The following is a 72,089-nucleotide window of genomic DNA, read 5'->3' as shown; positions in this document are numbered from 1 at the left end:
TATGTAAAATATGATATTTGGTTAAAGATAGGTCACCTATTAATTAAGAACATTGTGACCAAACTAATGGATGGAGGTCTCAGTAATTCATAATAACAGCATTAATGAGAGCCATGACTTGCATTTAAAAATAAAATGTATTAATGTCTGCTTTGAAAAAATAATGGTATTAGAGAAGCATCCTTTTAATCTCATCAAGCCTGAACCTTGTCATAAACACAGGTTATTTCTTTTTAGGACAAAATATTACCAGCTACATTCTCTTCTTGATGCATAAATATCTACATTCTCAGCCTTGCACCTTTTAAGAAGGGACCATGACCTGTTTTATTTCTCAAGTTCTATCACTTATATTTATTTGTAGAGGATGGGACAGAAGTATTTCAAAAGCAGTGAGTGCACTCCTGTTCACATTCTTCAGTGTTGAAGTTCAGAGTGATGTCAATGTAATCAGCATTCTTAATTATGTCCTTGAAATGCAAGAAGTTTGCAAATCACTTAGATGTTAAAAACAAAAGAAGAAAGGGAAAAAATTGGCAATGGGTCATTTGAAATAAAAATGCATTCCTTATAAAGAAACCCTAATTTACAGAAGGTCCTGATTACAGCTGCTTTAGCAAGACCTTGCTTAAACAGAGAAATGATTTATGGGAGGCATGACCTTGACAAAGCTACTCCTTCTGCAAGGAGAAAATTAAAAATTAATATCTGGCAATGACACATTAGTGCTGAAACTTAGATCTGTGTATTTAGGATCCCGTCATTGTTCTTTTTTTTTTCCTGGAGCAGGGAGAAAATGTCTCCTGAGTTTCATTCATTTAAGATTCGAATCTCTTGAGCACAGAGCAGCACTGCTGAGTACAGTGAATTTTTCCCACCATCACTACAACAGTTCCTTTTGGGAGATGAAGATTTGGCTCTCCTTCCTGCAGAATCACATCTTTAGTAATAAATTGCTTGATCCAGCTCCTAATGAAGTCAAGGGGAATCTTTCTCCTGATGTCAGTAGGACTGTCTTGAGCTCTCAGTATATTTAGTAGGAGTTTCTGCTGCATAAATAATGTGGGGTTTGCCACTGTATTAATTTTTTATCTTTTGTGTTTCAAATTGAAGAATTCTCTCAGCTGTTGCTGAAGTCAGTGGGATTCTTAGGAGGTGCTAAGCTGAAAGTTCAACAGCCCATCTGTACCCTGTCTTTTGCAGCAGCAATAAAAATTTGCTAGGAGACTGGATTATGACAGTTTTGTGCAAGCAGATATGTTTAATGACTCTTTTAGCTAATCTGCACAATTGCCTCAGTACACAGGACAGGGTTTTTAAAAATACTTTCCAGTGTGCATGGCAAATACCTTAAAAGTTAAAAATCTGTAATTAAATACATGAAACAGGACTTTGGGGACACAAAAAGCCCAGCATACAATTAGCATCCTCTAAAGTCTGAGGTAGAATAAGATCATCATATTCTACCCCAAGGTAGCTTGCATATTTCTACCATTTTACACATCTCATAATAATAGAACAACTGAGTGAGAAATAGAGTAACAGTGGGCAAATCACAGATAAAACTCCAGGAAATTTATGACAGATTGCAACATAATTCCATCCTTTTGTTTATTTGTTTGTTTGCATTTTAGTTGCCAGACACTTTCACAGATCCATTTTTAATGCAAAAATTTATTATTTGTTCCTTTAATTGTTTCATAAAATATTTACCATTGTCTGTTTAAATAAAGGAATTATATCATGCATAAAAAATGAAAAATAATGTGCCTGTAATAAGCTAGAGGTTACATTTAATGAAACAATGCCCATAAATGAAATTTCATTGTGAGTGCTGATGATGTTCATTTCAGATGAATGCACTTTGTATTTATTAGTTTTAAGCGTGTTCATCCTCAGCTCCTGTAATCAGAATTACAATATCCACTCAGATGAGAAAAGTAATTAAATCATTAAGACATATTTTCTTAGGGATGGGTGATTCTGTGGATATGCAACAATTGGCTGTCTCCTTCCCTGAGTCCTTACTGCAATAGATTAATTGTTTCTCATTATTTTCCAGAGTGTATCTATCCTCACAGCAATAAGCAGATACAGCCTGAGAAAAGGCCAAGTGCCTCACACTCACTTCAGGAGCTTGTGTGTCTCTCTTTGGGCCACCAGCACCAAAGGCAGCAGATTCCTTGTATTAATACCGAGGGAGGGTGACTTGCTACAGCACACATGAGGCAAGACCCAAGAATGGCTTTTGGACAATGTCAAGGTTTTGCAGACATTTGACTCTGACTACATTTGTTCACCCTATACTCAGTGTGTCAGATGTGAAGTTGTACATATAGAATTCACTTCACATGCACAATTTCAGTAGAACTAACTTCATAGAAAGATAAACTATGAAGTCTGCATTCATATATTCAAATATTATTCTTTAATGTGTTGCATTTTTCCAGCACATGTTCAGGAGTTTCATAGTCTTTTAAGGCTTTCACAAGCACCATAAACTATTTTAGGGCCTTTTGTCCAGGATGCACCATGACTATTAAGAATATTATCATGTGTCCCCTCACAGCATCAGTCCTGTTCCATAACAGCATAACCTTTTTTAATAGTTAATGGAAAATACTGAATTGATTCCTGTCAAGATGGTTATCTGAAAAATATGGATGAAGAAAAACTGGAGGCATTCAAAGCATTTTTTGCCTCAGTCTTTAATAATACTGACAGAACTTGGGCTGCCCAGTCTCCTGAGGTGAAGGACCATGAGTGAAAAAAAGAGAATTTTCCATTTGTGGACACTGAAATTGTACACCATAATCATAATTCTTCCAGTGATTATTAACTTCTACGGAATATCTATGTGATTTATAATACTGATGTGCTTTAATCTTTACTATTCTACATAACAGTGGAGAGTAAAACAAAACCAAAAAATAAAAGATGCTGTTAATATGATATTAAGGTATTAAAAGCAATATTAATGCAGATAGCATGTATATTGTTCAATTTTCATTTTAAGTGCTGGGCTGGAAACTGTTTTCCTGTGCCACAGAATACTTCCACAAGTTTAAATATTCCAACTCCATATGAGGACAAGATAAAATTGTGTGAGGAAAGGAGGGGAGAGAGAACAGACTGGCAGACACATGCTCAAGCAAGGCAGTAAGATTGACTGGGGCTTTAACTTAGATGAACCTGCTCCTGTCCACACCAGGAGCTTGAACCAAGCACATTGAAGACTTGAAAGTGCATGTTCTTCAGTTTCTGACCTATTGGCTATTCCGTGCAGTCAGTGTCTCCTTTTGATGAGAGACTCCCTTCTGAGCCTAAGAAACCATTTTCCGATTAAAGATTAATCAAAATTTAATTTGATTCCCAAAAAAGCTCTACTTGCTGTGTTTTGTCACTAAGAGCAGTAAAAATCTACCATACCTGACTGGAGAAAAAAGGAAGCTGGAACAGTTTTAGAAATTTTCTTTTGTATTATATTTTAACATTTCAGTGGCAGGGAATTTAAAAGTTAATGGCAGCAGATTACCAAGTGTTTTGTTCCCCTGCTAAGAAAAAGAAAAGTGAGGGGAAGAGCCCTTGCATAGCAAGTTGATTTTTAAATGTTCCAGTTCAACTTTGAAGTTCTTCTTTCAATGAGTTGAATGTTAGTGAGTAAATTTACATTTTCTGTGAGCATTGTGTTAAACTAGGCAAGCAAAAAATGCCTTTTCAATCATGTATGACTCTATTTTTATTTTTCCCTCAAACTAAGAAAACCACTGATTCTTTCTATAAAAGAATTTATGTGTGAAGATCTGAGTTTCAAGCTTTGAACATTTTGCTGCCATTCTGTTCAAAAATTTTTTAAAAATGTAGTTATATATACTTTTAAACAATGGGAAAAGTGTTCTTTCCGATAAGTCAAGACTATAAGTCAAAAACAGCTGAAGAAATTGCATTTCAAGAATTGTATCAGCTGCTCAAATATACTATTTTCTCAGATTCATACCAGCATGAAAAATGGCAAGCTTCTAAATGAGATTTTCAGAAAGATATCCAATTTTTTTAGTCACTCAATTCTATGACCAGTGGCTTCGATTAAAAGAGCAAGAGTAAGATGCTGGCTAAAATAATTTCATTAGAGAATATGCCATACTTTTAGCCATCATTTTGACATCTGATAGATACAAAGTATTGATCTGACAGTGAAACTATGAAATCAGACCATTAGAACTTCATTTCTGACATTAAAACAAGAAAATAACATTGTTATGGGGACAGAATAAGTCCTCTGATCAATATGCACCAAAAAGATGATCTTTCACAGAGAAAAATAATTTAAAACAAATTTTACTAAGATATCTCTATGTTACTTTGTCTTTCTAAGCTCAAGTTTAAATCTGTTAATGTGGATTTACCTTAAACCTTTTATAACCTTCAAGTACTTTGTGTTTGAGGTTTTAAAAGCTGCTAACTAAACAATATCACCTTTTGGGGGTCCTAGATATAACTAACCTTTGTTGATAATTTTGGAATTTGAAATATTTTTACATTTTGCATGGATGTTAATGACTTGTATTATGACGACAAAGAGTTTTAAGATTAGCCACTATTTTAAATAGTGAAACTATTCACTATTTTAAATAGTGAAATTCCTCATGATTCACCACAGTCAAAATTCTTATGATCTTTTTCCATACTTTTGAGCTGCTGTGATGAAGCTGTTACCTTTGCAAACTACAATTGAAATATCTACAAAGTGTGAGCTACACAAATGTGGTGACCAAAACAATGAAAAACAGATAGTTAGAGTTAAAAAGGGGGAGAACACAAGGAAAACAGCATGTTGTTGGAGGCTTGCATGATAAGGAATGTAACACACCAAGAAAATCTAATTGTGATTTGGAAAATGAACCTACATCCATGTCCATCCCTTAGAGTGACTGAGGAATTCTGAGAGTGGCTGAGGAATTCTGAGCTGTGACTGCCACAATAATAAATAAAACAGTTTTGAAACTTGCAATTGGAAAAAAATTCCAATAGTTTTCCTTCAAGGAACACCAAAATGATGACTCCCCATAGTGCACTCTGGAAGGTTCCTGGCCATTTCCCTTTCTCCCAGTTGATAAAATGTTTCCATGGCAACAGTCAGAAAGCTGAAAAATTCCACTGGAGTTTTCCGAAATGGAATTTCCCATCATTTCTTAACTACAAAAACTTTGTGGACTTGAGTTTTTGTTTTGATTAGGGGTTATTTTCTTAACACATTTTTTCAAGGGAAATAATTTTCATTTTCTCATCAGTCCAAATAAGGAACATCCTGTGGTTTGAAGAAAAAGCATTTCATTTCTCATTAGTCTCTAAAACACAAAAATGTGCATTCTGTATCATTCTTCGATCTTTCTACTAATATAAGTCCAGATGGAGACAGGGGGAAACTGAAAATGCTGATACTTTAACTGAAGGAGAAAGTGCTGTGTTTGGTGTGAAAATAACATTTTATATAATAGTGGTAGGAGTTTCTCCATGGTTTTGCTGAGGGTCCTTTGTAAGGCTATACTTATACAGCTAGGTCAAGATTTCACTTATATTTATTCTGAATGCATCCATATATACATGACAGGTAACACAACACTTCCATATTTCTCTTTAAATTTTAAAGAGAAACATTACATTCATGGTGAAGAAGCAATAACTGAAATATTTGATCAGAAAATTATTAATTTAATAAGTTCTGCCTTTATGCTCATGAATGTAGTGGTCAGAAAGATTAAAGATGACCATATTCATACTTACTCAATAAAACAGTTAAATGACACCAAGCTCTAATAACTCTATTTCAATTATTTTATTTACAATTTGATAATATTTTGGTACAAGAAAAATCAAAAGCATTCTTCAGGATTCCAGAAGTAGATCACCTGAAAAATCAAAGAAATTTCTTCCAAAGGCTGTTTGATCTATATGTAATTGCAATGGTTGGCTTTATCAGCTTGAAAACTAAGACTTTACTGCTGCAGCTTCATGAATCCATATCATGCAATAAATACCATTACTGCTTCCTGACTATGTGACCTAATTGTGCTAAACCTTTTCCCACGCTGGCAAAAGTAACAGCTTAAATTAAATAAACCTTTTGTAAAGGTTTACATTTCACCAGCTCTAAAGAAAGTTTTACTTGAAAAAATTTTCCCAGAAAATAATGGGAGAACATGCTGAACTGAAATCTATCTGGACAATTTTTCAGCAGCAGATTTCCATACTACCCAGTCATCCCTGTTAGTTTGTGGCACACAGTGTCTGACAACTGAAAAAAATGTAAATTGCTCTATACTTGTTATGAACACTCCTCCAGATTTTGTTCAAAAGCTGTAACAGGCTGGGCTGCTCAGCATAATTTTTTGAAGCATTTGCAAAGCTGATACGAGATCCTGCCCTCTTTCCATATGTATATCCCTCATTTGATTTCTCTGGAAGAAATGCCCATTTAGCTACATGAAGAAAGTCATTTAAACTCAACTCCATTTCCCTCATCTCTATTTTTGTCCCATTATATACACACCCTACACAGAAATTTTCAGACTTGGTTATTATTTATGGAGAGCTTTCAGGATTACCTTTTACAGCTGATTTATAAAAGTAATCACCTGCCTCAGACCAAAATGTAGCACTTGAACTTAAAATGCTGCTTCTGATTTGAAATATGTCATCTGCTTGAATAAAATCCTTCATTTGAAGCACAAAAAATCTTTTTGTATATAGAAAAAAAATCCAAAATTAATTTAAAATTCAGAATATTTCTTTTATTGAGCTCACTTAAATATGTACACAGGTTGCATTGACTAAATATGCACGTTTTAATTAGTTTTATAATGAGATATGTTAATTGTAAAAACATATATGTATATATTATTCCATTAGTTGTCATTTGAGCCCATAATACTCAGGGTTCAAAGCAAATACCATTCTTCAAGTGCATGCTTATGAGAAAACTAGATTCCACTGCAAAGAGAAGCATTACACTATGCAAGATTGATTCAAGCAATGTGAAAAACATGCTCAAAAATCTGTCTCTGCGATATCAAGGGCAGCTTTCAGACCTTGCACAGAGCTCTGCTCTAATGCTCTCTGCTCTACACTGCCCCTGGCAGAACTGCAAACTGCCTGCCTGGGAGAAGGGACAAAGCATTTCATCTCTGAAACAGGCAATTTTTGATCTTCACTCCCAGCTTTTCAGTTGGTTCCTTCCCCTGCTAAACCTCCATGAGTGTTCCAATGGCCACACCTTAATTTTTACTCTATTATTGCCTACTGCTTTGGGATCTGAAGAACCATCCAAATGGTAGAAACAACCCCTTTGTCTTAAATCAAACAGGAGGTCTGACCATACAAGTTTTACATTGTGGTTTATTTTTCTTCTCTATAGACAAGTCTGCATTTATTATACAACAGAAGGTGGCATTCCAGATTGTTTGCAGGATGTAGACACAAGGGTTTCGTTTTTAGCACACTTCATAAGTATTTTGCATAGACAGATGAAGATGCACAACACAATGTAAGCAAAAGCAACATTTCATGCCTTCATTCCATAATTAGGCATAGCTCTTAACAAGTCACATTCTAATTCCCACCAAGCAAGTATGAAGAGGGCATCTGATCTCAAATACCTTATTCATGCAAAGAATAGGTTCAGCTAAAGTGCAACAATGAATAAAATATGGGGAACGTATTTCTGAAAGGTTATTTTACTGTGTTACCAAGTTAATTCTGGCACAAGATGACTCAAACCATCTGTAGCTTAAACAAGAAGAATTAAACATTTTGACAGGCCTGAAACCTCATACTTTGATTTTCCATTTTTTAAAATCCCAGTTTAATTCCACCTCACTCCTCCTTTTTTTTTTTTTCTTTTTTTCTTTTTTTCTTTTTATCCCCTAATGGTCCCCTTGCCATTATCTCTCCATTAAGTCCAAGTGCTGGAAACCCCCCACTGTGTGACACTTTCAACCAGGGGTTGCTCAGGTTGATATGAATACATGGTAGTTATTCACAGTCTTGCTCAGAACTCAGGCTCCAGAACTTTTTGCAAGGCTGACTTAGAGCAACCTTAACATATTACCCATGTTTTGTGTGGGTTTGAAATGCAAATGTTTACTTTCTACTGTAACATAAACATGATTTGTTATGCAGGGCACTGACACTTCTTATCATACCTCTAAGAAATGGTATAACTGCTGCTCTTAAACACATTTCTTAACACCAGGATGCTTGAAATTTATACTTTGGATAACAACAATGTACTACAGTGAATGCATAAATCAATATGCACTGATCCTCACTTGAAAATTTAGGCTCTAATTCAGGAAAAAAATCTGCGTCATATTCTTCTGTTTAAGAAAGCATTTTAATGTTGTCCTCTATGAGGATGGAATTGCTAATGCACTTGTAATGTTAGAGTGTGTCACTGCATCCCACCCTTATGGGTTTTTTTCTTTCTTTGTCCCTTTTTCTTGCCATCTGCCTTTCAGTGTTAATTACATTTATCTGTCTAAAATTTTGCCACATGCTGCATTTTTTATTGAGCCAAATGATACAGTGCACATGCATTTCACTGGCGAATTTATGGCTAGAGGGCCTTCTCTTTTTTTCTGTCCTTTATGGAGAGGAACAGTTCTAGTTTTAATGCTTTGGCACATGAGCCTTAATAGCATCCATGCATCTGCTCCTGAGCTCCTCACTTAAGCTCCCTGTGTACTGCCCAGGATGGAAGCTATAACACAGAGAGAACATTTCTCACCACTCCATTTTCACACTTGCTTCCCAATCCTTCTCCTTACTGCTGATCACATAGTTCTAAAACCTGACAGTTAAGTGAAGATGCACAAAAGGCTTCTCCATCAACAAAAAGCTTTCAAGCAGTGAGATGAAGCTCTGACATCAGACACTGTCCCACCCAAAATTCATGTCTGCATTAGGAGGCTTAGCCTTTCCTACTGTTGAGTTTCTGGGCTCTGCATGTGTGAAATTATTTCTTTATGCTACTGTACTTCCAACCTTTAAATGACAACATTATAAAAATGAAGGGAAAATAGGAATAGACTTAGTCAAACAATTATGGGCAAATAATTTTATTTTTCCATTAAAATCTGAATTACATTATTCTAAGGTTTATTTGGGGCTTTATTATTTTTGTGATTGTTGCTTAATTTGTAGCTGGTAGATCCAAAATGCTTTTCCAAATTGGATGCAATTTGTGCACTAAATAAAAAGGCAGCATACAGTTTAAAGAATATTCTTTAAATGCACAGACCAATCCAATAATAAGTTTTAAGGAATAAAGCCATTAATATTTTGTAATGTCAACCAATTCTTTTTTTTTTTGCAAACTATTATATACTTCTCTTTGATTTAATCACTTGCTAAGCAACTAAATAATAATTTCAAGCTAATGAGAATTAAAGTTGTTAGTATTAATGAGACATCACCATATCCATATTAGTGTTGCATAGTACTAAATATTTGATACCTCAGTTCACATTACTGCTTGGAGGATACTAACAGTAAACAGAATTATTAGTTTCATTTTGTCAGATAAAGCACAAGTTTTTACAGTTTTTAAAAGCAAGTATTTTGAATGTAAAATAAAACTACACATCATTATGACAACAAAAAAAAACCCAAACCAAACCAGTCTCCAGATTTAGAAACACAATGCTGTATGCTTGGTTTAAGTCCTTAAGAGTAGGAAGGACAAAATCATAAGAATTCAGTGGCAATCTGAAGCACTCAACACTTCCTAGGAGATTATCAGCTTTAGGCATAAGCTCTAGAGAAATTGCTTCTTTCTTTCATGCAAGATCTGCCCTATTCTTTTCCAAGGAAAGGAATGCATTTTTTGCACGTCTCAAGATTGAGCTCATCTTCCGGTTCATTGGAATTTTAAATCACTTTCTAATTTGTTGTTTTTGTAATGTATTTGGTGTGGTCAAACAGCTTTTCCATTAAGTTAACAAGAGTGATTAGATGGCACTTCACAAACTGACAATGATTTCACAAACCCTAGAATCTAAAAATTCTGGAAAACATGAGAATTAATGCTTCTGGTCCAAACAGTGTTACAAGGACATCACGGGAACACAGTGAGCTAAGTTCTCCTCTGTTTATAAATCACCAAAATAGTCACTGAAAAAGAAGTCTGCTGATTTACACCAGGTGAGAATATCTGTAAAATGAATGTAACTATCTTTTCATAACGTTATACCTTTTCTTTTAATGTTCTATGACTTAATGATAAATGCGCTCTCTTCTCTTTCTCTGCAATCTGCAGTAGGTTATCCTTCAATATCAAATGATTCTCAACATACAGCCTAACAAAATTAATAACTTATTTTCTTGTGATCCAGACAACATGGCTGGGAGTAGTAATCTTGTAGTTTTTGTAACTTTCTGAGGTTCAGCTTATTCACCTCTGTGTTTCTCACATGTTATGAATGTACCATGCTAACTGTCTTTGGCAGTCCTAGACAAGCTTCTCAAGGCAGAATTTTCCAGGCAGTTTTTACTTATTTTTCAGCTTAGTTGTGGTTGCAGGCCAACTCTGGCCAGCAGCTGAGCACCCACAGCCACATGCTCATTCCCCCGCAGCAGGATGTGGGAGAGAATCACAAGGGTAAAAGTGAGAAAACTTGTGGGCTAAGATAAACACAGTTCAATGGGAAAAATTAAAAATAAAGGCAAAAAGAAGCAAAGAAAAACAAAACCAGGGGAAAAAAAGCTGTGCTCAAACCCCAATCTCCCTCCTCCAGCAGACCAATGCCAGCCAGTTCCCACGTAATAGCAGCCCTGACAAAATCTCCCCTCTCTGCCTTTACTGCTGAGCATGATGTCCAGTGGTGTTTGGTCAGCTGGGGTCAGTTTTCCTGACTGTGCCCCCTCCCATCTTCTTATGCACCCTCAGCTTCCTCACTGGGAGAGCAGAGACAGAAGCAAAAGATACCTTGGTACCGTTCACTAATAACTAAAACTGTGTTATCAGCACAATTTTCATCAGAAATAAAAAACACAGCACAATAAAAGCCACGATGAGGAAAATTAACTCAATCAGCTAAAAACAGTACAGTGGTACAATTTGTGGTTGGCATGGTTTTCTCTGCTTTCCTTGAAAAATTATTTAATGGTCTATCCAAACTCATTGCAAGGATGTTTTCCTTTGCCGTACTCTTCCATCAGTAATTTTATTCCCTTCTGAAAAAAAAATTCTTAAATTCTGAATGTCTTTCCAAGGTTCAGTCTATCACCTCTACACCCAAATAACCTAAATTTTATGTAGTCGGCACTTTTATCTGCAATCACACTTCCTGTGGCCCTACAACTATTTTGTTTCTTTTGACAGAAACATTTTCTACTTTGATATCCTTGGTGAAGATGAACTTGTCATTACACCTGACCTGGTCATGTTTTCTACAGAACTCTCAGCTACCCAGTCATTTTACACCTACATATTTCCATGGGTAGGCACTCTGTGATTTATCTAAGAGAAACTGTGTCCTATCTTTCTAGCACAGGATAATGTTGTTCTGCAGTATTAATGAACAAACCCACAATAGTTCTCTCCATGCCCACAACAAAAATGCTCCCTTGCTCTCCAACACATTTAAACTGCCAACAAGGAATGCTCCATGGCACAAGTGCACTCCTAAACCATGCCTAGGAGTAGCCTGAAGAGCACTGGTTAGCTCAGGCCAGAATCCTTGTCCCACACTGCAGCACAGACAGCCAAATTACAGTACCTGGTCCCTTGGCCTTGAATCAAGCACTTGGACAGACTAACCATAAATCTCAGAGTTCAAAATATTTCTTCAGTGTGAAAAGGTGTGTCCTCATTTCTGCTTTTGGAGGTCTCAAAAATTACAGGCTTTCACAAAGAAAAAAGTGCATCAGGAAATGTTTATTCACACAAGATGTACCTGAACAAAGAATAGGGCTCATGGGAATCAGAGTTAGCAGGCATTGGTTTTCTTCACACAAATTTAGAGGTCATATTTAGACTCACATTACCATACTAGGGCCTGGAAAGAAGATTTTTTTAGAAAACTTTCCAATACACATAACCCCCCCAAATCCTGTTTAAAAGGAAACTATTTAAATCAGCTGTGTTCCTCAGACCATGGTGAACTCAAGCCTATCTATACTTAAAAAAATATCTTTCAAAATCACTCAGTTATGATCAAAAGAGTTGCTATATTAGGGGAAGGCAATGGTCTCTGTGGTTCAATACACAGATGCCAACAAAAACTAGCTTTAAAAATATATGAGTGCACAAAACAAGGCAATCATGACATATTTTCTCTTTTGAAATAGTGTAACCTACTTGGACTATGCTTGGAAATGCATCTTCTGGATCACTTTAATCACTGGTGTATTGAATGCTCTCATTATCCATTTATCTGTCCAGTCTGTGTCTGAATCAAACTTAATTTTAGGAGTTTTATAAAACTAAATAAAGATAATTACAGGTTTAAAGAAAAAAATAAATTAATAATAAAAACTAACAAACAAAAAACCCCACACAAAACCCCAAACAAACACCACATCCCAGTGAAAAATATTTCTCTAGAAACATACTTGAGTACCTTTATATTTTTTAGTAATTTAAAAGTATTGCTTTTAACCAGAACGAAAATGTTTTCCTTTATTTTGAACAGTAATATTTAATTCTGTCCTTACTATCATTTCTTTGTTTTTATTTCTCATTCATTCTTTCTAAAGTAAAACGTGGATATTAACAAAATAAGTTTTGGTGGATACTTGGGAGAGAAAAAAGTTATTTATAATTATTTGATAATAGGAATGGAAAATTATCTATTCCTATCTCTTAGTGCCTTCCTTAGGTTTCTTTACAATAATTTGAGATGTGTCCTACGTGGTAAATTTTTAGAGACTTTGTACATTACTGGCACACTGTGGTTTTTTTAATGGGAATGGATTGCTATTTAGGGAAAAGAAATGTTTAAGAGAGCAGGGAATCTTTGCAGAGGAAGAAATATTAAAGGGAAATAAAATTTCAGTACAGTTCTAAGAAAAGTTTTGCCTGAATAAAGATTTAATGTTTTAACCAATTTTAAACAGGAACATGGGACTGGAAGGGATCACCTGAGCTACTGAATCCAGCTGATGTAATGGAGTGTTGCTATCAATGCCCTACAGCACTGTTGTTATGTAGCATTTATTAAATAAAGATTTACCATGACTCAGGTTCGACCTTCTCTGTCTAGCTGCCCTCAGATTAACTCATTTTGTGTAAACTCAGACAAAGCACATGAACTGAGAATGCCAAGCGCATCCCACAGTGGGGAAGAGTAGGTTAAAATTAGGATCTGCCAGCCTGAGCAGTCTCTTGAATATGCAATGGCTCCAGAAAAAACACGAGGCGGATATTGCTGGTTTTGCACAACAATCGGGGAAGGCAAATCTCCCCACACAATCCTCACTAGTCCTCTCTGGATCAGCAGGGAAAAATCCTCCACACCAGCAAGCAACCTCCAGAAGGAGGTCATTAATATAGAAAGTGATTGAGATATAGTCTTGTGTCAGAGGCATCAAACATCCAAGGAATTGTTCATCCACAGCAACCTTAAACTTTCTTATTTTAATATGCAATCCCTCTCAGTAGCTTACCAAACATCATCTTAAAACAATTTTGATTCCTTCTCCAGTTGGCTGTTTGGAACATCATTCCAGTAATTCAGCCTGTTTCTTTTTTTTTTTTTTTTTACCTTACACTTCATGAAGATCAAATTTAATTTTTTTTAATTTCAGAAACTTTTTCCTGTTTGATATTTGTTCTCCAAAAGTATCTGCAAAAAGTTATCCCTTTTGACATTCAGTTGGTAAGGTTAAAAAGGCAAAATATTTTATTCTGTCAACTAAGGTTTAAATAGTGCTTTTTACAATGAGAAACACCTGAAGCCAGTAAATTCCTTGGCAGCTCATAGCCATCTTCCATCTAATGAATGATCTTTTTTAGTTTCCAATTTAGAAACCCTCTAATTACAGAAAAAAAAGATGCTATTGAGTATTTTGAGTGCCAAGTATTGTAATTTGAAACTCTCAAGTTTCATCTCATGCTTTTCATTTCAGTAACCTGAGTCATCTGATCCACCCTGCCTTCTTTTAATGGATGATTCTTCCCCAGCCCTCTGTTTCAGCCTTACATCTCAGGTTTATGATCAATTCTGAATTTCAGAATTCCATATTTAGTTCCCTAAATTTAATTAACAAATACATTGAATAGAATCTGTTACAGGTTGATCCCTTGAGGATACTAACAGTAGCCTTTCTTTGTCTCAGTATCCCTTCTGCACATTCTCTCTTTCTAACAGCCCTTCAATCCACCCCACATTCTCCATTAATTGCCATCATCTCCATCTGCAGAACCAAATTTCTACACAGGATTGTAGAAAGTGTTTTTTTCTAAAATTTGAAGGGATAAAGCCACTGCATCACCTTAAAAAAACCCAACTAAATTAAACTAAGTTAACTAAATGAAACGAGGATAACAGACTGATCACACAAAAAATACCTTTGATTACAGGTGATGTTATACAAAGCTTATATTTTCCTTCAAAATATTTTTAATACTTTGACTAGTAGCAGGATTGGTTTCAAGCATAATCTTGGGAGGCAGCTGCCAAGGGCAGTTTTGGTGCTTGCTTTCTTTGTCCCTATTTTCTCTTGTTTCTGCTCCCCTGACAACTTCCCTGACTGGGATCAGGAGCTGAGAGAAGGGAGAAGAAAAATGTGTCACTTTCAGCCCGTTTCTCCATTGTCTGACCAGCTTCTGCTCTCAATCCCAATTGATAGGTGGAGGTACAGGAAAGAACACAGCAGAATGGAAGGCTGGGAACAGGGTGAAACCTGAGAGGGTTCCAGTGTGGACACTGGTGAAATCCTTCTCCTGACATGATGAAAAGAACAAGAAGGTGATTTTAGATGTGGTGTAGAAGACTCTGTCTTTTCCTGTTATGGACTGAAGAATGAGGAACTGAGCCTGAAGGAAAACATCCTGTGGAAATAAATCTTTTGCTGGAGGAAAGTAAAGGGTTAGGGGAGGGGAGGGAGGGAGGAAAGACATGGTAGAGACACAGATGTAATCTTTTTAATGGGCTCTGTGGAAACAAAAGAAGCAGCTCTGGGGAGCTGACAAGCCTGGGAACTATAGTTCTCACTTCCCACATCTAGCAAAGTGGGATCTATGTCCTGAGTATGTGGCTTGTGCTGAGCCTGGGCCAGCATCCTTTCCATGGGGTGAAGGTTCTCTCTGGGAGACACCAGAGATTTGGCTGGCAGGGTAGGGACAGAGAAAAAGCTCCTCAGACCAGTCTCTCCCATTTGCCATTACTTCACTAGAACTTTTAAAAGTTCCTTCAAGCTTGTTGTTGTTGCCTACTCTGTCCTCCCGAATCTTTCTTTGCTCCATGACAAAACTGGAATGTCATCCCAAAACAATAATAAATAAATAAATGTCCCTGATGCTTACGCATGCAGAGACATCTAAGAAGCCATTTCATCTAAGCCATTTCACCACATTTCATATAAGAAGTCCTGAGCTGGAGCTGATGAGAAGTAAGAGAGCAGAGGTTATGGGGAAAAAGGTAGGGTTGTTTGTTTTTTGGTTGTTTTTTTTTTTTTTTTTAATGTTACTGTTTTGATACTCTCTAATTATACAATCTTAAAGTCCGTTTAAAAACCTTTCTGCTGGGCTTGGCATTTCCTGCACTAGATTCCTTCAGCAGTCTAGAATGGAGATGATCTGGATTTTGTCACACTTAGCAATCTAATATTTGCTTCTTAGAGCTCTGTTCTGCTGCTCCTGCTTTGCTTAGAACTACTGAGGGTAGAACAGTTAAAATGACTGATTTCTAATTATATCAGAAACCATGTACAATGCACAAAACAAAGGGTTAACATTCTAATCTTCTTGCATTTGAACAGAAACACCCCAGTGGAGCCAGACACTGGGATAATGAAATTATAGCTCAACAGGAAGATCCTGAGAAAGGATTGTAATGGTTTCAACAAACAAGAATTCCTAAAATTGGGGAGAGAGGCTTTCTGGAGGTTTAATTAATCAAAACAGCTAGGGAACACCTAAGCAACCATGATAAATAGTGCAAATAATTGTTCTTTATGTGAGTACTTTACCAAGCCAGGATGTAACTTCCTAATTTAGCTGGAATGATATAGAGAGTGCAGAATAAAGAAAATGTCAATCGGTTCATAAAATCATAGGCATGTTTTAAATTTTTTTTTTTTTTAATTATTACTCTGTTGATTGGCTAGGAAATGTGGTTAGGAAAACAGAGCCCATAATCTGAACAGAGATGTCTGTTCTACCATTTTCCTGTGAGGGACTGTACAGTAAGAAATTGTATCTGGATGTTGCATCCAAAGCACTTTATAAAAGCTGGGACAGAATCTCAGATGGCATTTTTTCTTTCAAGTTTAATAATTTGTGATTGTTCTATCCTGCAGGAGGAAGGAGTCACTCAGACAAATACCTGGTTCAGAGCAGCATTTCTTACATGTACCCATGTGCTCTCCATGAGAAATGCATCACTCTAACCACACTTTTTATGAAATCCTGGCGTCAGCAGAACCAGCTGTCGAGGCTAATGGAAGTACACAATCTTGCTGATGATTTCTGGAATAATCCAAAGGAGAAGATGATGACAATTACCTTTGAGACACCTGCCTCTAAAATAGCACATGCTCATTTTAAAGAGCCTGTAATCTCACCTTGACTGACTGCCAGGCTTCATTTGGATCCTTCATGTTTAATATATTATTTAGATTGCATGGGTTTAGGCCTGAAAGGAAGCAATTTAGATTAAAATTAGCAATAGAGTGTGGAATTATACTGACAGTCAGTGGAAATTAAGACAGTTGTTTCAGAAATATCACTCTGTGCCCTACATGTACCTCTATGTTACTAAAAATGTTTAGATAACATTAAGACATCACAGTTAAATGCTCAAAAATTACAATTCTTAAATTAAGGAATCAGACTGTTGTTTTGCTCCCTTCTTTCTTTCCCAGTGCATGACAAACACCAGTGTCACACCCACACCTCTGGCTGAAGGCTGATGAAGGAAGGGAGAACAGATTTCATGAGAGGTAAGTAAAGGAGGGCTGGTTGGTTTGTTTGGTCAAATGAAATGTGAGTAGAAGCTGATTAGAAATATATCCAAGATGATTCAGAAAAAAAGAAAGGAATAACTATTTATATCTGAAGAATAATCTTGGTATGAGATCACCATAGTAGAAATCTGTCACAAATAATTTGACGCTGAAACACTGCAAAACACTGACCGGCTTCCCATTTTAAATCACATGAAATGCAACCTTATGTCCTTTAAGTCTTGAAAAGGGAAGAGTTGTGATGATTATCTCTTTTTTATATTTTTCCTGCAGAAAAACGGGTGAGGGAACTTTCAGCCAAACTGGCAAAAGTTTCTGAAAGTAGAAGGTAATCAGGCGCACTTTGACACCCAGATATAAATCTGCTAATGGTGTTCACTATGTGTCATGATATATGGAATTGCCATTCATCTTAAACAGCAGGCAGTTATTCAGGGGAAGTACAATTTGCAGACACTGACAAGCTCTCATGCATGAGTTCCAGCTTCATTTCTTTTACTTGCTGGGGACCACATACCAAAACCACACTCTTATAAATCAGTCACGTTAGTCTAATCTTGAGGTGACACTGCCATGGACATGTGTGGTGAGACTTGGATAGAAAAGAAGCAGACAGACTTGCCAACACTGGGATTAGTTGCTTTTCCTACTCCAATAGTATTGTTTTGTCAAAATGTAGCAAAATAGCATTTATTATTTAATTATCCATCCATGCTCCTTACAATGGTTCTTACATTATTATCTATGCGCTAATATTAGTTATATCTCCCATATGCAGCTTTATATTACATAGTTAAGGTCTACAGAGATTGGAGAAAAAAAAATTTACTTACCAACATCTTGCAATATCTTTTTCTACTTTTTTTTTTTTTTACATACAGTAGCTTCAACTGCTTTTTTATTTTAGACACATATCTTTTCAATCCAGCCAGCCTTCAGTGGCAGTGTATATTTTTAGGGAGCTGTACAGCCATCTGGAAAGGTTTTATTTTTTGTTATGTTTATCCTTTGCACTTTTCAGATTTCTGTCAACGTCCATGGTAACAGCTGCTATAATACTTTCCATTCTTGTGTGGTTTGAGAGCTGCACAATCCAATGGGTTTGCAGTCTAGACTTCAATCAACCACCAATTTGTAAGACCAATAGTGGGGGAGTGACTTTGGAGAGTATTATAAGCTGCCATAAGTGTAATTTCTGTGTCCTTTTTGCTTATGGTTTATTTCAAGGGTCGTTGATCAGAAGACTATGTATTAGTTGTTCATACGCATGTGTGCATATATATATTTATATATATAAAAAATCCTGAAAATGTTGACATTTGAATTACAGGTTTTGTGTTTGGTTTGTGGTTTGGGTTTTTTGTTGTTTGTTTTTGGTTTTGCTTTTTGGTTTTTTTATTTATTTTATTATCCTTTATACTCTTCTCATCCACTCTGTAAATTAAATTATTTTCTTTGCTTGGGAGAGTGTAAACTCTAAAGTGTTCTGTTCATGTATGGTTCTATTTTTTTTCTCATGAACAGTAGTAACTTGCATAGGTATAACATTATTCAACTCAATGAATTAAAAAAGATGGTATCACCTGCAGGTAAAGACATAATAACTGTTTCAACAACAAAAAAAAACCCTGTAAAAACAACTGTAAAAGCAGTAAATAAACAATTTTTTTTAAAAAAGTAACTAAACCTGAAGGAAATATTTGTGAAGATGAAATCTGATCTGAAACCTGAGTTGCCCAGAGTGTTAAAAGTAAAAAAGAAAAAAAAATACTCATTGATTGCATAATATTTTGAAAAAAGTTCCCCAAATATATGTGGAAATTACTGGAAAGAAAAATATTCTAATAATTTCCTATCTTGAATTCAGGAACCTTACGGTGACCTACATTCAATTACTTGCCAGACTTTTAGGTGCTTACATCCAAGGGAGCATCAGCAGCTGTGCCAAGGATGTGTGCCAAGCCCAGAGCTACCCCAACACCCAAGAGCAAACACCGAGGTGGCACTGCTGCCTGAGCAGCTGCCTTCTGGGGGTTTGGTTTAGATCTAAATTAATCTTGTGCATCTTCAGAGCCATGCAAGGCAGAGCCTGTTCTAAACTGGAAGCTGATGCTCTGTTTGTGGCCAGTGGAGAATATGCAGGGAGAGACTGATCCTACCTTAAGACCTGAACAACCATTCACGTTAAAAAACTGTATATTTAGATCATAGAATGTTAAGATTGGAAAAGCCTTTCAAGATCATTGAGTTCAACCATTAACACAGCACCACTGTGTTCACTATTAAACCACGTCTCCAGGTGCCACATCCACAGGCCTTTAGAACACTCCAGAAATGGTGATTCCAACACTTCCCTAGGCACCCTGTTGCAAGGCCTTGGGTATTAAAAAAATTAATTACTCTGTACTTGAAATTTGGTGTTTCATTTCAATCTCCTAAAATCAACTTTTGCACAAACACCTGTGGCCTGGGACATCAGTCTCAGAACACTATCTGAGCAGCAAGGATACAAACATTTCTCTTTCTTTCACATGGCAAGTTCAGGAGAAAAATATATTTCTGTGACTTATTCAGATTTTGCAGCAATGGGCAACGTAGTACCTAAGCAAGGTCTTTACATCAAAGGAAAACTGAGAGTCTGTAATTGGAATCTGCCTTACAGCTAATGAGCTCCTCAGTTCACCAGTGAGGGCTTTACCCTTCCCTTTCACAACCTAAACAGAAAAGCCAAACTGTAGCCAGCAAATTTTCATGATCTTATTCTACCTCTGTATCACAAGACCAGGGTAGTGCCTCTGAAAAATCACAGGGCTCTATGAAGCCAAATCTTCCTTAAAACATTTAACTTTATGCAACATTTTACTGGTTGTAAGGAATAAGAGAGGGAGGAAAAAAGCCCTGTGAAAAAAAGCCCAGTAGAGTGTGCTGAACTGTAGGACCAGCAACATCAGCATATCAAGAAAAACAGCTCTCGGGAATTCTTAACATCATTGAGCAGAGAGAAATTTTGTATATTATGTAAATATTGGACTGCCTGTCTTTCTATACTGTTATTGCTAACTTCTTTACTTTTTAAGCTATGTGGTATGGTAGTTGTCAGTCTCTGTTGTACCTGAAAGTTCCTATAAGCAAACAGAATTATTATAAATCTCTTGAGTTTCCCTGAGGCATTTTTGCTGCTGCTGCAAACCTGAGGTCAGTGTGCAGTCAGTCCTGCAAACATCCCCCTTGACTATCAACTAGGACAGCAATGAGTCAGGATGCTGTGACACTGGAACGTTTTAATAAAAAACTCACAATACAGAGCTTTGGGAATCAGCATCTTTAGGAAGTGTAAAAAATCTTTTTGTTTCTTCTAAGGATCAGGGAAAAAAAAATCATGTCTATCAAACCACCAAATGTGCAGAAGAAATTGTCCCTGAGCATACTCTGTAAGTGCACAGACACATCTGGCAGTGAGAGTCCTGCTACTTTATCGTGACCCACTGACAATTCACACTAAGGTGCCTGCCTCCTTCAAGGCTCAAGCTACAAGGAAACTAACTTCCAGTTTGAATTAAATACACAAATTAATAAAATAGGACATCATTTTTTCACTTTAGAGGCTGGAGGTCAGACTCAAACAGACTAACACCCAAAAATGACACACCAAGATTTAGTGTTACAGTTCAGAAAATCTGAGTTATTCATCTTGGGCTCTTAATGCAGAGCTGCTTCCAAGGGAGCCCTCGTAGCCTGTACTCCCACTATGGAGCAGAGCAGCAACTGAGTAATTGTCCTGCCCAGCTCAGGGCTGTATGCTAAAGGTAGGATACAACCACCCTAACTTAAGGCATCTAGGGAGGTTTTCTGTCTCTAAACTACCTCTATGGTCCACACACAAAAGCAAAACAGTTAAAGCACCTCCCAGGACACCTATTCCACAAGATTAAGTACTTCCCTAGATGTGTTTGTCTCCACTGGCTGAGACGATAACTTTTGAATGAGCCTGTTTCAGGGAGATGAAAGTCATCATAGCTGGCTTAGCCCATTTCCCATTTCCCAGTTTCATGTACCAAGATATATAAGTTAATATAAAAGCATAGTACTGTAAGAAAGATGACACTTTTTTGTACTGACTGGACCATTACCATTACGAGTATTACTAAAGTTCCTATTTGCCTATTAATTTATCTGTGTCTGGTTATTTATTCTTAATGTGAACCAAGAGAAACAGCCTGTGTTTTCTCAGTTGTCAGTTAAATTCTGTATTTCTCAAAGTATGTCACCGTAAGAGAAATACTGGCATTCCTGAGATTACAACTCATGAGAGTTTTCTGACATGGACAGGCAACAAGTAAATTTTTCTACATGAATCACATTACTTTATTGCAGTGGCCAGTTTCAATCAACACCTGAATGCTGTGGTTCTGTTCTCTTTGTACCCTCTATCACAGCCAAATCAAGATCTCTGCTTAAAATCAGAACCCTGTCTTGCAGCTTAGTTTTCAAAATTTTCATATGTCAGAATGACACCTCACATATGTATGACAAGTAATATCATACGACACATCATTACAGGTATGAAAGCATGAATATGTTCTATTTACAAATCCTAACCATGAAAAATGAAACCACAATTACCTCGGTTTTCATTTCTGAGACAGGCAATTGAGAAAACTTTATTCCATGTGGACTATATGGATTTGTGTGTAAAGAAAATACTATTGTTTACTTGCAGAAAAACACTGAAAAGCTTCCAAGGACTTTAAAAACAGTCTTGCTTTCAGCTACATTAGATCCTATAGGAATAGGAAGAAGAGAAGACTTTTCTTGTGCCATTGTGAGTACATCAGCAAGATCAGTGCAAAACTGTTCCCATTTCTCTGGATGACTCAGAAGAGCTGGAAGATTAATTTGAGAACCAAGGAAGACTCATTCAGTCCATGTTTGCAGGCTAGCCTGGCATAGAATGAAATACAGAATCTCCTCTGAAACTCCTACGTCTCCCAGAGTAATTCTGTGAGGATTTGTAACACTCCATTGCCCATCCACCTCTGTGTCCTTGCCCCCATCAGCAGGGCCTCCTCAGGCAGCTACCTGGGAAGCAAAGCTGGAGCCTATACAGACAGTTATACAGCCAGTATTTGTATTACATCTGCTGGCAAAACTTGCCACAGACCCAAGACCTCCACTGTGACTGTTCACTGCAGACCATGTCAGCCAAGGGTGGTACAGTCAAGTACCTCTCTCCAGGTTTTACAACCATTGAGGAAGAAGAGGCTCATAAACAATACATCTCCTGCATATATAAATGCTGTTGTTTGTGTCTCCTGCCTATTAAAAGGTGTATCTTGTTCTTCATGATCCAAGAAGGAAAAAAATCATGCACACAAAGAATATACATGTATCTTTTTTAAAATATAAATCAGAATATCCTTTCTGTTTGAATCGGGTTTTGTCCCATAACACAGGAAATAAGAGTTTTTCCTGAAAATGGTGCCATGCATATTTCTAATACTTATTATCCTGACTGAGATGATGAAGCTATTTTTGTTCTCCATACAAAAGTGGGTGCAGTGAAAATTGTGTGTGACTTGCCAGCACATTTGTGTTTTGAAGGGTTATTGATGTGAATAGCAGGTGAAGTGTAAAGAAAGGCTCCAGCTGTTTCTTGTTTTGAATTCTTCCTTGGTGCAAGCACCAAGAGTAAATACTGGAATGGGAAACATTAAACTCATAAGTGTCTCTGTTACACTCAAAAAGAAAAGAATTAAACCCCTTTTCTGTTGGTGTGCTATGCGGTTCTGCAACATTGATTTTATTCACACATAGTGCACAGCTGTTTATTGAGTCTGACCCTTGAGGGGAAGCTGAAGAAACACTGGAAATGAAACCACTCAGAAAAAGACAGTTTTCCTTTCCTGTTTACTTGATAGATATTTTTTATCTAAAAAAACAAACAAACAAACAAAACAAAACAGAAAAATAATGAAGTATTTTTATATAGCAGTGACATGCAAATCATTGGTTTGAGTATTAGCATAATTATTTCAATATTTATTTGTTTTCCCATCTTATTCTCCAGAACATTTGCTTTCACTAAAAATTAAAATAGTGGAGAAGCTACTGTTGTTGTTGTTCAGGAGACTATACAATAAAAAATAAGCAATGTTGTTCTTTATTAGAATGATTTAGTAGCCGGACCAACTCACTTTTTTTATACTGCCTTAAATGCTACTATAACCAGCCTTAAATATGTCATTCCCATTCTCTCTGATTGTTTTGTCAGAATAAGAAATATAAAATACATAATGGATTCAAACAGAGATTGAAATGAGGTGAACACATTAAAATCCCTGAAGATCCAATTTTGTGAGTAGGGAGGATGACTGGAAAGTTGCCACCTGAGTACTTTTTGCTAGACTCCTGCAGAACTTTCTTTACTTAATACAATAATTATTGAATCAAGCAGTACCACTAATTGAATATAAGAATTTACATAAAATAGTGAGCCGTCCTTTTGGAATTGAAACTTTTCTTTAAATTAACAACACTAAAGACAATAAATGTACAAAAAAATGATGCCTTCAATCCCCCTTTCTCCTTAGGTGCCTCTAACCTTCCAGTGGCAAGATCTGCCCAGCTGAAAGTGATTTCCACAACCATCAATTCTGTATTCAACACTGGGCAATTCATCACAACCAGATAAAGCTAAATTCTAGCACCTTGAAATGCCATATATCTATGCTTTGAGACTTTTAGAGAGATTCAGATTAAAGAATTCCTTTAGTTTACTTTGTATTGCTATAGACTCAGCTCTAGTATATATGTGAAAAGCTGAAATTCTAAATGTTCTTCTCCTGAAGGACAGTGTGATAAAATCATAAACTACTGTGAGGATGTTACCAGCAAAATGAGTGTTTGAACCTCAGGGAGGTTTAAAAAGCCAGGTCAAGGGGACTTGACAGAACACAGGACCCAAGATACAACGAGAGACAGAGCTGTCAAGTGCTCTGAAGACAGTTCAAACTCAGTGCTGCTTACAGAAAGAACCAGTGGAAGATCTGATCAATGAAACAACTGATATATCAGAAGGCAGATTTCTAGATATTTTGATGAGGAATGCTGAATAAATGCAGAATGTTATTATTTTCCATCAGGACAGTACACTGGCATCAAAGGGCTGGAATGAGAAATGCAGATTTTAATTTAAAAAAAAAAATGCACATCCAGTTCAGAGTTAGGGAGAAATATTTCCCAGTGTGTTAACTTTCAGATTGCTGCACCAGGACAAATGGGTACAAGTTTTTCTTCCTCATTTTTAAGCCATCTAAGCTGGAGGTCAAATGTTTGGATAAAAGTAAGCCCGTGCAAATTTTCCTTTTGTTGTATGTGGACTATCTTTTCCTATTATATTACTTCTGAGTTTTATGTTAAAGTTATAATGCTCTTAATCTTCTCCTCTGTGATATCTACAGGAACAAGGACAATAGTGAAAACCTTCAGCCTGAATAGTTCAGCAGCTTAGGCCAGCACATGAATTGATCGAATGCAAATAATGTCCATGACAGTCTAAGTTAGTCTGATTTATTTCAACAAATCTCAAAGCTGTATTAAAAAAAATCTCAATAAGGGGCTTAATATTTTTCTGTAATTAATGCTATTCTTTGGCTTATGCATAATGGCCAATCACTAAATAAGCTCTAGCAACCTCACTGCCCTTTAAAAGAACTGGCTAAAACTCTTTTGCTCTGAAATACATAGAAGAAAATAGTATAAATTCAAAAAGAAAGGAAAATACTAAAGCACACATTTAAACCTGCAGGTTATGTAACAGTCCTCTTCTATAAATCAAATCTCAGTAGTATAATCAAAATTTCACCCTGAAGAACTGTGGATTGCACCATCATAGAAGATCTAATGAGGATGAACCTCACAGATGTGAGCACAAGCTTTCCCCCACTTAGTATTTCATGCTAACAGTGGCACCCAAAGAACTGCCTTTCACAAATGAGGGACATCAGGCAGTTTCCAGATCTTATTTTGAGTGCTAGATTCTCCTCCTTCTAAGCACATGGAACTATGAGTCCATATGAAACAAATGGTCTTCTCCAGGAGAACCTGCCCTCAGAGTGCCGCAAATCCCTCATGTGCAAACAGCACTAAAGTTTTATCTTTAATTATGGGGCTCTTTTCTTTTAGTCTTTGTGAATCATTTTTTCTAATGATTCATAATGAACTCCCTAGAAAGCCAAACAGGAGCACCAAATATCACCAATATCTGGAAGATAAAAAAGGCAAATTCATAATAAAACTAAAGATCCACATTTCTAATGACAAATGGTCAATTATCTATGATGAATGAACTAATGTGATGACTTCAAATTAAGATGAAACACTTTTTCAAAATTTGTTCTCTATCTCAAAAAAAAAAAAAAAAAAAAACACCAGAAGATAGATGTGGATAATGGGGGAAAAAAAGTAGTTCTGTACTGAAAACTGAAAGCTCATCCAGATCAGCTTGCCTAAGGCACCCTGAATCTTTTCCACAGCACACAAGGGATGAGTGTGGCCTAGAGGCACATTTAGGTGCAGCAATAACCACAGCAGAACTCACTGGGTACCCTCACAGCTTTATAAGTACCTGCAGGTTTCATACCAAATCAAAACCTGTAAAAAACTCCTCAACTGTTCAACTCCTATGCACTACTTGATCCTAAAAGTCCCTTGGGATCTTTAAAACTGTTTTTCTAGTACTTATTTATTTAAATATATTTTTCCTTTCTTTTAAAACAGTAATCATTTTTCTGCAAGACCATCTCTTTCCATTCCACAACTCCCTCTCTCTGTTACAGACAAATACTGTGTTTGTCCCCAGGCCCAAAGCAGATGCCACCAGCCCTGGCTTAGGCTTTAATTCCACTTGTTCTTTCTTTCAAATAAACATTTTTCAGATATATCTGCTGATGGAATATGCCAAAAGTAGCAACAGGATTGGCATCCCTTCTTTTTACCTATCTAGGATCAACTCATCCTCTCATCCTCCTTTTTTTTTTTTTTTTTTTTTGACACACTCCTGCACAAAATAATCTGATTCATGATACCAGCCTTTTATTTCCTTTGTTCACTTGCAACTCAGCCCCCAGATTTACTCACATATCTCCCTCTTCCAACTAGTCTGTAGCTGAAAAATTTTATTATTGCTGATCAGAAAGGGAATGTTTCCTGCCCCATTACTGAACCTCTGCAGACAGATTAGTTACAGGGCAATGGGTCCTCACCTCTTTCTGAAGCCTCTTCATTGTATAAAAATGTAAAGAAATATGGTGGAGCTCCAATTTAATATTACTCTCCTCCATATTAATAAATAGCTAGCCTGGAAAACCAATTTCCTCCATAAATTTGCAGATTGTTATAGATGACACTGTCTATTAGTATTTGCATTTAGGGACTTCCACTTACAGAAAAGCATGCAATTATGTCTTTGCTATTAACTATGCTACACAAAGATAAATGTTATTTAAACCTACTGCAAATTCTAAAGGCCAAAGAGTTTTTATAACTAGGTCAATTTTAATGACAATAATTCGAGACTGGTCAATTCCCTGCCACTTAAAAAGAAGAATCAAGCAGATAGAACATATTTAACTTTAGCAAATTCCATTATTTCATGAAACAATTCAGCAATATATTGCTAGATCTTATACTCTATGCTTCTCTCTTTTTTTCCATAGAATTAAGGCTTAGCCTCCTTAGATCAGCTTGGGAAACTTTTCATTGCAAGAATTATCTACAAGAAGACCTGGAAAATAAATGGGATTATTTTATTTTTGTGCAAATGGCTTCTTAGGCTGATATCTTCTTTTGCAGCTTTGGTTTAGGAAAAGTTAAAGCAAAGTCTCCACCTGGTGGCCAGACGTATCTTAATGAAATCAAAACATTTTGCTGCCTGGTCAATATAATGTTTTGATCTCTTTCCTACCCATTAAAGCCATTGCTTCAAATTCAGTTGTTACCATTAAACAGAGGGCAAAAACTGGTTGTAGAAACAATATCCCTAATATAGTGAGTATGCAACATTATTCATCTATACCTCCTAGGTTTGTAATTTTGCACAGATTATCCCCATTTTTGTATGTGTATGATCACACAGTTTAATACACACAATCCCAAAGTAGCCAGAGCAGGTAAATAAAAATGTGGAGAAGGGTTCAACAGGATAGTGAGCAACTTAAACTGAAAAACTCTGCAAGTATATTCTGTCAGAAAAAAAAATATTCATAGCAGATTTTCATATAAGGATGGGACAACCTCTGACCTAAAAGAAAAATTAAAATAAAATGGCAATTAGAAGATGAAGAGAGATGTCCAAATAAAGCTCAGTGTGGTGGGTTGACTCTGGTGGGGTGCCAAGTTCCCACCAAAGCCACCAATCCTCCTCAGCTGGGCAGGGAGAGAAATTATAATGACAGACTCACGGGCTGGGACAAGGGCAGGGAGAGATCCCTCAGCAGTGACCTGATGGGCAAAACAGACTTGACTTGGGAAATTTATTTAATTTATTACAAATCAAATCAGAGGAGGATAATCAGAAATTAAACCAAGCTTTTACTTCTTTCACAGGAGGGTGAGGAATGGGGGCTGTGGTTGGTTCATCACACATTGTCTCTGCAGCTCCTTCTCCTCAGGAGGAGCAATCCTCAGTGTTCCTCTGCTCCAGTGTAAGTCCCTCCCACAGGAGAGAGTCCTCCAGGGACCTCTCCAACATGAGTCCTTCCCATGGATTACAGACAGACCCAAACTGTTCCAGCATGGGTCCCTCCTATAGGATGCAGTCCTTTAGGGACAGGCTGTTCCAGCATGGGTCCCCCTCAGAGTCACAAATCCTGCACAAGTCACAGCCTCCTTTGGGCATCCCCCTGCTCTGTGGTGGGATCCTGCACAGGCTGCAGGTGGATCTCTGCTTCCCCATGGGCATCCATGGGCTGCAGGGGCACAGCTTCAGCAGGGACTGCACCAGGGGCTGCAGGGGAATCTCAGTTGTTGGGACTGGAGCATCTCCTGCATCTCCTGCCTGTCCTCCTGCACTGACCTTGGGGTCTTCAGCGTTGTTGCTCTCACATATTCTCTCTCCTCTCTCCTGGCTCAGGAGAGAGTGCAATAACTTCTTTCCCCTTAACTCTGTCAGAGGGCTGCCATAATCCCTGAGTGGCCCAGCCTCGGCAGCAGCAAGTCCTGTTCGGAGCTGGTTGACATTGGCTCTGCTGGACATGGGGGAATTTCTGGAAGCTTCTCATAGAAGCCACCCTTGTAGTCCACCCACTACCAAAACCCTGCCATGCAAACCCAGTATAATCAGAAAGTTCACCTAGCAGTACCACTGGAAGTGGTGAGATTTAATCACAATTTTAAGGAAACCTGTTTGTGCATGTGCCATGCATGATGGAGTAGATAACAATATAGTCTCTGATGATGAAGATATTTTTGTATCACAGGAACAGAATCTACACAACTATTGACCAAAGAAAATAATTCCAAGTAAAAAATAACAATCTATGAATTGTTTAGATGTGCTATAAACTAGGGGTGTTTTTCTTTATGAAAGTATGAAAATTATATTGTAACATTAATGCAAATTCTACTTTAATATAGTTCAAACGAAAACTTAATTTCCCCTTGAAATATTCTGTGCATGGTCCAACACTTCATCATTAATCTTCTGTTTTGAGCATCTCTGGTCAGCTAAGCCAATCACTAGTACAACTGTTCATTGGTTTTGACAGGGACAAAAATAATAGTGTGCCATAACCACCAGGACAGCTTTGGATCTAATGATCCAAAATTAAATTAATGTCTACACTCCCTTTGGCATCAGCTATCAAATCATGACTTGTTGGAACAGATTCTGTGGATTCACACTGCAGAATTGTAAATTTATAGGCCACTGGCTCTTTAATTACTTTAAGTTTCTACCCTGATTGAGTACTTGCCAAAAAATTCAAATACAGTACATAAAAACCAGCAAATTCTTTTGTTTAGTACAGAATCTTTCCTACAGCCACTGTAGAAGAAACTTTCTCTTTCTATGTAAGTAAAAAATACAAATAAGGAAAGTTCAGATCACATGTGACTTATGAGTTTATAATGGAGACTAAGTTAGGAATTAAAAACAAAAAAAAGTTGAAGAGTTTTCATGTATACACATGGAAAATGGACAGAGAATGTCTTTGAAACTGTTCCAGAACAGCAGGTGAGAAAACCAGACAGCCACTCAGCACTGCCTATGCATCCGTTCTTCCACATCCTTTCGCTCTGGGGCTGTTCCTGTCGGGATGGAACATCCACACAGCACCGACACAGAGAATGATCACAGACAGATCTGGGCTTCTGCAGAGCTGCTGCACAGCCACCCCCTCCTGTACCCCTGGGGACTGTGCCTCAGCCCTGGCCATGGCCTGAGGTCACCCCAGCACACAAAACACACCCTGCGCTCACCAGGAGAAAGCGTCACAGTCACAACAACTTTCAGACCACTCATGGATATGCAGAGTCAAGGTTATAAAGACAACCACCTTAACAGCAAATTTCTAATGCTGAAAGAAAAATTAAGGAAGTATCCACACACTTCTACTTTGCCAAGTTATTCCTGATCTTGTATTTAAAAAAAAAATATTGTTTTTACTCAATCAGTGTGATATGTATCAGTACAAAGACCTATAAACTCCTGCAACAGAAAAAAAAAAAGTTAATTTTTAAAATCACAGAGGTATTGTAGAAAGAGGAGTACCTACAGAACATTCCCACATACAAACATACAAGACTTACCAAGACCACATCACTGAATAAAATATTTCAGAAGGAAAAAATACCTCTGAGGTAATCTCCTTCAGCCTTACAGGAAACAGCCCAAACTTGCTCCCTTCAGGCATTTCATCTAATCTAGGTTTAAATAAGCCATATAATGAGCCTTCTACAACTTCCCCTGGGAACTTATTCTACAGTCTAATAGAACTCGTTTTCAGGAAGTTTAAATTATTTTTAATTTCCTCCCATTACTTCTAGTTATATATATCATATTATTTTTCATACAGTAAAACCTTTTTGAGACACAGTAAACAGTAATTTTTCTTTGTAAAAATCTAACCCTTACCATCATTAATAAGCTTACTAACTTCAACAAGGTTTTCTTTTTCAAACTAATTTAATTCTCTTGAAAGGTTACAAAGTGAAAACTGACTAAAAAGATTTCATTCTTTATAGGTACAGATATAGATATATATAAAGCATAATAATGTTGAAAAGTATCCTATAAACATGTCCCACTCAAAAACTAGGGTTATTAGTATCAAGATGATACATTAGGTGAGTGTCCATTCCCTTAAATTGAAAACCTCCTTGCTGAAAAATACTTGGAGTGTTTGGAATAGCAGAGAAGGGGAAAAAATCTCAGTGCAAATTCTTACTGTCTAGATGAAACAGTCATTGTCAAAATAAGCTACTTGTTTATTAATAAACCCTTCTAGCTCAGCCTTATTTACACTCTTAATCATATAGATTTATAGAAGGCACATGCTGGGAAAAAGCCATTACACCAAAGATACGTAAATTTGAAAGAAATAATCTAGGAAAAGGGCTTTTTCGTACTGTAGTATATTGTTCAACCACATAATGATGGTTCCTTGTAGTAGATGGTTCCTTGTAGAGAGTAAAGGATGTCTGTATCTGGAGAGTGGCCTGGAAGGTCACTGGGTATGTTTGTACTACCTGTGTGCTATATCACCATGTGAAGCAGCTGGCCTGAATAGAATATAAAGTCTGGTACTAAGCACTAATCCAGTTGTCCAAATGGGACCAAGCTTAGTTTCCACAGAGAAACCATCTGTTCCCAAACTGAATCACCTAAAAGTAAGTTCAGGTCTGTGTACAAGACACTGTGCCTAATCCAAGAAAATAATAGTTATCAAAGAGTAAGCAAGATTGGACTGGACCTCTCAAGGCCATTTGGTGTGACTCCTGCTCAAAGTGCCAGGCTAACCTGTGACAGCAACCTGTGCTCAAGGCAGGGGCAGCTCCAAAGCCAGGACAGGCTGTCCAGGGCCACGTTCATTCAAGAGTTTGTATCTCCAAGAAATGGAAAAGCCAAAGCCTCTCCAGGCAAACTGGAGTGCTTATCAGTCAGTGCTTAATCTCCTCACACTGGGAATAGTTGTTTTTCTTGCATCTGTCTGAAATTTTCTTTGCTCCAAGTTGTGCCCATTGTTCTTCCACTGCACACTCCTGAGAAGAGTCTGGTTGTTTTCTCTGTACCTTCAGTTTAGGCAGCTAAAGACTGATTAAACCCAGCCCAGTATATGGGTAGATGTCCTTACCACACAGGCACAATGCTCACACACAATCAACCTATAATCCATCAGAAGCACAAACATGTGATTTTAGATACACCTCCCTTTTTGCTGCAAAGCTGCTTTCCAGCCAGCCAGTTCCCAGCTTGTACTATTGTATGGAGTTGCTATGATGCCAAAAGAATTTTTGCTTTTTATACATTGCAAGTGTTCCTCCCTTGTGTGTGTCCACATTGCTCAAAAGTGGTTCCTAATCCATCCTCAGATATGAGAAAGTATCAATTGAAAAAAATCCCACCACCAGTTTTATTTTAAAAACACACCAAAATATTTTTGAAGAAAACTAACTGCATGAAATAGGTTGCATGGACTAAATGTAATTAAATCTTACAAGCAAGCATTAAGCAGAATTGCATTGTCCACGTTCAAACTTGTTATTTAAAAGAACTTGTTCAACAGTTGCTGTACCTAAAGGCGCCTGCAATTACATACTGCCTCCCTATCTGATTTTCCAATTCTCCAGGCATCAGGAACTATAGTCCCAAGCAGGGACTGAACTACTTAACTACTTCAGTGTCACCAGCTCAGTGCTCCCACATACACCCAGCTGGAATCCAAACATGGGCTTTTTTCACCTGACATCCTTTAGGGGACAGACACCAAAAAGCAGATGTTCTTTCTGCCTCTCAGGGCTCCCTGGTTATGAAAAGGCTTCTCTGAGAGACCACTTTGCATAAAACATGGGCTAGAGCTCCCAACCTATTTTTTTATTTTTAAGAGCAGAGAAGAGGGTAGCAAACACAAATCAGCAGTTTACCAGTTAAATCATTCACCTAGAAAACAATAAATGTTTTCAGATTGACAGTGTCCAAAAACATATGTTCCATCACCAAGCCATAAAGGCATAAATAACCTTTTCATTCACTCCTCTTGAAACTGCTCTACTGAAGATGAAGTAAGGAACAGGTCAGAGAAGCAAGCATTTAGAGCACGTACCTTAATCTCTCTAATTCCGTACCCTAGCAGCTAAGCTACCAAAACATACCCTTTCCTCTTTTGCACAAGGAATTCCAAATGCCTTGCTGCACAACTTCAGAAAGAAGGGAAACTGTTCTCTGTTAGTCTGTAGGGGCTCTCTCTGGATTGTGGCTATGGGCTTAGTAGGAACTTGTTATTGGAACTCACAACAGCTGAGGAAGTGATGTAAACAGCACACACTGTATGAAAAAATAGCATTATCTTCTTAACTGGTGGATGTGTTTTATGAATAACTGTTAACTGTGTTTTATGAGCTATTTTCAGATATACAGATCAGGGAAAGACTTCATAGACAGGTGTCCCTGCTTACATCCCACACATAACACTTTGTTCTAGAAGGGTGCAAAACTTAAAATACATTCTCATCCTCATGTTTTTCTATGACCAATATGTAGACTGTCTTAAATCCCACACTGAGAGATCAGACTTTCCCCCATACAGACTACAGGAAGCTTTCATATTCCCAAAAGGTTTCTGTGCCTGGGACACAAAACCCTAGTGTTAGATCCTGTACAAGCCCTTTGCTGATCTAGTGCCTTAAAACTTTTTAAAAGCATTACATCTCACTAGGCATAAAGTAAGGCCTACTAAGTTTCACTTAACTTCTCCATCTGGCTATCAGAGGAGATTCCACAGCCCATGGCACAGGAGAGATGTTTTGGCATACTCTCTTAATGACTCAGGAGTCCAAAGGGAGAAATGCTTAAATCACCCAAACAGAAACACTGCCTAAAGGCACCTGAGAGGCCACCCTTCTTTAGCCAACTTATGCTGCAGGGAGGTTCTTCCATCCACTCATTCACAGTCCTGTAGATCCTCATAAAACTAAAGTTTAATTTGCCTCATACTCTACTATGCTTTATCCTTTAAAACAGAAAATGAGGATACATTGTACCATGAAGTAGGCTGCTACAGTCAATCTAAGTGAAGAAAATGCAAAGTTAATTCTCTATTTCAGACCAAAGTTGGTCTTTCCATTTTCTTACTTTTGTTTTTAGTTTCTTTCAGGTGTGTGGTTTAATCCAAGAGCTATCAGCCATTTCCTCTCTCTTGCTGAAGGTGTCCTGCTTTGCTGAAGAGTTCAAGATTAATTAGGGGAAATAAAGGATGCAAAATGCATTGGACATGACAGGATTATGAAACTCCTAATATCTGCTCCCACAGTATCATCAATGAGTTGTTCATATAAAAATGCTTAAGAATCCCTTTGAGGAGAAAGTGGAGCATAGGTTTTCCCCTGCTCAAGAAATTGTCTAGTTACTAAGCTTGACTCCTGCAGCTAGAGAGACATATCACCGTTCTTTAATACTTTTTAGTACAGTAAAACAGCTTCAAGGGGGTGAGTACCAAGAAGCTTTTAGCTTGAAGGTGGGAAATGAGAGATGAAGGCTTGAACCCTCGGAGGCAGAAAGGGGAATACTGGCTTAATGCAAAAGTAAGTGAAATTCCATGTTATATGGAATGTCAGATTAGAGATCAATGGCTCCATGGCTTAAAAGAAAATGAACATAATTAAAGGGCTTGATCATATATTATGTGTTAAGTTCAAACTCCTATGAAATCAAGGTGATTAAACACTAAAGAATTAATCAGAATCAAAGTCTGTCAAATAGTGTTTTCCTTCTTAACACCGTGGTATTCCTTTAAAGTATAAAATAAAAAGAATATTAAACCCATTTAAACCCCACTTTTATTCCATTTCTTTATATTTGAAGGAAAATAATTTCACAGAAGTAGGCCTAATTATATTTCAGGGTCACCCAGTAGGATTTATAATGTTTACTGCTCACTCAAAATTATGCTGCAATCACCATTTTAATTCCTTCATTATGCAGATCTAGACATAGAAGCCCTAGAAACTTTCTTATTAAAACTATAGAATCAGAATAGCTGTCCCTAAAGTCAGTTCAGAGCTGACTAAATATTTCCATGATTTTGTTTCACGATGTTTATTATGATGGAAAAATTGATTCTTGAAGAGAAATAAAAAAAAGGACAAGATTTTAAACTGTGTGTAAACAGTTGACAAATAGAAATTTAGAAGGTATTAATGGAAATGTGAATTTTTAGGTGCTTTTGAATAACCAGCCTGCATATTCAGCATCTATTTCTCTGCAGATAACAGGAATTCCCCACCAAACAGTTTCTTTTATCAGGTGTCCTCTAAAATAGCATCTCCAACCTTTTTCTCCTACTCTGCCTAATCATCAAGAGACCTTTAAGGCTCATCTAGTCCAATTCTCCTGCAGGAATATTTCCAGCTAGATTACATTGCTCAGAGCCATGTCCAAACTGCTCTTAAATGTTTCCAGGGGCAGGGCATCTACCACCTCTCTGTGCAAACTGTGCCAATGTTTCACCACCCTTGTTGCAATAAACCTTTTCCTTATATCTACTCTAAGTCTACCTTCTTTTAGTTTAGAACTTGCCCTATTGCAACAGGCGCTGCTAAAATGCTTCCCCCCAGCCTGATCATTTTTATGCTTCAGGTACTAGAAGGCTGCTATAAAATTCACATTTGGCCTTTCCTTATCCAAACTGAACCCCAACTCGCTCAGCCTGTCTCCACAGGAGAGGTGTTACAGCTCTCTGAGCATCTTCATGGCCTCCTCTGGACCTGCTCCAACAGGCCTATATCCTTCCTGAAACGAAGAGTGGAGAGCTGGATGCTCTGCTCCAGGTTTCACCTTTTCTCAGAACATAAGCAGACAGTGCTCCACTTACAGAACATTTAAGGCTGAGGTGACCCCCGCAGGTACACCAGGAGCAACCCCTGAATGCACAGGGCCAGCAGGTGCCAGTGCAGCACCCAGGATCCATCAGAACAATCTGCCTCCCACACACAGGCAGGAGCAGGAGCACATCTCTGTGTGCCTTTAAGGACACTGCCACCATACACACACCTCCCGGGGCAATCAGGAGAGCAGACAAGCTGATATCACAAACTTCTCTCATGTCAAATGTTTCCTGCTGCCCCGCACACACTGGATGCTAAAAATTATTCCCAGCTGTAAATGGAGTGGATTTCACAGTCTCTGCTACTCCCACTCTCAAATCAGCCAAGTAAAGTTTTTTACATTATCAGAGCTAGGTTATTTTGGGAATCTCTGTTCCCCAGGACTACTCAGAAGGGATCAGGAGATAACTCCTTGGCTTTCTGACCAAGAAGTCTTTTCTGCCCTCTTCTTGTACCTCCATGTAGCGCATAACACTTCACAGCATCACAGGAGCTGTCTAGCACAATCTGACAGGGAAGAAGTACCCTGATCTGAGTGGTCAGAGCAAGGCTTTGGTTATTCCTAAGATACAAAGAGTAGTTGCAGCAGTAACAGTGAAATTTAAGTGAAGAGAGGTACCACTAAAGTTCCCTTAACCTCCTGCCCTGAACTAAGTCATCTGTGTGGTCAGACCAGGTTTCTCAGAACTTTATCCAGTTGGGTGATGCCAAGTACCAAGAATGGAGACTGTCCTATCTCTCCGGGCAACCTTCTGCAACACTTTACTGTCCTCATTCTGGAAAGATCGTGCTTTCCATCCTAAACCTTTCATTTAAATTTATGGCCCTTTGTTCCTGTTACATTTCATTGTGTTTCTACTGACCTGTTTTTCCAGCCTCTCCCTCTGGATTGCTGCCTGTGGACCTTGAGGTGAGTCAGCTAGCTCTTGCAACTTTGTATAATGCACAAACACTCCATTGCTTCCTTATTGCAGACAGAGTGATGCACTTCACTTGTAAGAAAGCAGAAATAAAATGTTTACAGATAAAAAAATTTGATAATTTAATTTAAAATCTGATGGAAAGATACATTGATTATTTATTGCATAGAGATCAGAGTCAGACAAAATTGACAGGGAAATCCTACTGTTGAGTCATGAGGACCCCCCTGCTTTCCAACTCAATCTAAGAAAGGAGTTTAGCTGTAGCTGGATCCAGCCTTAATCTCAGCCTTGGTCCATGGTTTATGTCAAAAGGTTTGCATATGCATAATCAACCCTTTGTATCGCATATATCGCATAGCTAAGATTCTGAAGTTTAACACGGTATTATTCACTGAGAAGCTGCTACAGGAAGCGATCTCCCAGCCACAGGAGTAACCATGAGAGATGTCCCTACTCAAGAGGAGATCCTGGCACACAGCCTCAAAAGGCCCTGGGCTTTGCACTACTTATGGAGTGAGATAATTGATTCATGGTCTTACCTGCATAGCAATGACAGCAGTTAGTTTTTTCCAAACCTGGTTTGAGTCCAGCCTTGACCAGCACTATGGCTCAGATTAGCCCTTGGCTATTGTGTTGTCTGTGGACTCATGTCTGCTATTTCAGATGCAGACATCATGGCCAGATGCTTCCATTACATTTAGGACGGGCTGTTTATTTGGGAGGGATGTGGGCAAAGATAAGGCACAGGGGGAGTAAAGAAGCAAGGACAGGAAGAATGAAACGTGTCCCCAGAGCTCCATGTGCAGGTAACACAACACCCTCAACCACAGACACACAGACCTTTACAGACATTACAGGTAATTAAAAACACTGTCAAAGGCTCTTTTCCATCCTTACATTTACCTTTATGAAACCAATGATAATCTGTTAGTTTCTAGGAGCTCTTCTTCAAACTCTACACTCCCATTTAATTTCCTTTTTACTGAAAACTAATCTTAACACACTAGTCTAGCACTGAAGCCTCAATTTCTGCCTAAAAACTTGCACTTTTATGCTGCCTGACCCATACAAACATTCAATAACTAAGTCAGCCCTTTCAAAGCACCTGAACCACCCATCTCCTACCCCCAGTGAAGCCTTTTCCTTCTTTGCCTCTCTTCCTACATGAATCCTCAAGGATCTTGTCTCCAACTGTCAGGCCTACAACTTCTAGTGGCTCAAGTCTGAGCACATTTCCTCTGGAGGTAGTGCAAAGTTACTCCTAAATCAAACAAAATTGCTCTGGTGAACACTTTTTGCTGATTTTGCTAAATCAGCAAGAGGTACTTCTCCTTAGAAGTCCCATGCAACACATACTTACATAGCTTCAGATATTTTCCAATGCATTCACCAATAGCAAAGGTCATAGAAAACTTCAGAATGTCTTAGGTAGGGCAAGTTTCACAGAGGAGATAAGGATTTCATTTATAATATTTAGTGTTTATTTTATTTATGACAAAAAGGCAGTATACACCTGAACATTTTGAATTCCAAACAAATTAAACTGGTTCTCTATCACTTTTATGGATTAAAAATAATCACAGTCATCAATGATACAGTATAAATACAATAATATAAAAAAGATAAACATTTCAAATTTAATTTCAGCAAAAAAAAAAAAATACTACTACAGAAAGTACTGCATTTTTTCAGCATTATGCTCATGCTAGAACAAATAGAAAAACACACCTAAACTTCTACATTGTAAATAACTTACAACTTCTTCCAACTAGGTTCTGAGTATAGATTCTCCTTACAAGAAAAATGTTTTAACAGCAGAGGTACACACCACAGAAAGAAGACTGGGCATAAAATACACAGCCAGGCCTCCCAGCAACTTAATCTAACGATCTTAACACATCCTTGTAATGCACTTCTGAGAATCTGCCGCAACAGTGGCAACAAGGCATTCTTTATATTTACAGATGCAGTATAATCCTGAAATACTTTCAATTATCTAATTTTTACCTGAAGCATTTTGAGTATCAGACCTTCAGTAAAAAAATTACTATCACGAGCTAGTCTCATTACAAGTTGAAAACAAAACCTAAGTTCTTGCAAATAAATCTAACTTTTGCAATTTGCGAAACATAAAAATAGTACACACAGCCGTTTATTTTTTTCTCATTCATACATCATTTCTAGGCTCCATTTTGTAACATTAGAGAAGCAATATTCTACAACTACATACAAGTCAAAGCACAATATGTATAAGCAAAAAAAAAATCTACTTAAAACATGTAAGTTGTCTATTACTGTACACAATTTTCTGCATTTAGGATATACAAATGATTTTTAAAAAGAACAGATGCCCAATATGCTACTTTTGCAACTGAAAGACAGCCAGAAGTTAGAATCAGTGTTAATTAATATGTAAGTGTCAGTGTCTCTATGTGGCACTACAATGAACCAGCTGAGCAAGTGTGAAGTCATCACTCAACATGAGTAATGTTGCACAATACAACCTTTGTGTTTCATACTAACAGCCAGCAGTATGTCTAACTATTGACAAAGAATGTGCCAGGTAAGCTTACAATTTTAGCAGGAAAACCTTGAAATTCTGAAATATAAAGAAACAATGCAAGGAATATATAAGGAATATAAGGAAAACAATCACAAATGGTTACAACCCCCATCCCTTTTTTTCTAATAACTATATTAACATAACATTACTGATATTTTAAATAGTATTTACTTGAATTTTATCTTACCCACTTTCTGATTTGTTAGTAATGGGCATTTTTCACTTGTACAATGAAAATATTACAAGCTTCAAGAATAATTCATCAGCAGAATGAACTTTACTGTAAAGATCAGCTGGTATTGTCTCACCTCTTATTTATTTGACTTTCCCAGATATGTCCCCATTACTGAAAAAATAAATCTGTTTTTCAGATAAAGCTTTCAGGTTTTCACATAAATACATCATGATATGGAGGGGGTGGGGGGCAGGGGGGCAAAGGGTATATGTGTTGTAAAATCTTGTTTACTTCTTGAGATCAATAAGATATGTTTTCTACCATTAGGGTTGCATTCATTTTCTCACTGAAATTCAAACAATCACAGAGCATACAAAGGAAAACCCTCATGGCTTCAGGACTCTTCATACTTTGTCCAAACAAGGGAGGAAGGAGGTGAAGGCAAAATAAATAAATAAATAAATAAATCAGAAAAACAGCAGACAAATTCTTACCATTTCAGATTAGATACTGAAAAAACTAAGAAAACTACTCTTCTAAGTATTACCATCATTTTTCAATTTTGAAATTTTCTGCTCCCATAAAGGAGAAAAAAAGTAAAAGGTTCTGAATGTTTCCCTTTAAGATATAAACAATATTCTGTGTAAACTTTACAGTGTAATGACTAAGCACCTGGAGAAAACTGCCTCCCTTCATTCTGGCAGATGGGGAGGAACATAAAGTATCAGTGGAACATACACACACAAGGCAGAGTGAAAAATCCCAAAATGATGCAACTCAGATACTAAGAGAACCTTCAGTAGGGGCAATAGCACCTGTATATCAAGAACTAATTAAAAACAACCTAATGCATGTCTCTCCCATAAATGGAGATCCAGATTTTTGGCTTAATCGTAGTAAACATTGAAACTTTTCTCATGTGGAAACTCTGGAATCAGAACCAAAGAAAAGAATGTCTGGCATCTTTGTTTTCTGAACATCCAAAACATGGAGACATCACCCTGTAAACCATATGTTACTGCAAATAAATATTATATATATATACACAAAATCTCAAGAGTATTCCAACAAAAAGGCTGTTTGGTTTATTCTGCTTTGAAGTAGTGCTTTTCTAACTGCAACCTACTGATCATTCAACACACTGTCTTTTCAGACTGTAGAACATCAGAATCACAAGGCTCAGCCGGTGGTAGCAGATTTGTGTTATGACTTTACTTTTCTTGTCATCATAATGCTGAAAAAATCCTGTCTTCACAGTTCTGTCCATCTTTTGTAGGTTTTCCTTCCTTTCAGTGATATGGAGTTGTAAACTCAGATCCTTTGTTAATGATATTCCAGCAGCCACTTTACCACACTCTCTTCTTTTAAACTTTTTTATATCTATTGCTGTGCTTCAAAAAGCTTTTTTGCCTGAATTCTGTCAGCAAAATCAGAGCTGTTATCATAATTATATTCTGGTTCACAAAGGGAAGCATAGTAACTAGAATCTGGCCACTTCACTTGCAATTCTTTTTTTCTGATTAGAGTCTGTCAATTGCAATGGGACAGCACCTACTGTCAGAGCAGACTGCATGGCCTGCAGCAATTAAGGCATCAGACAGACTGCTATCCTCACACAAAACATTCACCTCTAACTTCATTTCAGAGCCATAGTGGATAAAATGAAATATTAGACCTGGTTTATGAAGAAGCTGCTGAAACAAAAGTATAGCTTCCTCACTCCAGTGATCCCCCTTGTCAGGAACAGTATCATGCAAAGAGCAAGAGTGTGCCAAGTGTGGCAAGTGTAACAGACTTTCTGGAACAACTTTAAGTTTATGGATATCAGAATAAGGTATGGTCCTCAGAAAGCCATAGTCAATAAATGTAAGAACAACAGACTGACCTGTTACTTCACTAATTTCTGCCCTGTACCACTCTGCTTCCTGCCCAAACTCGATCAAGCAGCTAGCACCAGGAATCACAAGTTCTTCTGGCAGAGCTGGCAAGTTGTCAGGAAGGTCACAGAGAAGCAAGGACAAGTTTCGCATGCAATCAAAGAAGATTTCTAACTGGATGCTGAAGTTTGAAGGATCAGTGACTGCAGTTGCACACCCAGGATATGTTCTGCCAGTACGCAGCAGCATCCACATGACTGAATTTATCTTGAATGACGTATCAAACTCCTTACAGTTTGTATTACTACATTTTTCTGGTCCAGCAACTGTCCAACAATGACTTAAGAGCTGATTCAAATACTCCTGAAGTGTAAATTCCCCTACTAAAATATCCACCTCCCACATATCAGATGATTTCAAATATCTCAAAAACAAGATCCTTATTTCACAATCTAGAAGTGCATTTACTACATGGTCAAAGTGAATTTTCTTCAGGTTTTTAGAACAAATCCACCTACAATAAACAGCTTGTTTAGGAATACTTTTAATCTCATCACTGAGCATCTTTGCATTATTTAAGGACACCATCTCACACATGCCATAATCCATGAAAAAAACTAGCATTAACTTTTCCCTGACAAATTTCTTTATTACTTTTGATCTATTCCATTTTAAGTTCCTTTCAGATTGTGTAATGCATTCCAGTCCCTGTTCAATGTCATCCACTCTAAGCGAATCACCTCTTTGTGCTTCTTTGTCAAGCATTACTTTTAACTCATATAGTATTTGCAGATTTTTAAGTAACTGTACATAAAAATCTCCATTCTTTGAAATACTAACTACTTCTGCTGCTTCTACTTGTCCAGAATTTAAAACCTGATGAAAGAGACTTAAGGGTTTTACAGAAGTATTTTTCATCCCAGCAGCTTTGATTTTATTTTGGCCACCTAAACTATTCTTAGACCTTTGAGGATTATCATTTTGTTTAGGCTTATTTTCCAAAGAAAATACCCATGTGCTGTTACACCTTATGCTGTCTATTTTATGCGAAAGGCAGTTAGACAATGACTCTCCATCACAAATTACATCTATTTCCCATTTTTCTCCATGTTGCTCTAAGAACTTGCAAGCAACTGGCTTGTCAATTACTGTTCTTGCAAAATATGCAGCACTTTCTTTAGTCCAGCTTTCACCAGGAACACTTTTTACACTGCTAAGGAAACAATGAACACTAAACCTTGGCAAAGTTAAGAACTTTTCTGGAATCCTGCAGATTTTTGACAAACTTACAACTGCAGCATTACCATAGTCAATAAATTCTACCTCATAGGAGTTTCCTGATTTTAGAGTTTTAATAACTGCTCTATAGTAAAAACAATCAGCATCGTGCTCTGCAACAACGAGATCCCCAACCTTGAGTTCATTTAAGCAATTTTCCCGACCTCTATTCTCCAAGCTCTCATTTAAATCATCTGCTAGTTTTATTATTAAGTTTTCATCCTCTGCAAAGTGAACATAGAAACTTGATGGACTATTCATGTGAGAAATATAACCTGCTACTTCAGTATTCACCTGGATATCACGTTGAGGAAGACTGATTAATGTTGGTATATTTTTATTACTCTTTTCCTGTTGACCTGTACAATTTGGTCTTTCATTCTGAGATTCAGAGAGCACATTCACAGTTATTTTCTTTGAATGTAAAGCAGAATAAGACAGGGAGTGAGAAGCAGGTTGTCCAATCCAAGATTCCTCTCCATTCTCCAGAAGGGCACTGAAAGTATTTCTAAAACCTTGCTCTTTGCTGACCTGTAAAGTTTGCTGTTTTGAGAATCCTCTACACAACTTTGGTGTGCTACATGCAGTTTGCTCTTCATCTCTGAAATTCTCATCAGTATCTGCCTGGTAATACTCATAATAGGCTTGGCATTTCACTTCAGTTTTCAATTTAAGTATTTCAGGATCTTTATCATTGACTTCATTAATTTCTTTGTCATCTTTCATGTGACATATCCCTCCTTCATTACTTCTAAATTGTTCCATACAGCTTTCCTGTGCCAACTCTTCCAATACCTTTTCTTTAATTTTCTGACTTACTTTGAGCTGTCCATCATACAAGTCCACAACAATCTTTCCATCTGGTTCTCTGGATAAAATTACAGCCTTCAGCAGTTTACCAAGGAATGTTTTCACAAACCATGTAGTAATTTTTGCTGGAAATTCTGCCCCCCTAAGATCTGACAGACAGAATTTAATAGCTTGCATGGGTGTGAATAGTAGGTCAGTGGCAGAATCTGGAATAGGCATCAACTGGTCTCTCTCCACCATATTCATATTTCCAAAATCCACATAGTCAACCAACAGAAAGGATGTTGACTCCACAGGAAAAGCCAAACCTCTGTAAAAGAGACCATCTTCCACATATTTGGCTATACACAGTCGCATATTGCCATGATAATTTGCATTACTTGACATTTTACTTAAATCACTAACCTTCTTCATCAATGCCTCAAGAGTTTCAGAGTTGCGGTTAAGCTGACAATAGAATTCTGAAGGACTATTTATGTGAGTTATATAAACATCCTCCTCACTTCCAATTTTTATATTAAAAGATGAATAGCAAAAACTGTACAGAGAACCCAAAGATGAAAGGTTTCTCAGCCCAACATGTTCAGGCTGGGTGAGATTACATTCTCTGAGGAATTCCTCTACACTCTTAAGTGGAGTCTGTAAGTCAACTACATTGCATAAATAGTTGGGGCTCACCAGAACAACAGCATATATGGTGCAAGTCAGTGGTCCTCTAGAGGAAGAAAGGAAGTCTTCAAATCGTCTTTGCACTTCTTCAGACCAATTAACTGAGTCAGTCTGTAAGACTACATTTTTAAGGCCACATCTAAATGCTTGACTCTCTAGAGTTAAGAAATCTGGAAGAACACCCTGTACATCTTTAAGTGAAATTCTTTCCTGATAACCGTAGTCTACAAAAAGCACATCAACTTCATTTGTGGATACCTCCTCCACAACAGTTGCTCTATACCACTTCCCATCTTTGGGATACTTAACAACACAGGCAACCTGTCCAGTTTTGTAGGGACTGGTATGATCTTTATAGTATGTTTGAATTTGTCCCATCAAGTTATTTAGCTCTGGCAGCTTGCTTTGCAGTTGACATGAAAAATCTGCTGGGGAAAATATGCAAGAACACACCACTTCATTAACAGCTCCTGGTTTAAACACAAGCTCCTTATAAACTAATTTTTCTTCACATACTGATTTATACATTTTAGAGACAGTACCTTCCCCTAAACAGGATGGCACAACAGGTTCTCTAGGCATTGGCAGCACATTTAATGATTTTTCCTTCTGAAGTACGTCTCCATTTCCAGACACTTTGTTTTTGCAAATATTACTGTTGTTCTCTGCACTGATTTTTTCTTTTTTACATTTGAGGTGCTTCCCGTTGTGCCGCTTTTTTGCTGCCTTTAGAACAGAATCTGGTGGCTTTAGCCGATATTCAGCATAACCAGCTTGAACCATACACGTGGCAACATTTCCTTGCAGGAAACCAGTATGACACTGCACATTAACAACGTACTTGTTGTTTTGCTTTCCAATTACATGAAGTAGCACTGGTTTGTTCAACACCACATTTTTAAAGAAATCAGTTTCTTTTTTAACCCATACACCATCAACAGGAAATGTACAAGCAAGGGAACAACACATAGCTAAAGCTGGTAAATCAGAAAACTCGGGAAGCAATGTTTTCACATGGTGATAAGGTATAGTATCTGTATTTCCAAAATCCAAAAAGTAAACCATAATGCTAACACGAAACACTTTTGTGACAACACCCCGGTAATAACACCCATCCTTGCTATACCGGGCACAGCACAGCAACCCAGGTTCTGGCTTTTTAAGGACCATCTCATCATCTCTACACTGACTGTATCTGCAGGCAATGTTTTTCATCAAGGCATGAAACTCATTCTGGTATATACATATTTGAATCCAAAAGTCAGATGGATTTATGACATGTACTACAAAAGCTCCATAAAAACAGTTCATCTGCATCTCTACTCTCTTGCAGTGGCTGGAGAAAGAAATGTCCCATTCAGGTAAGCAGGTTTTTTTATCTTTGTTTCCAGAGCAATTCTTAGATGAATTGCTTCTCTCTGAACTTAGTTTGTGGTTTAGTGCAATACTTCTGGTTTTTGTTTCCAAAGGTGAGCCGTATGGTGCAGCTGTCTCATTCTGGTTTTCTGGATGCTCAGCATTAATTCCAATATTTTGTTTCTGCAGCGTTATATAATACAAGCGTTCAGTATTATTGTATAAATCAACTTGGACACACACAGAAGTTTGTCCTATTAAGGCTTGTGTAAGTTCCTTGAGCTGAAATTCTATTACTGTTTCATCCTGACTACCAAAACAAGACAGTGTACATGGAAATGAAATCATTGGTAATACCATGAACTCAGCTTTCAGTTTCCAAACACAACTAGGTGGCACAGCTTCAATAATGCCAAAATCCATAAACCAGACCTCCACGTGATCAGAGAGAAGTTGTTTTATCACTCCTCTATGCCACTGTCCATTTTGCCTCTTGGCAGCACAGAGCAGTCCAAAACTATCACAAGATGTGGTATTTTCTCCAACAAGAGCTTCATAGTACAAATGCATAGCTCCTGTCAAACATTCCAGCTCTTTCAGCCATTTCTGTATCTGACAATAAAATTTATTTGGGCTTACTGCACCAGTTATTTTTACATTTTCTTTACTACCAACAGGTAAACATGGAAAGAGCTGATCTGGAATGTGCCAAAAATCTGTTGGTTTCTCAGAATTATTTAAGGTAAGTAACTCCCTGAATGGATACTTCTGTGTCAACAGTTGTGGTATTCTCTTACAAAGTATTCCTTGGGGCAATGCTCTTAAAGTCTCTACAACAAGACAAAATGAATCTACATCAATAAATTTACCTAACTGCAGCTCAAGAACATCAGTAATAATCTTACGCACTTCTAGAATAAACAGCTGATATGGTGTAACAGCCTTCACATGACCAGTGATCTGTAATCCTACCAGAGATGAAAAATAGTTAATGGCTTTTGGACTCCATTTTTCTCCAAGAGGAAGTACACTTGCAAAAACACCCAAAACCACCTTTGGAGGCAGCTGAAACAATTTATCACTAGCAGCAGCAAGATGTGTTTCCTCAACAGCCAACACAAGCCCAGTGTCTATAAGAAAAGTCTCACAGATATTCCCTTTCTTGCTCAGAACTCTTCCTCTATGCCATTCTCCTCCTGTGTCTTCCACCAAGCAAGATCCACCAACACAGATGTCATCTTTTACTTTGAACACACGCTGTATTTCATTTTGTAGTATGAAATAGTCAAGCTCACATCCTACATTGTATTGACCCTGGAACATTATAACCAAGCACTCAGGATGGCATTCTACATGAGTTATCTTCAATTTCTTATCTACTGAGTCTGGTGAAGGAGTCAGAGATTCCATCTTGTCTGCAAAGAAAAAGAGTATCATCATCTTGATAGTTTTCTGTTTTTTTCTTTGCAACTAATTCCTTACATGATGTTTGTTTTCAAAATAGTTTAACAGCATGTTATTAAAATTCTGGCTAAAACATATACTAAGCATTTAAGAATGTCATGTTTTAGACAACTTGAAATATACTCCACGCAATTCTTTCAGTAAAGACATGCTCAGATAACATGAAAAAAAGTACCCCTGGATGGCAACAGACTGGTTTTATCACTTGAGATTAATTTTTGACCAAAATGTTGCTCTCACAATAATACCAAAGTATTCCAGTGTGTTTCTCTTTGCTTTTAATATGCAAAGGACCAAGGACTCATCCCCTACTCACCCTGCATTTTCTGTCTAAATCACTTCTTCAAATCACCGACAATTTATAGCACTATGCTCAACTGTTTACTCTGGCTGTCTGTACCAATACCGTATTTAAGGTTCTCATAATTGCAAGGACATATTGAAACTGTCATCTCTGTGCAACATTTCTGCACTGCTCATCAAATAACAACTGTGCCAGGTGTGTTTTGTATGGTCTCAGCACACCAATTTTGATAGTTTAAGTATCTTCAAAACATTCAGATACTTTTCTGATTTATAATTCAGTCTTGAAGCTCAATTTCCAGTTTAATTCATATGTCAATGATTCAGTGAATCTGTGACTTTACATTGTTTAAAATGGCTGTGTATGACCATAATTTAATCAAGCAATTCCATTAAATGAACTGCTGTTATAACAAAGTAATTCGAGGTAGACAACATCAAATGCAAAGATAGTGAATAAATACAAAGGATAGTCTGAACAAAGATAACCTTGATTTATGAATTTTTATGTAAAGCTGGAACTTAGACTTTCAGTTTCAACTATAAGATTTTAGGGCAAGATCCCCTTAGCCTGCGAAAAATCTTCAGTGAAACAGTCATGATAGTGTTCATCATAACCATACATGAAGTAGTTAGTAATACACAACCTATCTTCAGAAAAAAATACTGATCTCTATCATTCTAGCTCACAAAAAAATTAACCCCCCCCAAAAAAAACACAACAAACCCCAAAAAACCAAAACAAACAAAAAAAACTAATAAATAATAAAAACCATATAAATAAAAATAAATAAATTTAAAAAATAAATAAATAAAAAAAACCATAAAGCAGTAGGGCAGACAAATAAAGGATGCATAACTTGTAAAACCAACCAAAAAAAAAATAAACCCAAAAAAACCAAAACCACTGGACACAAAAAAAAAAACAAAAAACAAACCCTCAGAGTAAAAGCAGTATCAAACCCAAATCTGAAAAATTCCTGCTTGTTGTTCCTTGAAAATAAGGCCCCTTTTTTCCACCTTTCCCTGTAACAGAAACTGAAAATCTGGGTGCTTTTAACGAAAGAAAACAGTCTTAAGGAATTGGTTCTGTCTGCCTGGAAGAAACATTTGCTCACTACAGAGACTTAAATTTTAGAAGGGGCCTGACTTGATCCCTTTTTTCCCCCCTTCACTGAAACTATGCCCTATTTGCACTAACACATAACAAAATAAAACAATTTGTGCATTAATGCCTGTCTGTTATCACAGCCTGAGTAACATCACGCTGACACAGCCACAGTTGACAAAATGGCCTTTTGCTGTTTACTCACCTTTCCACCTTCATTAGTAACACGTCTTCTAAAGGAAACACAGGCCAGTAATGGACAACTACGTATCTCTCTATGAGAAAGAATGGTAGAAAAATCATTAGAAAAATACACATCAACTAAATTCTTGTACTACTTCTCTTACTGAGAGCACCCCTCAGGATAAAGTCTTTGTGGTGTTTGTTGACAAGAAGCTCAACATGAGCCAGCACTGCCCACTCACAGTCCAGGAAACCAAACACAACCTGGGCTGTATCCAAGGCAGCACAGGCAGCAGGTCCAGGGAGGCGATTCTGCCCCTCTGCCCTGCCCTACCAAGACCCGACCTGCAGTGCTCATCCAGCCCTGGAGTCCCCAGCACAGGCAGAACAGGGACCCGTTGGAGCAAGCTCAGAAGGGGCCACAGAAATGATGAGAGGGCTGGAGCATCTCTCCTATGGAGATAGGCTAAAGCAGCTGGGTTGTTCATCCTGAAAAAGGGACAGTTCCAGAGGCACCTTACAATAGCTAAAAGGGATGGAAAGGGACATTTTACAAGGGCACGGGAACATAGGAAAGGGGGAATGTCTTTTAACTGAAAAGGAGTACACTTAGATTAGATATTACAAAGAAATATTTTATTGTGGAGGTGGTGGAGCACTGAACAGGTTATGCAGAGAAGCTGTGGATGCCCCATCCCTGTTAGTGTTCAAGCCTCTGAGGAACCTGGTCCAATCCAAGGTGTCTCTGCCCACGGCAGGGGGGGTGAAATTGGATGAACTTCAAAGTTCTTTCCAACACAAACCATTCTACAATTCTCCAAATCCTCTTCCTGATAAACACACCTTGGAAAAGTTCCTCATACTTAGTTGAACTACAATCTAAAGATTACAAAAAACAAAATTACAAAACTGAAAAAATTGCATCTCCCCTCCTAAAATCATGCTCTGGCTATACTTCCATCACTGAAGCTCAAAAACCAAACCCATCAGAAGAACACCACAAAAGCACTTACCACCTACTTCCTAAGCAGGAGCGGTCGCACATTTGTATTTCCTTGCAACTCTTCGGCCACCAAAATGCACGCTTCTATCATGCACCACTAACTTAAAGACAAATCCAAAATAAAAGGACTTTTAAATGCAACCAAATGCAAGACACAGAATTCAGGTCGAGCTGCCTGTGCTCCACAGCAGGCGCTCTGACCGGTGCTGTCTGACCCTGCACTCACCTAAGAGGAGCCGGATTACGGGCAGGCGGGCACGGGCAGAGGGTGCGGCCGCCCAGAGCGATCGGGGAGCGGAGCACCGCGGAGCACCACGGAGCACCGTGGAGCACCACGGAGCACCACGGAGCACCCTGAAGCACCCTCCAGCCGCCGCCGCCGCCGTCTCACCGCCCGCGGGCAGCGCCCACCGCACCCGGCAGCGCCGCACGCCCAAAATGGCGGCGCGAAGCGCGGCCGGAACGTGCTGCCCGGGAACGCGCGTGCGCAGCGGCGCCGCCCGGCACTTTCGCGCCTCGGGCGTGAGGCTGGGGAGGGCCCGGGGGGAGTCCCGGGAGCGCCGGTTCGAGTCCCGGGAGCGCCGGTTCGAGTCCCGGTCCCGCCTTCCCGCGGGCACTGTGGCCTGGTTCGCTTTCCTTCTCGAGTTGTGTTTTATTTATTTATTTGTTTGTTTGTTTATTCGCCTGCTTGCGTCTCGTTGTTTTTCCTTTGTGTATGCACGTTGCAGCTGTCGTAGTTTTAGGATGTCGCCTGACAAAAGTGCCCGAGGGTCCCAGAAGTTACTGGAGCTGCCTGAGGAATATTTGAGAGCTCTTATCCTTTCCCGTTAGCAGAAAGAAATTCTCTAGGCTGAGAAAGGTACATCTTAAAAGAGGGCAAAGTGCTGCCTCACTTGTTTTTGCATGTATGTCAGATTTTATTTTTCTTAGGGGCTTTTAGGCAGTGTTTGTTTTATTTGGGGTTATTTTACAAAGAGTATAAGCTGAGGTGGTCTTAACAAGAAAGCTTGATATGGAGTATAATCCTGTAAATATCAGCATGATGGTATGTCTGTAACTGCATTCTAGAAAAAGTTCAGGTGTATATAATAATTTGTAAGGGTTTATCTTCAGGTTTTGTGCTTTCTTTTCTCAAAATGTCAGCACTGCTGCACCGTAGTTACACTTTGCAAAGTTAAGAGAGAAAAGCTGGGTTTGCAATACTTGAAGATGTAGAAATCCCCAATGCTATCGGTAGCTGTGGAATTATTGGTTTTCACTATTTTCACTTTTGCAAATTATTATTAATTACAATAATTTTGATGTAATACAGTTTATAATTACTTCTAACTCTTTTTTGATATAGTATAATTTGTCTGGTTTTGTGGCCAGACCTCTGGCCATGTGTCCCAAAGACAGCTATTGAATTAAAATCTGTATAATATATGGTTAAAGTGGTATGTAGCTACTTGCGCTTACCCTGAAAATTACAGGAGCTCCTAATTTGATTTTGTGGGTAAACCATAGTGTTTATCAGGGTCAAGAATTTGTAAGAGCAAAGGTTGTAGACAGCTGTCATTGATGGAACTTCAATTTCATTTTTCTGGATAAAATGTCTAGTTTATCTATCTAGTTTTGCTTGGTGTCAGATGATCAGACTTTACATGCATAGCCTAGTTAGTCAGAGTTATGTAAGAATGGGCTTCATTTGTACCATACTAAGAAAGGAAAGATAAAACTAGATATTTTGAAGGAGTTAGATTCTTGCAAGATTGGAATGTCGGACTGAAATCTGGAACCCAAGGTTCTATATTGTGTTAGCATTTTCTACACTGTGAAGGGAAAGTGTTGCCTAAGATTGGGCAATTCAGAAGCCTCAGGTACTGGATAAGGAACAATCTAGAATTTCTGAGTACAAAATACTACAACAGGCTGTGGGGTATGGTTATGTTTTTCCTGGTAATTCAGGCTGAAGTCAGTCCTAAATGCTACCACTGCTTTTTTAAAGGCACCTACATTTTTTCCTACTAAAATTACAGTGGTGATGGCAGCTGTAATAGTGACCTTCTGGTCAGAGCACTCAGAAATGAAATCTTGCAGCTTGATCTGCTTTTAAAAATATGCACCATTTCCCTTCAGTGTGCCTTAACCAGTTACTCATGGTGGAGCACAGCGTGTCCGGCTTGCCTGAGGTTGTGCTGGGATGTAGGATGGGGATGTGGGGGGAAGGAAAAACAGAGGTTATAAACAGACAGTCTGACAGGTACTATAGGATGCTGAAGCCTTCTTGCATTTTCTGAAAGGAAAAAAAGAACTTTTTTGCTAGTTATGAGCTTGTTCCAAAATTTATGTAAAATTTGCATAATTACAGACAGCAAGAGAGCATGTCTTTTCTGACACTGGAGTGGGGGTGGTGTTTGATACATGTTGCTCAGGAGTTGTATGATTTTTAATTTTTTTTTTTTTTTTCCCCAGGCTTGATATCCACATTGGAAGGTGTCAGGTATGCCAGATGTCAGAAGTGAGGTCCTTCAATAACATTTGAGCCATGAAGAGTCACTATAGGTCATTGGAAGCAATCAGGAAGCATGTAACAGCCCAGAGCAGAAATCAGTGTTGCAATATCCCAGAACATCCTTATCAAATATTTTAGCAAACTTGCAAAACCTACTCAGTGTTTACATTTGGATTGCAGATGTTTTAAAATGCTGCTGCAAGTACACAATCCACATTGATTAATACTAGATCTAGGGGGGATTTTCCGGGCATTGTGTACTATGAAAATAATGTGGTTAACTCAGAGTTTTCATCTTTTTCACTTTCTTGAACTTTGAAAATTTTGCATTGTTGTTATTCCCAGTGTTTTCCTTCCTCATCATTATTGTGAGGAGCTCATTAAATATTTTTGCTGTTTTATCCAATATAGAAGGTTAACAAACTCTAGTAAGTCATTTTTATGTTTCATTGATAAAAATAAAATACAGTGGAAAAGTAATTTTGCCATGTGGGGCTTTACTCTCTTAACAAATCTTGACTAAGATAAAACCCCAAAAGTGAACCTCAGGTTGTTCTTTGTCTATATCAAACTACTGAATAGAATGTGTTCCAAAATATATCTATGTCCACTCAGAAATGCTTTCTTACTGGGAAAATTCTGCTGTGACTCTGTATATGCTTTGAAATAGCTAATGAAAACCTAAAATTAAAAAATCCTTCTGTGCTCATGGGAGGGTGAAGTATAGTTTTAAGAAAGTAAAAAATTTCTTCAGAATATCATAAATGAAGCTCTGCTGCCAGCTGCCTGCCAGGACGTAGAACATAGTACTGTGTGAGTGAGCACATTGTTGAACTCGGATAATAGCTGATCACCATTCTAGCTATCTTCCAATATCTAGGAAAACTGGTTTGCAGGGCAGAGAACAAAAGGCAAAGTTGTTATTTGTTGTAAAAATTGAGAGGCGTACTGAAAAATAGTACCCAAAGGGTGGGTTTTGGATAATGTGGACATTCATCACCCAATCTAAGCACCAAAAGTAGTCTGCAGACTTCTTAAATTTTTCTTGGTAGGTAGTAAATTTGTGTTTGTTTTATTTGAGCAGTAGAAAAATGGCAGATAAAAGTTGTAATCTGTAGGATAACATATAAAAAGGAGGAGAGGAATAATCAGCATCTCCTCTTCTGTTAGAGTTTTGTTTTAACTGAATTCTGTGTGGGGGAGAAAACTCCAAAATCAGGTAACCACCTGTTTCCAAGGAAGGCAGGAGGCACAAACTACAAGAGGATGAGAGTATCTCCCCAATGTAGAAATAGGAAAGGGTTTAGGTCTAAATCTTCTCCTTAATGATTCCTTGTGGGGTGACAAGAAATTCATGACATTTCTGTGTTTTGAAAATGAAGAGTGAAGAAGGCACCTCTGCCTAAGATAAATCTCAACAATGGGTTGTTTTGTCCAAATCACACCAAATTATTTAAACAGTATAATTTATAGTTAGAAGTTAGGGATATGAAAATAATAATACTGTTCTATTATGTTTTCCTGGGAAAATTAGTGTCTCTTCTGAAACACATAACAAGACATGTATAGCACTTTTTTTTTCCTGAAGTTAGTCTGAAAGTTTTGCTGCTTCGTAGTAGTAGTCAACAGATTTGAAAAGTTAAAAAAACTTGAAAAATCCAGCGGACTCAAAACAGTAATCTCAAAACAAAAGTTTGCGCCCGTTTTCCTAATTTGTCCTTGAAAGCGTGTCCTTGATGTGTTCTTAGTTTGTGTTTCTGTTAAACTGAGCAGTTGCCACGAGGTGGCAGGAGCAGCCACAAGTTCAGCGGGATAATTGGAAATTCACTTGGGTTCCTTCGGTAGAAGGAAGGAGCACAGGAATGATCATTTCAGGGTGACCTACAATGAGATATGAGGTTGCATGTGCTGCAGAGTTTCACCAGAGGGGCCATCAGATTTATCACACGGTCTGAAGCCAATTTAAGTGTTTTCAGGTAACCTAAAGTAACTATTGAAATACTTTCAACCTATTTACAGCACCTATTTACTCAATACACAGTCAAAATTTCATTTCAGATGGTTTACTAAATCACAGGTGAGTTTTACCACCTCCAATCTTTTAAACTGTATCATCACTGATATGAAATTGGCCACTAATTCAGCAGCTTACATATCAGAAAGCAGAGGGTAGAAACAATTTTTACGAAATACTTTTCAGCAGTAGATGATTGAATCATAGAATAGTTTAGGTTGGAAGAAAACCACCAGAGGGATTATCAAGTTTCTCCCTCTGGTCATGGGCAGGGACACCTTCAAGTACTTATTGTTGCTTCTTAAAATAGACATTGCACATTTCAGTGACAGTAAGTGTCAGAGCAGAGAGGTTTGCCCTTTAAGTCAGAAGATGTGTCTATTTTACAGATGAAAGAACAAAGTGAGAGTTGTTAAATAGTGGGACAAAGTAAAAGGTAGAAATTATGTTAGTAGAGGCCTTCCAAAAAGATGAGTTTTGCCATACAGATATACTACACTGGTGCTGCTGTGCAGATAAGGACCCACATTAGTGGTGAGATTGAGTTTCTCTGCTGTGCAGTTTGTATGAATGGGGCTGTGGGGTAAGTTCACATCACTCTGTCATCTAAAACATTATTTAGGCCCATAGTGCAGAGTGGTGCTTAAGAAAACCCTGCACTACAGTTTTGCCCTGGTACCTGTGTCTGCTGTGCAGGACGAGAGACTCCTCCACATCAAGAGCTCCTGGCACAATCTGCACAGAGCACATCTGCAAAGTTGAATGTGTGGTGCTGGTGACCCAATATCCAAGTCAACAGGTTTGAAGTGAGGGAGGATTATTTAAGACTAGCTCCAGTGTAGTCATATGGCCTGCATGTCTGCTAGCATTTGAGATAGTTTCATTGCAAAGAATTTGTGTGCTGCAGTGCTAACCAAAGCAGGCTAAGTGGGAATAGCAGGGAGATTCACCTCCTGTTCTAATGTAATAGCACCTCGGAGGGATGCTTAGACTTAGGCACTCCATGGGTAAATTCTCCTTTCTTCAGCATGGCAGTGCAGGAGTAGGGCTAATAGGACAATTTAATGATCATACAGGAAAAATAGAACTTCAGAATAGAACTATAGTAATTTCAATTATTCAGGTTCATATAATTCCATTTTATATTGCAAATACTTATTTGTGAAGATCTATAGATCAAAAAGTTTGATTGTTTAGTAGGAGCTGAGAATGGAAACAAAATCTGCTAAATCATCTAGTTGTCTCTGAAGAGACAAACTCAACAATCTTACAGGTTTTTAACATTATTCATTTCTGTGGTTCATATCAGTTCATTAACTTCTAGCCCCAAACCTGCAGGCTATTATGTGAAGAAAAAGCCACAGCCTCTTACAGACTTTAATGAACACTCTGGGTGTCTGTGCAGGTGCACATTTTGGATTATGCAGATCTGACAGCATGTGAGTGGTCTTAATTCATACTCCCTTAAAAATCTTACTAAATCTATGTATGAATTTTAGACATTCAAGGAAAATCAAACTTAGCAAAACTTACCACCCTCTCAAGAAAATAATAATTTTTTGCTCAGGACACTGTCCATGCATCTGTGCACTGGACACATAATATTTAAGGAATGTAGTCTTACCTGGAATTTCTATGCACAGTTTTCATTTAAATGTAAAATCATAGGTCAGAAAAGAAGACTGGTATTTTTAAGTTTTTCCATCTGAGAGTGCAGGCCTATAATCTGTAAAAGGCCTTTCTGTTCAGGAATGTTGAATGTCTCCATTTCCTACTATAGCAGGGGTCAAAATCTTTTTGATTTAGAACCATGTCTTAAGCTAGTCCAGTATTTCCTTTTTCTCAAAAGCCTTACAATGTTAGACTACAATGTTAATCATTATATACACCTTGTTAAATATTTTACATCTTGTCGCTGTTTACAAACAGAATGAGTTCTCTAAAACTCTTTTCTGATATTTATCATGGGCCATTTTTATGAAATTTGAAATAATAGTGCAAACAATAAGATTATGGAATGGTTTGTGTTAGAATGGACCTTAAAGATCACAAAATCATAGGATAGGTTGGGTTGGAAGGGACCTTTAGAGGTCAACTAGTCCAACCCTGTAATGAACAAGGACATCTTCAGCTAGATCAGGTTGCTCAGAGCCCTGTCCATTATGACCCTGATTGTTTACAAGGGTAGGGCATCCACAGCTTATCTGGGCAACTTGTTCCAGTGCCTCACCACCCCGACAGTAGTGAGTTCCTTCCTTATATCTAATCTGAATCTTCTGTCTTTCAGTTCAAAGCTGTTAACCCTTGTTCTGTCACAACAAGCCATGCTGAAAAGTTTGTCCTCCTCATTATCAAAGGCCCTGTTCAAGTATACAGTAATGAAGGCCACAATAAGGTTTCCCTATCTCTTCTCCAAACTGAATAACCTCAACTCTCCCAGCCTGTCTCCATAGCAGAGGTGCTTCACCCCTGTGATCATCTCTATACTCACTCCAACTATGTCCTTACATTGAGGGCCTCGAAATTGAATGCAGGACTCCAGGTCGGGTTTCATGGGAGTTGATTGCTTTCCTGAAAAAGCCTGCTTTCCTGAAATCCAGAGTACTGGATTTCACTGCCCTAAGAGGCTCAAATTCCACCATTTCTTTGTCACTGCAGTCCAGTTGCCCTTGAGCTTCACATTTCTCACCAGTCTCTCCTTGCTGGTTAGAATGAAGTCCAGAACAGCACCTTTCCTTGTTAGCTCCTCTGTCACATGGAGAAGGAATTTGTCATCAGTGAATTTCAGGAACCCCCTGGATTATTTAAGTCCTGCTGGCTATCATTCCAACAGATAATGAGGTGGTTGAAGTCCTCCATGAGGACCAAGGTTTGTGAGCATGAAGCTGCTCCTGTCTGTAGAGTACCTTACCCACTCACTCTTCCTGGTCAGGTGGCCTGCAGCAGACCCCCACTATAATGTCACCTGTCCCTTCCTTCCCTTTAACCCTGACCCCTGAAGTATTGGATGCTCCTCATCTGAGGCTCATGGCTGAGCTCTGTGCACTCCAGCTGGTAATTTGCACAGAGGGTGACTGTCCCACCTCACGTCCCCTGCCTGTCCTTCCTGAAGAGCCTGTATGCTTCCATTCCAACACTGCAGTCCCAGGACCCATCCCACCATGTCTCCATGATGCCAGTGAGGTCACAGGCCTGCAGTTGTGTGTACATCTCTAACTCTTCCTGTTTATTTACTCCTCCTGTCCTATGTGTATTTTTATAAAGGCCTTTAAAATGAGACCCTGGTGAAGCAGATTTACTGGCTGGAGTCACAGAAATTCCTTTGTGCTGCTCTTCAGCTGCTCTTCTGCTGACCTGTGATTGCTCTCCAGCCTCTTGGCATCTCTTGTTGGCACTGTAATTGACTGATAAGAATGGAATGGATTAAGGTTCCCCTTTCCCAGCAAATCTCAGCAATGTTCATGACAACATACACTTGCTTTTCATGCTTCCAGCTCAACCTTTCATATTAGCATGTGAGATGTTCATATTTGTGTATGTCTGGACTTTAGCACTAGTTCTATTTTTAATGAATGATCAAATCCTACCTTCAGATAGACAGAGGAAGCAACTGCATACTGAGATACCTGCCTACATATTTTCATCCATTTAGAGACTCCTCTAGAAGTAGATTTTAAGTTAAAAATATCTTAAAACTGTTTGCGTTTGGGTATTTTTTTCTGGTAAATTTTAGTTATGGCACATAAAGTAAAAAATATTTCTTCACTATGGTCTTTCAGACAATATACTGGGTAAGTATGATATACTACAGCAATTTTAATTACTGCAGGGTGCTGATCCATCCTTGGAATGAAAGTACAGGATTTTGTCATCACATGTATTAAAGGGAAAAAGACTGGCTGAAAATCACACCAGCCCTGGGAGAAATTTTCGTCCTTATTGAAGTCGGTGGCAAAACTCCCACTAAATTCACTGGGGCAAGGATTTCACTCCATGTATTTAAACAACAAGGAAAGTATTACATGTGTTATTAATACTGTGTGGATAGTAAAAAGCAGACAGATTTTCAGTGTCTGTCTGTCTCTTCATTGTTTGTGCTGCAGATTGATTTTGATTCTCAAGTCCCCAGAGCAAGAAAGTTTTCACTTTGGGTGTCTGCTTGCACAGGCAGACTTACACGAGGGCATCCATGTGCCTGTCAGCATCTCATTGAAATTTTCAGCTGTGAATTTGTTTGTAGGATCAACACCCCAATGATGATAGTGCCAGAGTTGAAAGACAGTAGCATAATTTTTCTTTGGAGACTCACTCCCACTTGACCCAGTGCTTGGCCACATCTAGAAGATTATGTAAATTGCACCTCTCAATCCAGGTTTTGTGCTAAGCTCTTTTCCTGGTATTCAGTCTACTCTTAAGTTTTCCCTTCTCTGTCATGTAAAGTGGTATTTCTGGGCAGGTGGAGATTTCTGCTTCAAATACATTACTTTTCCTTGCAGTCTAAGCCACGTAAAACACATTCAGACCTTATACACAGTAAGTTTCTGGTGCCAGCTCAGCTGCCTCAGTGCAGAAGTGAGTCCCATTATGCTCTGCATAGATATGCTGTGAGGGTTGCCTAAAATAGGTTGAACAAACCTGGTTCCAAACATTACCCCATGGATTTCCATGTTAATTCTTATAACAATACTTTTTTTCTGTGTAAATTTTTTTATACAGTAACAGGGAATGTTCTAAACTAAGAACTCCTAAGGAATTACTGGGTGTTGTTAACAAAGCATTTCACTTGTAGGTTAAGAAACAGGTTCCAAGTACTGAGGCAGCAGCTCATCTTCAAAATGCATGCAATTCCAAGGTGCAGTTATCATGTACAACCCCTGTGTGCACAAAATTAAACCACTCTTTAATTCCCACATGCTGCTAAACATATCAGTTTGAAATCCTTCATGTGCTGAGACCAGCATTTAAGATAGCCAGTGTGGTCTTAAGTAGTAAATGGTGATGATCTGCTAAGATTGCTATTGCTGTATCCATGGCATATGGAGGTAAATATGAGCTCAATAAAAAAAAAACCTCATCTACAAACTGCATTTATACTCTATTGAGGTTTTTTCAGTCTTCAGGAATGAAGAAAATATAATACTGATAATGAATGCTTCTGAGAATAAGGGCTTGGCATGGAAAGGAACCTCCTGATCTATCAAATCTAGTCTGTTGCTTTCACCAGCTGTCTTACACGTGATTCAGTTCTTACTTGACAGGATTCATATGAAATTTATTTGGTTTGAAGGTTTTTTTTTTTTTCTTCTGCTGGTTTTCTTGAAATGTTCAGATACAAATGTTTTTGGTTTTTTTTTGGTGTGAGATAAAATATCTTTACCCTACTTGATATTTGCATTTATGGAACAATTAAATTTAATTTTGTTTAAAATACAGCAAATAAAGTCATATTAATTTCAATTACTTATCAGTTAAAGAAAATTCACACTTTTATAACACCATTAGAAAACCTACTTCCATCAGAGAAAAAATATAGTAATATTTATAATTTTAATATACCTTTTCTGTCTGGATTTTAGGTGGGATTTGTGAAGCTTTCTTTTCCTATGTTTGATACAATGTATTTTCTGCTTCATTAAGAGCTTCCAGTTAATATAAACTATTGTTCTCTTAGTCAATGCATTTGTAAATTAGCAGCAAACTAATGGTACTTAATCTGTGTAGGAAAAACAGGTCTGTATTTATTACAACTGGAGGTTTTCAGATCTCACTACATCAAATTATTGTTGATGCCTGTGTGTCAAAACCTGTCTGGTTTTGAGAATGAATGGAATATTGCAAAGCTGTTATGAATACTTTGAGACCACAGATTACAAATACTTTATATTTAACAAGAATCTTATTCATACATATATCTGAATCAGAACAGTAATCCTGAATAACTTATTTTTCAAATAATGCTATTGTGAAACTCTATGAATCTGCCTTCATTTTGTCTGGAAATGACACAGAGTGGTTTTTCTAGATATTTCATTGGACAAACTACATTGTCACTTCCCTAATGTAAAAGGACGGTTATTGAAAATGGAAATTGCACATTCTCCTTGCAGTTTTCTTTGTTTGGTGGGATAATGGAATTGGAAAAAGTAGGAGGAGCTTGAGGGTCGCATTCATTCAAATGGTCATAGCAGTTCATGGAAGTGAATAATTTTCTTTCATGTGCTCTGTGTCAGGGTGATCTTTCAGATGAACAGGTCAGTGTGGTCTGAAATTGAGTATTATCTGTTGATCTGAGTCCTGAAGTGTTTGCTTTGCCTAATTCTTATCATTCTCCATGTCTGTCTATCTGCACCCTCCTCCACTTCAAGAATTGCACAATGTGCAATACCTCCAAAAGGTCTTATCAGGAATCTTTTGTAGTGAGAACAGTCAAATCCTAAAAGGCAGAAAAATAACTAATTGACAAAATATAGCAGTATCAAATAACTATATGCCTCTGTGAGCACATATCCAGCAAAACAGAAATCAGAATATAAGTATGTATTGAATATAAGCAAGTCTATAAGCACAGTAGCTTTGAACTGGCTACCATGGGTAAACAGGAAAGAGGTGATTGCACAGACTTCACCATGGATTGTGCAACTGCATGGGGGACCTGAGGCACATGGTTCCTCTCCTACTCTGACATCATCTTCAAATAGTGTATTTCGTGCTTCCTTGGACCATTCTCCCCTGCAGTGACACATTCAGTTGCAGTGTCAACAGACACAGAGAAAAGCTGCTGTGAATTCTCAAAAATAGCAAGACTGAGTCAAGCTATGTACCAGGTCTTTTTAGTCAGAAAAATGTGTGAAGAAAAAAAAAAGTAAGATAAAAATTGGAACCAGATTGTTTCAGTGAGAAACGTTGTTTTGAAGATTTACGTTTTTCCTAACAGCTTTGGCATTTTTGGGACTTCCCCCTCCTCCCCACCCCCCAAAAAAACCCCAACAAAGCAAAACATAAATTGTAGCAAATTGGTAGCAATTAATTTATTAAATTAATTCATTTATTAAAGCTGAAAATCAGGCACAAGTATAAACATCTTTCTTTAAAATCTAGAACTTTCTAGGAACTTCAACAGACTTGGGATATTTTCTGCTAAATAAAGTAAAAATATTATTAGGAATTTTTTTCCAGCTTTAAATTTTCAGTGAATAGCAATTAATAGCTCTGAACTTCTGACACTTTTTCAGAACTGTGTTCTGCTCTGCCTTTCTCCTTGGCTTCAATGCTTAGAGTGAGACACAGAAATGTTGGTCCTAAATGACGATAATGTACATAATACACTGACACAGGTTTTGAAATTACATAAAACTTTGCAACTTAATGTGTTGAGGTGGCACAGAATTTCCATATTTCTCCCTTAAGCAAATTAATCCTGCCTATTGCACCTTAAATGGCCACTTGTCTTTATGATATATTTTTTCATTTTTTTATTATGAAGACTAATGTTTGATTTCTTTAACAGTGCCACATCAAACTTAACATTTATCACATTATTTGCCTTAAAATAAGAACATTCACGTAGATGCCATTGAAATCACAGAGCTGAAGACAGCCTAGTTCTTATAAATTTATTTTCATTTACAGTTCTAATACATAGCCAAAAACTTGAACTATACTTGGAGTTGACTTGGAAATCTGATTTGCTAAATAAGGCATAGGGCAGCACTGATGCCAGTGGTTCTCTTAAGAGAAGTTCATCTCAAAAGGCTTCCACCTTCATGAACTGAGTTGAAATTGTGTGTCAAAATCTTTATTTCACCCTAAATAGAAAAAAAAATCCTATAGAACTAAAAGCAAGTGATGCTTAGCACAATGTAAACTGGCACTTGTCATTTTCTATCAAACTAAAAGCAATTTTGGGTTGGGAACATCCTTTTTCTATGTCTTTGTTTCCAGCTTCTTCAGAATTGAGGAAGACTTGATAATGGGCATCTCTTAAGTGTTCCTGCTCTAGGAAAGTCTTACTGTATAAGAAATTCATAGCTGCTTGTGATGTATATATTTATTTGATTATTTTATCCTTCCCTCATAGGAGATGGTGCTGATACATGCTACTTAGTCTGTTTGCCCAGATGAACTGAGGCCACATTTCAAGAGTATTCTAAAAACTAATAAAACACTGGCTTGAGAAAAGGGGCCTGCAAACAAATGATTGGCAAAGATGTATTTGTAGTTTTCAAGGGAAAAAACCCAAAACTTTTGCAGATGAACTTCACCAACAGGACTACAAAAAACAGGCTAAAGAGAAATTATGCTAATACATGTAACTTTCACATAACCTTGCCTTGGAATCAATAAAATAAGTCATAGTCATGGTACTTTCAGGAAGTAAATCACTGAAGATAGACAATATAATTGATGCAATGATAAAGCAACAAAATATAGCTTAATCTGCACAACAGATTATGCATATCTAGAAATTTAAAATTTAAAAATCGAAATTTAAAATGCATGTCTAGAAATTTAGAAATTTTAAATCCTGAATTTGTGTTGAAGGTTGCTATATTGCTAATGATTGTACATTATTGCCATGCCATGCTGTTAATTGCATTCATTACCTTCCTGGGCCTTTTTAACCAATAACTTACATTTTTCTTTATTTCTGGGTGAGACATATAGGTATTATCTTTTATCTTACTTTGATTTGATTGTATTTTTTTCTCTTTGCTTACTCAGAGCACTGGTCCATGTCTACTAAAGAATTTCTATTCATTGCAATACAATAATTTTGGTTTGTCACAATTAGATATTATGGAGCTAAAAACATGTATGTTGCCCTAAAAATTTACACATTGATATTGTGACCCTTACATTATACATGTGGGCACTCTTTGCTCATGCAGTTTATTCTACAAATACTTCTTGGCCTATATTTATTCCAGGAGTCAGACTAATGAAAAGAGCTGCATTTAATCACAATACCAGGTCTAGGGGAATTATTATTCCTTTTCATATAGTATTCTTAAAACTACATCTGAGATACAGTGGCCTGGGGCTCTGAAGTAGAAGAGAGGGACTGAAAAAATGAAAAGCGTCTGGAGGAAAGCTGATAGCAGGGTTGGGACTGTGGAGCATGTGATGTGTGGTGTGGCACACAGGTTTTGTCCAGCCTTAGGAAAAGAGAACTACACAGTGGTCTTGTTGCTCCCTCTGACTGCCTTGTGCATGCAGCTTTGAGGAAGTGGAGCTGCACACTTCCTAGGGGTGAGCAGTGAAAGACTGAGGGAGATGAAGTGCAACAAGGGAAATTCCAGTTACCTGCAGAAAAGAAAGTTCGGCATGATCAAATGGTAGCCCAAGTTTCCCAGAGAGACTGTGAAATCTCCAGCTTTAGGGAGTATTCAAAAGTCATCTGGATGTGGCCCTAAGGAGCCTGATCAGACTTTGAATTCAGCTGTGTTTTGAGAAATGGTTGTACCAGACAGCAACCTGATTTCTCTGCCAGCCTAATTTCCTGTGCAATTCTGTGATCAAACCAGTAAACCTTTCAATGCTTACCCTGCCCCATAATTTCTGAACTTTCCTGCAAAAATTTTGGATTTTTTTCCTTCCACAAATGACAAAACATACATAAAGTATCCATAATTGTTAAACTAATTTACTTTCTGTGTAAAACATATGAAAACTAAAGTTCAACTGGATAAATAGCACAGAATCCCTCAAAAATATAAAGGAAAAATAAAGTTTATGCCACAACATTTCATCTAAGTTGATATCAAATATGAGAAAGAAATGGAATTTGGTTGGTCCAGATTAAAAAGATGTAGCTTTTGAAAACATTCTTTGGTTGTCTCAATTGGATGCTTTTCAATCCCTGTAATGTCACAGAAATATTTCTGTATTCTGAAACCAGTTTTAAATCATTTCAGAACATAGAGGTATGACATGGAAATATCTTCTAACCTTAAATAGCAATAACTTCAAACCTTAAATTGCAATAACTTCAATATTCCTAACAGTATTATCATTCATGTCAGTGCTTTTTAAGCAAAATATCCAGTGTAGTGTATTTTTAGTGTACCTATTAAAATCCTAAATCCTTCAGGGATTAAATGTTCTTAACTGCCAGTTCTATGTAGTCATGATAGATAACTGCCTGCCATATGAAGAGATTCTGGAAGAGAAGATAATTTGCCTTTGGCCCTTTCCAGACCATTGCCTGTCCTTTTGGAAGGCAGAAACCAAGGTGTTATTACTCTGTTTTTTCTGGTTATTTTCTTCCCACCTGAGATGAAGGGAATGAATATGCACTGAACTTGCCCATATATAGTGCTAAAAAACTGGCACTGGGGAAGAAACAAAACTGAAATCCAGTTAAGTCTGTCATGGTTTTATACATCAGCACATATCTGAGCCATGAAACTGTACTGGGCAGAGCCACCACTGTGTCACCAGCCCTCACAAGAAATTAAAGGGAAACTACTCTTTGAAAGGAGAAAGATTTCAATTATTTATAGAGTATGATGATCTTGCAACTGCAACAATTAGCAACATTTACAGTAGCAGCTCTGACAACTGAAAAATGGGCATGATAATACTGAGATTGTGATAAATTTGTACCGGTTCCTGGAAACATTGTGACCATTATCTGGGAGTGGAACGTAAGTGATTTCTATACTTAGTCAGGAGTGCATTTAAACTCCTGTTGATGAGTGTATACTTGCTCACTTGTTTATTTATCATTTTCTGTCTGGAGTTTATAATTCCCTCTGTGATTTTTTTTTCCTCTTCTTAGTTTTATCATCCAGTGGAGAGTGAGGTGAGAAGAGTACTTGTGATGTCTAGTTCATAGCAGAAAATGGAATTACCCTAGATACAATGGTCGAGATTTAGTTTTACTGAAAACATTCCCAGCACTATCTCCTGGTACTTCCTCTCAGTTATGTCGATGTGGAGGTGCCCAGGCAGAGTCGACACTGTAGATGCAAGTGCAGCGTAGTAGGTTTTTAGCTGAAAATAACTTTGACAAATAGCCTAGTGGTTTTCCTCAGCTGCAAGGCCTGTGAAGTATTTGTACAGGCAGCAGGAGCCTTATCAGCAGTGCTGACTCCAGGGCTGTTTATCAGTATTGCGCATGTAGGTTAAAACTGGAGTCCGTGAGTGAACGAGCTCGAGCCTGAAACCAGAGACTGCCTGTACCTCCTGTTTACCCCAGCCCTTATCAGAGAGGTTATAAAGGAGCTGTTCTACCTGAACTCATTCAGATTATGAAGAAGCAGCAAGAAATACCACTTAGCTTTAATTGCTAAGATGCCAGATACCTGAACTTTGCACATAACAAATCTCTGCTGGCTGCAACCTTTGCACGGCACAATAAATATGTCTGCTGCGTGGCACTGAGCTCACAGAGTTAGTAACAGAAAAACAAAGAAATTACTTGAATTTAGTCATGTAAAATTACACTTAAATGCAGACGGAAGCACTGCTCTACAGAAAATGTCTGGTCTGATTTTTTGAATAAAGAAATTAATAGAGGAAAAGAGTCTTTGTCTTTCAGTATTGTTAATTAATAGCAGCTTTATAGCAAAGTTTGAATTTTACTCAGACACAAAAGTCAGATATAAATAAACAAAAAAATAACCTTTTACCTAGAAAAAACACTTAATATGTGCCAACTCTAATGCTGGACTGATACGCTTTTTGTAAAACTAAAACCAGATAAGTAATTCAAATTATATTTTATTTGTTTTCACCCGATTTTTTTTTCTCCACCCCCCCCACTCCCCCCCCGCCCCGGAAGAGCAAAGAAAATGAATGTGATATTTCAATAAATTTCATATTTGCATTTTTCAGTCAAGTAAACAGACCTAATTTTATAGTTTTAAGAGTTGGAATTTTAAAGAGGCCTGCCCTGGAAAGACAATTCCTTAAGGCATCAAGGCAGTATAGTATAAGTGACATAAGTGGGATTGCTTGAAGTAGTGGCATAAATGGAAAACATAAACTAGTGTTTCCATTAGGTGCCTTTATGTATCACAAGATTCTTAAATGCATTTGTAAATTAGCTGTAGCCATTGTTCTCTTTTCTATGGGTTTCATTGTTTTAGATTAGAAAAACAATGCAAGCTATTAGCAAAACATTCTTTAAAACAAAGCAAAAAAAAACCAAAACAGGTGTAAATTTCAGAAATATTCACATTGTTAATTCCCAGTGTTCAAACTTCTCTGGTTATTTTTAACATTAATGTTTTACAGGGAGATTGTGTAGAATACTGTTTATGGAAGTGCATTGGAATAGCCCAAAGCCTGAATTTCATCCATTTGCTCTCAAAGGGCAAGGAAAAAAAACACCTTTTAGTACATGATATTGAATGCAGTTTGGATTTTAAGCAACTGCACTCATTAGAGTTATTTATATAAATCTTACCTGGGCACCTACAGTTTTGTGAGTGCTTATTATTTTAGTGAAAACTTAATTTGGTGCCAAAATGCTTTATGTTCCCCGAAGCATCACTGTCCTGGCTTCTCCATTCAAGCTGTTTATGATTTGCAAACAAGGCATTTCAACCTCAGCTTCTCTGGGAGGTCAGTTCAACCAGTGGTCTCCCGGCACCTCTAACACACATGGACAGCATTTATTTCAACACAAAGTAGAGCAGTCACAGACAGTTTCATCCAAGATTACAGCTGGAGGAAGCATCAGACTTGTGTATAACAGTCTAGAGAGTTAAACCAACAGTCCAGGAAAAGGGAGCTAGTATTTCCAGACTCTCCATGTTCTATCTGACTTTTCTCAGCTTTCAGGTGACTGCTCAGCCCCTTAGCTGTTAGGCAAACATGTAATGCAAACCAGTCACCAGTCCTCTTACTCAATAATTAAGAAAACTAATCTGAAGAAAATTTTATTTTTTACTTTTATTCAGCTATTCAGTCTGTGTATCACAGCCCAGCATTGCATGCTGTCTCAAAATTCTTACCTAGATAAGCAGTTGGGCAAGCAAAGAATACCATGCAAAGCTTTGTTTCTTACAAAGGTAGGTAGCATTGACAAAAGAAAGCTAACACCATCTTTTCAATTTCTAAGGAAGTGGTAATGACAGTGATAACAAACTGATTCTTTGAATTAACCTTAGCTTAAAATACCACTTAATACTTAATCTTACTTGTTCTTTAGTAGAGAAGACACCATAGCCCTTTTACTTTCCTAAATCCACAAAATAAAAGCAAAGATATTAAAAAGAAGCAACCAAAATAAATAGGGAAAAAAACAACCAACCAAAACAAACAAAACAAACAAACAAACAAAAAAAAACCAACAAAACAAAACAAAAAAAAAAAACCCGAAAGAAAATAAGAGGAAACAAAATCTGCCATTGTTTCAGGGGTAAGAGGACAAGACACTTATTTTGACTATTATTCTGTCTGTCTCTATTATGAGGAAGAGACAGGAGAATAAGTGGGTTGTGGTGCAGGTAGATACTCTAAAAAGGAATGAATAATTTCAGATGATCTGAAGATGCAACTACATTCACTTCTTAATCTGGAGCAGCATATGGTCCCAAAGAAAACCTCCCCATTACTCTGCTTTGATTCACATTGGAGCTGTCTTGGAGTGCACAAACTGGATTCCTTTGAAATGAGGTTAAAGCAGGATCACACCTTAAGATCTCCACTCCTTGTATTGTCTGTGGGACCAGATCAAAACTGGTTTGAGGTCTGCCAAACATGCCTGCTATGGCTACTAAGTCCTCAGCATGGGCAGTTCTGCTCTGTGTGGTCACTCCTTTGGGTATGCAGCACTTGCAGGTGAAGAAATAGAATGATAAATGCCCAAGAAGAAAGTAAATATTTCTAATGTTTATAATTGAATCTCAAAATATTTGCTAGATCAGTGTCCAAAATCAGGAGGCTGAATTGGATTTGTTAATCTCAGGAGTTTTTTCTACTTTTGTGTTAGGCACCACGTAAGCCTGCGCCTCCTTATTGTCAGTGTGTGGCAAAGCCAAGGTTCACTTGCAAAAAAGTAACATTTTGCAAAATTAATATGAAGTTCTTTCTATCCTTAGTATTTGTTATGCCCTCACATAATTTCTTTTCCTGATAGGAATGTGTTGACCATGTTTTACCACTAATGCAGCTTTTAGGAGTACTAGATGTAAAGTGCAGATAGAGCATAAGGATTGTAATCAAAATGTGGTCCCCTTAAGAAACCCCTGACCAAAATACTGTATTTATTAAAATAAAAATACTAAATATTAGTGTTCAGCTTTTAGCTCCAATAAAGACTCAATATATTCTGGCTTTAGAAGTTATTTCATGTCAGCTAATCTGATCTTGCTGTTGACATACATACGCTTAACCCTATGGAGATGTGAACTTAACCTGACATTGAGTTGTGTTTGCTGCAAACTGGGAGTGAGCACATGGAGAATTACTCTGGTAACTTGGCTTTTCAACTAAATCTTCATTCTATTCCTAGTGGATAAGCATTCAGTGATATGAAAGAAAAAAAAAAAAAAAAACCTACAGCCATGTACCTTACATATTATTTCTTTTCTTTAAGGTATTAGGAATTAATATGCTTCATGGTTCACTGTAGAGCAGTAGGAATGGTTCATGACCTAAACTATATTAAGCTGCAAACCCCAAGATTTTGAGGCATGAAAACTAGTTCTGCAATTTATCTTTAACAGACAGTACTTCCTTTACACCTCTTTGTAGTGTGGTACTCACTGGCACTCATAGAAACAAATGGTTAATGGTGAGGATAGCAAAATAAGCTTTGTAGAAACAGTGGTCACCAAATAAATGTTTAACTAAAATAAATTTGCCCTAGATTTCTTTGGCAAAATAACCAGGACTCTGAAAAACACACAGAAGTTTTCCCAGCACCTTTCATTCCCTTTTCATGGAAAACAATATTTTAAAATTGAAGAAAAAGAGCTCCAGTCTCAAAACACTTTGCTTTCTGTTAGTATCTTCTAATGAGAAATTCTTAAATCTTTAGAGAGTTTTCTATTAAAAGTTTCCTGTCTTTAGAAAGTATTCTAAAACTCATCAAAAACATGGTGAATTTCAGTTGAAAAGATATGAGTTCAGTGTTTTGCTTTGACTTTTTGGGTGGGTTTTTAAATTTTAGTTTCATATTTTGTTTTTGCTCTTTTTTTTTGTTGTGCATCTTTAAATATTTGTGGCTTCTGCATAGTGTTGTAAGGGAGCAGAAATACAAAACCACCACTGGGAGGGTGCATGACAACATGGCATATAACTACTTTTAGCCAGAGGATTGTAGAAGAGATGTAATAGATCTTGAGTGTAACTTTGGGCCAAAATCTCTATTTCAGTAGCCTTTACCTGCTGTCACCTCTGGTTTGAGAGTCTCAATCTGAGCATGTTCTATGCCATACCTTGTCCAAGTCAGGGATCTATGAGTGTGCTGATAATACAAAAATTGAGAAACTGGGATTTTTTTGCCTTATCTCTTCCCTTTTTTTTTTTTTTTTTTTTTTTTTTAATGGATAAGTTATGAAATCTTACAGGCCTGAAAGGTTCTTGAAGGCCCTCCCTAAGGCGAGCTCTATTGCTCTCTGTGAACAAAAACTCAAAGGATGAAATCCTGGCTCTCTTGTAGTTGATGGCAAAACTCCCATTGACTTCAATGGGGATAGGATTTCTTCCAAAGTGCACAGAGTATTCCCAAGTCAAAATGTAAGCACACTGGCTTATAAATAAATGCACAATAACAAAGCAAGCCAAAGGCAGTATAAATACTTACACCGAGTGTGATTCAGTATAAATGCCAATAACAGACTTACTTTTGGAATCTGTGAAGGATCCAGATGCCACAGTTAAGATTTCTCACGTTCAAACATCTGGATTCACTGATTGCTATTCAAAAGGAAATAATTAATAAAGAAAAAGTGGCAGAGTGGTGCTATATATCTAATGGCACAGGACTTTAAAGTGATTATGAGCTTTTTTCTAATGTTTAAGTAAGTGAGAACCAGATTCCTTTTCTACAGTCCTTACTCTACCATTTTCCAAGAGAAAGTGAAAAATAACAACTGGAGTTAACAGAGTGCAATAAAAATGTCAGAAAGTTTTAAAATTGCAGTTCAAAAATATAAGAGAATATGAGGATTTTAAATAATATGTTTTCCATTGTATAGCTATCTCTACAAAATAGCTGGCATTTACGGCTGAGTTAGAGATGAGTATCCCACTATTAACTGCTTTATACAAAAAAAAAAACCCAAATCATACATGGTATGGGGACATCTTTCCTGTATGGAGTTAACTGAGGCTGAGGGCAGTGGTCTGTTCATTTTCTCTCTGCTTCAAAGGAGCACATCTGCTAATTAACTTGATGCAAATAAAAAAATTGTCTTATAGAATAGTTGAATTTGCATGTTAATTTTCAATGTCTCTTATCAAAGAGGAGTCTTGAAATCGTCTTTCTGTAAGGGCCACAGAAAAGATATTTCATGCCTTAGAGAGGAAGAAGTCTTTTACATAAGCTGTTTTTTCTGGTTTTTTCAATCCTATCTTTCAACCCTAACCTGAGGCTGCAGCAACAACCTTTAACAGTGGTCTGATAAGCCTGTGAAGTAATCACCCTTTGTCTAATCAATTCCACCGCCACCCTGTAATGAAAGCATTTGCAAAGCAGCTACTCAGTAAACATTTTCTTTGCACTCATTGCTACATGATTTTTAGTTTACAAAAATTATTTTTTACCAGCTAGTATAATCATATGAAATGTATCATACTAGGACTGCACTTGTAATTCTTACATGTTCTTGTGACACAGGCCTTCAAGCAGTGCTCATTTTTATACTGCAGATCTCAAACACAAGCAAATGCTGGCTTCCTCTCAGTTGTAATTTATGTTGTGTGGGCAGTGTCACACATGAGCTCTGTAGCTTTTTACAATGACTTTTATATTTAGTTTCATCTTTTTTAATGCCTTCATTATCTGTTAGGTTAACAAGTTTATGCTGTCTTTGCTTTGATCTTTCTTCATTTTATCCCATGTACTTTGCTCCTTGAGCCCTGCCTCAGAGACTGAGCTCAGCCTGGCATATATCTGAGTGGCAAGGGCTGCAGAGCATGGAGGTGATCTTGAACTCAGTAATTGTGGTTCTGTTCTCAGGCAGAGCCAGCCCAGGGCAGAGCTCAGAGCACCTTTGCTGCCAGTCAGTCACCAAGCTTCTAAGGTGGGCTTTGCTGCTTCCTTGTCATGACTGACCACAAGCTAAGATTGCCCTTCCTTCTATTTTACTGTTAAAAGCTACAGTTGATATTTGGATGGTAGCAATACACTAGGAAATTAAAATCTTAGCAGATTCGCTGATGCTGCAACAATTGATGTTCTGTATTTCTTTAATGTCTGTAGCTGCAGAAATATGTTGAGCTGAATTGAATGCAGATACAAAGACAAAGTGTTTCTGATGACACTGCTTGCTTTCTCAGAGGTATTCCATGGAAGCAGCTGCTGCTCTGGCCAAGAAGCAATTGTTCTAAGCCTGTGCCTCTCTCCAGGGTTTCACATGAATTCCCAGTCAGCACAGGACACACATTTCACATGCAGTGAAATTGTATGTCAGGAGTTTGTATCTAAGCAATTTCATATACTTGAGAAAATTTCACCATTGTGGCTAAGAACTCTGAAAACTAATTTATTACACAGTTTTTCAAATACATTAGTGAACAAAAAGCATCTCACTAGTGCCTTTTAAAATGCACCCCAAAAAAAGAATGAAATGTATCACCAAACATCCGTAAATTATTAAGTTTTTGGCCAAAGAAGGTCGGACATTTTTTAAAAAGTTAATTTTTTAAAAATTTTATTTATTTTTTAAAAGTTAAACTGCTAAGTCTGTAATTAATATTGGAAACTGATTTTCATTCAATTAACTTTTTAATCAACTTTTTAAAATTTAGTGCAGGCTACTTGGTTCTGAAAAAAATCTGTGTGCTGCTTACTTTAATTGGTTAGCTATGCACTCTTACTATTTTTCAAAATCATTTGCATCATTACCTTTTATGAGTTTGTCTATTTCTATATCAGATATATAACTTAAGAATGTCTGTCTTTTAACTGTGTTCATGACATAATGAGTTTTTCACAGTTGAATTTATGCCTGTGCTAATGAAGCACAATGTACATGTTTTCCCCTCACATCACCTGAATATCATTTCTTGATTTACATAAGTAGCCATCTATATGCCAATAGAAAATAAATCTTTAAAATAATAATTAGTAATGGCAGCATAATAGAGTAATACACACACAATCCTGCAAATGTGAGAACAGTCACTACTTTGTACCAGTAGTGTCAACATTCATTTACAACATTTAGTACTTTATTAAGCTCTTTGCATTGCCATCATGTTTCCCAAATTATAACCAGAAAGATAAATTTAAGTTTTGTGAGAGTTTTGTGAATTAATTGAACAGTTCACTGAAATGCTGTCTATTCCTTAGAATTCTTTTCTTGCCACAAAATGGTACAGATTGTCAAATATATTCTAATAAGCAGTGATCCAGAAATTTGTTTTTCTTAATAAAATTTCTTTATAAAAATCGCCACTGAAG

At 37.5% G+C, this 72,089-nt stretch overlaps 1 protein-coding gene across 1 annotated transcript; it reads right to left on the bottom strand.

Moving 5' to 3' along the window:
* Positions 1-40,466: 40,466 nt before the first annotated feature.
* On the bottom strand, positions 40,467-49,043 carry TDRD15 (tudor domain containing 15). The gene is made up of 3 exons (XM_021525459.3): positions 49,009-49,043; positions 48,018-48,087; positions 40,467-46,352 (listed from the first exon to the last, which is right to left on the bottom strand). Exon 3 carries the CDS (start codon positions 46,345-46,347, stop codon positions 40,468-40,470), a length of 5,880 nt encoding a protein of 1,959 aa, XP_021381134.3. The 5' UTR covers positions 46,348-46,352; positions 48,018-48,087; positions 49,009-49,043; the 3' UTR covers position 40,467.
* Between the last annotated feature and the right edge of the window lie 23,046 nt (positions 49,044-72,089).

Source organism: Lonchura striata, chromosome 3 (genome assembly GCF_046129695.1).
Source record: "Lonchura striata isolate bLonStr1 chromosome 3, bLonStr1.mat, whole genome shotgun sequence".
Classification (NCBI taxonomy): Eukaryota; Metazoa; Chordata; class Aves; order Passeriformes; family Estrildidae; genus Lonchura; species Lonchura striata.
The sequence above is the reverse complement of the archived record's forward strand: the minus strand, read 5'-3'. Positions and strand labels throughout refer to the sequence as shown.

Excerpts from the sequence above, each read along its gene's own strand:
- TDRD15 (XM_021525459.3), bottom strand. The coding sequence starts at position 46,347 with ATGGAATCTCTGACTCCTTCACCAGACTCAGTAGATAAGAAATTGAAG.